Source organism: Capsicum annuum, chromosome 4, assembly GCF_002878395.1.
Source record: "Capsicum annuum cultivar UCD-10X-F1 chromosome 4, UCD10Xv1.1, whole genome shotgun sequence".
NCBI classification, from domain to species: domain Eukaryota; kingdom Viridiplantae; phylum Streptophyta; class Magnoliopsida; order Solanales; family Solanaceae; genus Capsicum; species Capsicum annuum.
Window position 1 is genome coordinate 4,291,592 of NC_061114.1, and position 72,089 is coordinate 4,363,680.

The following is a 72,089-nucleotide window of genomic DNA, read 5'->3' on the forward strand; positions in this document are numbered from 1 at the left end:
ACTGGTAGCAGTAGCACTTTGATTAATGCTACCAAAGACAAGCAGCATAAGCAATTCAAAATGAAGGACTTGGGTGATCTCAAGTACTTCTTAGGTATTAAGATCCTCAGATCATCTTCTAGGGTGATATTAAATAATATAAAATACATCCTTGAGTTAATTTTTGATATAGGTATTAGTGGTTATAATCTATCCTTCACTCCTTTAGAGTCCAATATCAGGTTGAAATCCATTAAAAATGATCAATCCACAAGTGTACAAGGAGATGAGTTCCTGTCTGATGTTTTCTCTTATCAAAGACTGATAGGCAAACTCATGTATGCTACTATCAGAAGACCTGATATTAGCTTTGTTGTCCAAACCCTCAACTAGTTTATGCAACATATTATACACTAACATTGGGAGGTTGCTACTAGGTTAGTCAGATACCTCAAGGGTTCAGTAGGTCAGGGCATTTGGTTGAAAGCTAGCCCTTCTACCTCTCTTACTTGTTGGTGTGACTCAGATTAGGATGCCTGCCCTAACACTAAGCATTTAGCTACTAGATATGCTATCTACTTTGGTGGTTCACTAATCTCTTTGAAGTCCAAAAAATAACACACTGTGTCCAGAAGTTCTGTTGAAGCTGAAAATAGAAGCACAACTTTAGATATTGCAGAGGTGACCTAGCTTGTTGGATTAATCTAGGAACTTAATGATCCCATTGCCCTGCCCATTTTATTATTCATTGACAGTAATTCAGTAATAAAACTGGACAACAATATTGTGTTTCATGAAAGAACAAAACACATTGAAATAGATTGCCATTTCATTAGGGACAAGATCAAGAATGGCTTAATACAGGCTACATTTGTTCACACTCGTGATCAAGTTGTTGATCTTCTCACCAAGGTTTTCAGTCAAGATCAACATACATAGTTGTTAAGAAAACTTGGTGTGCTTAACATAACACACCCTGCAGCTTAAGGGGGAGTGTTTGGATCCATAATGCATCACTGCTTGTATATATAAATGTACAGAGTTACTATTACATTGCTAAAGTAGTTAGTTAGGTAGTTAATTGGTGAGGCAGCTGCATAGTTAGTTGTTGATGTTGTTAGACAAGTTTTTAGGTTCTTAGTCCATTATGCTGAGCTAGAAATGAGATGAATAGAAGCTCACTCAGATCAACAACCTGTCTATAAATAAGAGCAACACCAACAATCAAAAAACTAATGGATCAATAAAGTTGAATTTCTATTTCATATTTTCTCCATTGATCATATGATCTAGATGTCACCGGTTGGAGAGGTAAATAAAGTGTGTTGTGTACAACACACAAAACTTTTAGTTGAGTTAGTTGCAAATTTTCAACATGGTATCTTCAAAGAAAGTTGAGGCCTTGAGCTAGAAAGTTCTCTAAGAGTGTTCTCAGCGTAATTTCTAGGGAAGGATATTTGACTTGAAGGTTGTCAAAAATCGAATACTTTTAATGGCTATACCAATCCTGACAATGGGCGGTGAGTTAAGTTGGCTTTTGATCTACATAAATTTCACCATGCTTGACATTGCTTTTACAGTACACGTGCTTCACCAATTTATGGAACTGCAAAAACAATCTCATCCCTGATAGGGTATTTTCTTGGCCACGGGGAGTACAGACAAGCTTGAAGAATTTTGTTACTCATATTTTATGAGAGATATTAGAGTTGTGAACCGAATTTTGTTGGTCTGGCCCTAAACGTTTTGTGGTACGACCCATGTTTGTGATGTTCAATGGGGTCTGTAGACCTTTATATTTTTGGGTCTAGGACTTATTTGTATGCATATATTATATAAGTGCATTTAGTAGGTTGTTTTGTGCATTCAGAAAATTCAGCCTTCTGCACATTGTACTCTTTCTCCATTATAGTAAAACCTCTTTTGTCTCAGCCTATGATTTTTCCTGCAAGGGTTTCCACGCAAATTTGTGTATTGTTCTTAGTTTCTTTTACTTGTCGTTTGATTAATCCGTATGAGTCATAATAAACTGGTATCAAAGCTTGTTCGATTGTTTTCTCAGGGATAGAAACCATGAAGTATGATATTCCGTTGTTGGACTGTAATACTAGATTTTCGCTATGGTAGGTTAAGATATGGGTTGTGCTAACACAGATGGATTTATATGATGCTCCATTAGGGTTTGATAAGATGCCCTGATCGTGGACTAACAAGGAAAAATGGTGCAAGGATCGAAAGGCTTTATCTCAGAGCCACCTTTATTTATCCAATCAGATTCTAAAGGATGTTTTGAAGGAGACCACTGCCGCTGCGTTGCGGTTCAAATTTGAATTGTTGTGTATCATGAAGATCCTAACAAGTAAGTTGCAACTCAAACAATGACTTTATTCCCATCGCATGTCAGATGGTGCGTCTTTGGAAGATCACCTATCTGTCTTTAAAGAAATCATCTCTGATTTAGAAACTCTAAAGGTTAAGTACGATGATGGAAATTAAGGGTTGATTCTATTGTGTTCGCTGCCTGCATCATACTCGACCGTTAGGGATATAATTTTATATAGTCGTGATACCCTGACTATAGATGAAGTCTATGATGTATTGTCACTAAGGAAAAGATAAAACATCTTGTGAATGGGTCAAAGACTCAAGGATATTGTCTCATTATTCGAGGAAGGAATCGTGAGAGGAACTCTGGGGTGATGATAAAAATAGATCAAAATCCAGAAACAAAAACAAAACCGATAATTACTGCAAGAGAAGGGTCATATCAAATCCGAGTGGTGGAAGTTATAGAATAGAGAGAAAAGAGAAGCTCCTAAACTGAAATGAAACCAACCAGAGAAGTCCAATGAAGCCAGTTTTATTGAATATGGTAATAGTGATGGAGAACTCTTGGTAGTTTCTAATGGTAACTTCAAACCCTGAGAGGATTGGATTCTTGATTCAACTTTCACGTTTCATATCTGTCGTAATTGGGATTGGTTTAAATCATATAAAATAGTCTCTAAAGGTGTTGTATTGATGGAAAATATCACACCTTGTAAGATAGCTGTTATTAGAACATGATTAACATGTTTGATGGGGTTTTGAGGACACTTGGTGATATATGGTATGTCCCAGAACTGAAGAGAAATCCTATTTCCTTGAGTACTCTTGATTCGAACGGATATAGGTACACTAGTGAAGGTGGAGTCCTGAAGGTTTCTAGGGGCAGAGAAAGTCTACAAATTTGTATTCCTTTCAAGGCTCTACGATTACAGGTGATTTTGTTGTTTTTACCTCATTTCTATCAGAAAGTGATATTGCTAAGCTTTTGCATATGCGCCTGGGGCATATGAGTGAAAAAGGGATGGCTGAACTAAGAAGGAGAGGACTTCTTGATGGGAAGAGTATTACAAAACTAGATTTTAGTAAGCATTGCATTTTTGGGAAGCAGAAGAGAGTTAGATTCACTACATGTATCCACTCAACTAAAGGCACACTTGATTACATTCATTCTGATTTCTGGGGTCCTTCTTGAGTACCTTCTAGAGGAGGTATGAATTATTTATTGACTATTATTGATGACTATTCCAGAAAAGTTTGGGTGTTTTTCTTGAAGCAAAAAAATGATGTGTTGCCTACTTTCAAGGAGTGGAAAATTATGATTGAAAAGCAAATAGAGAACCAGGTAAAACGCCTTCATAATGATAATGGTTTAGAGTTCTTTTCTAATGAATTTAATGCTCTGTGCAAGTCAGAAGGAATTGTGAGGCACTTGATAGTTCTTCATACTCTGCAACAGAATGTTGTGGCTGAATGAATGAATAGGACTATAATGGAGCAGGTGCGTTGTATTCTCTCTAATGCTGGTTTACCCAAGTATTTTTGGGCCGAAGCTACTTCCATAGCTTGTCTTCTTATTAACTGCTCTCCCTCAGTTGCGATTGATAAAAAGACTCCACAAGAGGTATGGTCTGGTAACCCTCTATGTTATTCTAATTTTAGGATATTTGGATGTCCTGCATATGCTCATGCTGATAATGTAAAGTTAGAGCCTAGATCTATCAAGTGCTTATTTATGGGTTATAAGAATGGTGTTAAAGGTTATAAGCTTTGGTGTCCAGAAAGAAGAAATGTTATAATTTGCAGGGATGTTGTATTTAATGAAACTTCCATGCTTCGGGCTACCTCCAAATCTAGTTCTTCCCATCCAGATGAGCTTATTCACGTGAATCAGAAAAAGTCAAGCACCAACAATTAATTGTAGATTGGAGCAGAGTTCGCACCATTGCCTACTTCTCCGTCTAGTCCAAAGAAATAGAGTGGTACTATTTCTTCTTCACCACCAGTGACGCCAAAATATTCCATTACTAAAGACCGACCTAGAAGAGATATTAGACCTCCTCAGAAGTATGCGGAACCTAATTTAGTTGCATATGCATTTAATGTAGGAGAAGGTATTGATTTCAGTGAAGATCTTTCTTCTTACTCAAAGGCAGTTAGTTTTGATAATTTCGGCCGATGGATGATTGCTATGCAGGAGAAGATAGAATCACTTCATAAGAATGGCACATGGAATCTGATGAGATTTCCTAAAGATAAGAATGATGTCCATTGCAAGTGGGTATTCAAAAAGAAAGAAGAAACATCCGGAGTTGAAGATGCATGGTAAAAAGTAAGACTAGTTGCTAAAGACTATAGTCAGGTTCTAGGTGTTGACTTTACTGATGTGTTTTATCGAATTGTAAAGTATAATTCGATTCGAGCATTGCTTGGTATTGTGGAAATGCATAACTTGAGCTTGAGCAGTTGGATGTCAAAACTGCATTCTTACATTGAGAACTTGAAGAGGATATCTATATGCAGCAACCAAAGGATTTTGTAGTTTCAAGAAAGGAGGACTATGTATGCTTGCTAAAAAAGTCTTTTCATGGCTTAAAACAGTCCCTCAGGACGTGGTATAAGAGGTTTGACTCTTTTATGACCTCTCATATGTTTCAAAGGAGTAGTTATGATAGTTGTGTCTACTTCAAGGAGGTAAGTGATGGTTCGTTCGTGTTTCTTCTCTTTTATGTTGATGATATGTTGATTGCAGCAAAGGATATGAGAGAGATAATAAAAGACAAAGCCCAGCTAAGCAAGGAGTTTGAGATGAAGGATGTAGGAGCAGCAAAGAAGATTCTTTGCATGGAAATTATGAGGGATAGAGAAAAGTGTAATTTATTATTGAGAAAGTGCTTCACAGGTTCAACTTGCAAAATGCTAAACCTATAAGTCCTCCATTGGCAGCTCACTTCAAACTCTCGGCCACTTTATCTCAAAAGATAAATGATGAGCATTACTATATGCCTCGAGTTCCATACTCTAGTGCTGTCGGGTCTCTTATGTATGCAGTGGTGTATTTCTGACAAGATTTATCATATGTTGTCAGTTTAGTTAGCAGATACATGGCAAATCCTAGCAAAGAACATTGGAAAGCAGTGGATTTTCAGATACTTAGATGGATCTGCTGATGTTTGTTTGAAGTTTGGATGATATAGAGATGGAGTAATCGGGAATGTTGATTTTGATTTTGCAGGAGACCGTGATAACAAGAGATCCCTTACAGGCTATGTTTTCACCATTGGTGGTTGTGCTATCAGTTGGAAATCTACCTTACAGACTATGGTTGTTTTGTCAACTACTCAGGTAGAGTACATAGCTATAATAGAGGCTTTCAAGGAAGCTATTTGGTTGAAGAGTCTGTTCAGTGAACTTAGCAAATACTTACAGATTACTATGATCTTTTGCGACAGTCAGAGTGCTATCTTCCTTACGAAAGATCAGATGTTTCACGAGAGGACAAAGCACATCGATGTTCGATATTATTTTGTGTGTGAAATTATTGCTCATGGTGATATTGTGGTAAGAAAGATTAGTACTCATGATAACCCTATTATGATGACCAAGACACTACCAAGTGCCATGTTTGAGCATTGTTTTGACTTGGTTGGTGTTAGCTATTAAGATGTGCCCTTAGGGGCTTTTGTGGAAGAGGAAGAGAGTTTGTCTTGAAATGGATTTGAGTTCTAAATTAGAATTCGTGTCAAGGTGGAGATTGTTAGAGTTGTGACCCGAATTTTATTGGTCTGGCCCAGAAAGTTTTGTAGCGCGACCCATGTCTATAATTTTCGATGGGTCGTGGACCTTTATGTTTTGGGGCGTAAGACTTATTTGTATGCACATATTATATAAGTGCATTTAGTGGGTTGTTTTATGCATTCAGAAAATTCAGCCTTCTCCACATTGTACTCTTTGTCCATTATAGTGAAATCTCCTTTGCCTCTGCCTATGGTTTTTCCCGCAAAGGTTTCCACGTAAATCTATGTGTTGTTCTTGTTTTTTTTTGTTGTTGTTTGCTTAATCCGTCCGAATCATAACAAGAGGATTAAGCATATTGATATAGATTGTCATTTTGTCGGGGAGGAAATCAAATAATATCTGATTCAACCTCAATATGTGCACACTACTCATTCCAAACTGCGGATTTGCTTACCATAGGTTGTGGAACTATCTACCAATCTCCAGCTTGTGGGAGAGTATGCTCTTCCATTTTTGCCTTGCGGTCTTCTTCTTTTTTTTCATTTTTCACTTTCAAGGGCATTTTCGGCCATTTCTTTTAACTTAAAGAGCTAAAGGAAAATAAAATTAAATATCACCCCAAAATAATTCATGTGCAAGTGACCCCTTGGAGGTGGGTTATGTTAGGTTGAGCTAAAATCAGTCAACATGAAAATATACTGTACTCAATCCTTAAAATTTTGGGCAAATTGAATGGGTCACCAACCAATTGGAAAATGTTTAGCCATTTTAAAGTATCTACTTCCAAGAAATTGTACACCATATCAAGTGCACTAACAGTACATTTCATTGTAAAATTATTGGACGACTCCTTTCCAAGTTAAGCACTAACTATGGAGTATTTCTTTCATGGTCTGCCACTTAATTATTTTTTTTTTGCCAAGTCAAATACCAATTATATGTCATTCTTACATTTAATGACATAAGCAAATTCCAGATTAAAATTTTATGAATTGAACCTGTTGTATTCGTAAAACTATGAGTTAGAACTTATTTTTGGTGCAAATTTAATAAATTTTTACACATAAATTTGTCTCTACATTAAAAATACTGGATTCAAATAAACTTAATATCTCTGTGATGCATCCACCACTAACCATAGAAATCATTTTTGCTTGTCTTGGTGGAGAATTTTAATAAAAAATGCGCACACTTGACTTTTGCAAAAGTTGTGATTATTACTTATCTCGCCCCATTCCATGCCCCAAATAATAGGAAAATTCAACTTTGACATGAGCCGGTAATCTTTTGGATCCACTAATTTTAGCTTAGAATTGTAATGACAGTGGTATAGATGAGGCATATTTTTAACGACAGAAACATAAATGAGTCAAACTCTTAACGGAGGATATGATGAGTCATTTCTAATAAGGGATTGGATGACATATTTAAGTCTTTTCCCTTTAATAATTTTAAATTTTCTTTGAAATGTGAGGATTTGAAGAATTGGATATATCTATATTATAATTATGATCTAGTAATTAATGTGACATAAATCGTTGGCCCATTGTATTTTCTTATTGTTCACTGTAGTAATTATTTTTAATGAAAACTATTTTCCTCTTTAATTGTTGGCAGTACTCTTTCACTCACATCTCCAGCCGTGGCTTAACATTTTAAAGTATCATATATCAGTTATCACTTATTGAAATTATTCTTAGATCGGTGCTTTAACTCTTAACAATGAATTATTCACCGAATAGCAGAAGAAGAAGAAGAAGAAGAAGAAGTAGAAGAAAGATAGAGTAAGTAGAACAGACAAGAAGAAGAAGTTTTGAGAGTAGAATAAGAGATCCTGTGTATTCAAATTGTTGTTGTTAATAGTACATAGTCAGTTATTTATAGGAGAATTAACTACCACTCTATCTACTTCAACAACTAGCTGTTAACAAGAGTTACTAACTATTTCAAGAAAACAGTTATAACAGATTTTTCAATTTTCCTGCACATAGCATATTCTTCTAGACTCTTCCAGCTTGTGATTTTTCCTTTGTCTTCAACATATTCAACACTCCCCCTCAAGCTAGGAAGGTGAAAAAATTTCACACATTCCTAGCTTGTGATTTAGATGCACTTGTTGAGCCTTGGTGAGGCTTTTGGTCAGCATATCTGCAGGTTGATCTTGTGTAGCAATGTAGTTCGTAGTGATCATCCCTTGGCATATCTTCTCTTATGAAGAAGCAATAAATGTCAATGTGTTTAGTTCTTTCATGGTAAACTGGATTGGCAGCTATTTGAATAGTTGATTTGCTGTCACTAAACACCTTGGCTAGCAGCTTTACTTCCATTCCAATCTCATTTAGCAATCCTAGTATCCAAACTAGCTCAGCTGTTACAGCTGCTAAGCTTCTGAATTTAGCCTCAGCTGAACTTCTGGAAATAGTAGCTTTTTTCTTTGACTTCCAGCGTACAACTAACTTCCCAATTTTTACAAAGTAACCGGTCACTCACTGATCTCCTAGTTTGAGGACATGATGCCCAATCTGCATCACAGTAAGCACTCACCTGATCACTTGATTCACTAGATAGTAGCACACCCTGGATTTTTCACATATCTCACAACTCTGATTGCAGCATCCATGTGAGACTTCTTTGTTCTTGTAGAAACTAACTTAGTGTCTGTACACTAAATGAAATATAAGGTCTAGTCATGGTTAAGTATAGTAACTTGCCAATGAGTCTTTGATATTCACCTTGATCTACAGGAGGATCATCAGTAGGTTGTAGTTGTTTGACATGATCATCAAATTTTTTTTAGGTCAGTTTGTCATTGTAGTCCATAGGAGCAACCACTGGTTTAGCTTCTGTCAATCCCAACTCTGATAGTAACTCTAGAGTGTACTTCCTCTGGTGAATTAGTATCTCTTTGCTTGACCTTGCAAATTCTATGCCAAGGAAGAACCTTAACTCACCTAGAACCTTCATTTTAAAACTTTGTTGTAGCATAAATTTTGCATCTTCTATTAGTTTCAAGCTATCGCCAGTGATTAGCATATCAACATACACAAGTACCAAAGTGATTCCTTCTTGTGACCTTTCTATATGCAAAGATTGATCATATTGAATTTGAACAAACTGAGACCTTCGTAAGACTTCTGATAGCTTTGTGTTCTATTGTCTAGGTACTTTCTTTAAGCCATATAGGGATTTGGTTAGTCTGCATACTGAATTCTCCCCCTGACTGAAAAATCCCTGAGGCAACTCCATGTATGCTTCATCAGTGAGGTCACCATTTAGAAAAGGATTGTAGACATCTATCTGATCAACAAACCAATTCTTCTTTGCAGTAGTAGTAAGAATAGTTCTTACTATTTTCATCTTCACCACTGGTGAGAAGGTTTTTTGTAGTCAATCCCTTATCTTTGTCCATAACCCTTTGCTACAAATCTGGCTTTAAATCTTTCCATTTCACCTGAAGCCTTATAATTCACCTTATATATCAACCTGCAACCAATGGCCTTTTTACCTTTAGGCAAGGGAACAACCTCCCAAGTGTGGTTGGAATTGAAGGCCTCTATTTTAGTCTTTATTTTATCTATCCATCTAGGATCTTTGCAACCCTCAAAGTAGCTTGTAGGCTCAGTAACAGGTTTTCACCACAAAACTCTTATAGGACTGACATAGTTTATCTTATCGCACATGATAAGTAGTAGTAACATAAGGCTTTAGGTTCTAATAGGAACCTCTTGAGATGAGACATTCATAGGAGCATGCAAGGGTGTCACAATATCACTTGCCTCTGGAAATTGATCTTCCAATGGAAACACATAATAGGGAATCTGATCATCAGCTGTTTCAATCTTGAAAGGGAACACATCTTCCATGAAAGACACATCCCTGCTAACAACGAAAACATTAGTAGATATGTCATATAAGTCATATCCCTTCTAGGTACAAGAATAGCCCATCAACACAGCAGCTCTTGATCTTGCCATGACCTTGTTAGACTTATTTAGCACCTTAGCATAAAAAAGACAACATATTACTCTTAGGTGCTCTCAAGATGTTTTAGTACCATACAACTTCTCATATGGAGTATAATAATCGATACTTGAACTAGGTAACTTGTTTATGAGATAAACAGAAGCTAAAACATAATATCCCCAAAACATAACAGGTATTGTTGCTTGAAACGGCAATCCTCTTGTGACCTCCAGGATGTGTCTGTGCTTTCTTTCAGCCACACCATTCTGTTGAGGTGAATGAGAACATGAGGTATGATGTACAATACCCTTTTTTGCAAATAAACTACTACATAATGAGTTCACAAACTCAGTTCTATTGTTAGTTCTAATTACTTTCATAGTTTTGCCAAAATGTGTCTTAACATACTCAAGAAATTGTTATATCTGCACATACACATCTGACTCGAGCTTCAATAAGAATAAACAAGTAAATCTTGAACAACCATCAGCTATTTTAAAGAAAAATCTATTACCATTCATATTTAGAATTCTACAAGTTCCCATAGGTCCATATGTATTAGATCAAAACAACATGCTGACTGAGTATTACTTGTAGGAAAAGGAAGTCTGGTTTGCTTGGCACAAAGACAAATAATACATTTCTTTACTCTATCTTCTACTACATGAAACTTATTAGGTAGCAACTTTAAAAGTATATTAGAGTAGGCATTTCCTAATCTTCAATGACACAGATCAACCTAATCTTGGGCTTTAGTCTCATCGGCTTTAGTAGAAACTTTTGTTGCTACTACACCCTTTCTTTGTTAAGTATTCACTAAGAGATACAGACCTCCATAAAACTTACCAATCACCCTTGATACGGGAATAATCACGGATATGGACTTAGGAGAGGGCGTGTTGGACCCGAGCCTTGGCACGTGCAATTGAAGTGTAAAAGACGCTCAAAATGCACCCAAATCAGCCCATAAATTACACTAGATGGGAGCCCACTCTTTGAACGGCCTTTTGTTCATTTTAACTTATATTTTATTATAGATTTCAAAGGAACCTTGTAGGGTTTTTAGTTTAGTTTATGAATGAATTTGTAAGTCTTACAATACAAAGAAACACAAGTCCTGTTTCCTTGAGGCACCCAAAACCGAAATTAGGGCTTAGAAAAGTGTAGAATCACTTGTGTTTGCATTTGCTTGGAAACATTAATGCTTGGGAGGTGGATTATGATCTTGTGTCTTTTTAAGAGATAGGTTCCTTGTTGTGTGTAGTTTCAAGGGTCCAAGAGTTACCATTCTTGGGTTCTTAACAGTATACCTTCTTGTGGTCTATCTATCTATCCTTTTTCTTTTGTAATCTTGTATCCATTTTGTATCTTGTATTGTGAAGCCTTTTTTGTTGCTGTTGTTGTTGTTGTCATTGTTGTTTCATCTTGTGTTGTTAACTTAGTTTGTTGTTGTCTGCAAAAGGTTTCAAACACCTAGTTATTTTGTCCTTCTTGTATTTCATTCTTCAATCCGAGAGTGGTCTTCAAAAGGGTCCTCGATTCTTTGAATTACTGGACTGTTTTGGGAGTGTGTTTGGACTGTTTTGAGCGAATACCGTGTGTTCCTTGGTTTTCTGGTATCATTTATTATCAAAGTCATTTTTGGTTTTGTTCTTATAATACCAATCTTGGGCTTTCTTTCTAATAAAATAAAAAAATAAAAAAAAGGAAAGAAAGACGTGTTCTTGAGCTTGAGATCTTGGCCGAGAAGTTGAACTTCTTGTTGTTGTATCTTTCCGAATGTTTTGTGTCTAGGTCTACGATTTATTTTGCTTATGTTTTTGTTTCAAGAGTTAGTATTCTTCTCCATTAACACTTTGAGTCGATCTAGATTTGATTTTTAAAAAAATTAATGTTGTTGTTGTGAACAAGACTATGGCCGTGTGTTCAAGTTGGTGTTCTTGAACGTGTGGACTTGTTTTTATTGTCTTGGTTGGATGTTGTTGGAGTTTTTGTTGCTCTTGATAAAGTTTTTGTTGAGTTTTTGACATTCATCACAACCTTTACCCTTGCTAAAACCGAAATACAACACCGAAAAGAACCTTGGCCGTGTGTTGACACTAAAATTGGCTGTGATATGTGTTGATGTTTGATGTGGGGTGGAAATTGTTGTTGTTTTTTTGATGTGTTCTTGAAGTTTTTTGTGGTGTTCATCTTGTTCTTCATCTCACCTTACAACTTAAAACAACCAAAGTGTAAGATAGATTCAAAAAGGTGAACCTACAAGTTGTAAAGTTCTTCGTGAGAAGACTTGAGCCATCACTTGACTTAACATCTACTTTTCAACCACTTTTCTTATTTCAAGGGACCTTTTTTTTTGTGGGAATTGTACAAAGTCAAGTCTTTCCTTTTGAAGATTAGACTTAAAAGAGATTTAAGACATATACTTTCCTCCAAAACAAATTGTTTCCATTACATAGTAACTAAAGTTTGTAAACTTCAACTAGTGACTAATTGTGGGGCCGTGACCAATGGTATGCTGCTATGTCACCCAAGTTATTGTTCACACAAAAATTTTAAGCTCACAATTTGATCTTCTAGTTTCATTGTGTTTTTTCTTTAGTTTCGTTTGTTGATTCCATTACTAACTTACCAGCTAGTTTATATTGTAAGTTAGTTTTGAAACCGTCCTTCGTGTATACGTTACTTTGTGTGTCTTATCCTATTGAGTCGTTGTAATACTTGGTCCACTGCTTACTAACTCAAGGAGTACAAGCAAGGTTATGACACTTGTGAGATCAAACTGAGAAAAAAATCTGAGAGCCAAAACGATAGAGAGGGAGTGTGAGGTCCATTTTTGTAAAACTAACTTGTTTGTTGTTTTGTTGGTAATTTCTTGGCCATAATGGAAACCATTTTGGCCCTCCTTGATTCTTTGTCCTGATACCTTGCTAGGACAAATGCAATTCTTAAAAAAATTTACTCGGATGTGGTAACTATCCGTGAGAGGTTCGATCAAATGGAGAGTCGAAGGAACTCTCCTGCTTTTACTCTCGAATCTTTACTTCCAATGACCAATCCTCCAAGACAACCACATAATCCCACAAGCCAAGCTCCAAATAGCCTTCAAAATCGAGAACAAGATATACTACTTCCCCCACAAGTTTATCAAGTCCAACAAGGAGGACTTGGAAGCTAATTTCCTCCCATCCAAGCTCCACAACCGAAGCTCCACGTTACCAAATCGAGCCTCTCAACCAAAACTTCCCTTTCAAAAAACCGACACATCTATGATGAGGAACATGGTAGAGAGAGACATGAAGGATATGGAGTCTACGATGATGCTTATATGATAGAAGGAGACTTGAGTCAGATGAGATTGAAGGCCAATCTCAATAGGGAGAGGAAGCCAAGAGTCAAAATGAAAATGTTGGATCCGAGACTTATTGTCATTATGCCCTCGAGTTTGGCTAGCTTGTAGACTATTTTTGTGAATTTCTTGTGGGCTTTTTTAATCTCGTTTTTTGATAAGTCCCTTATTATTATTGAGCAGTCGGGATCTTCATGTTTTGCGGACTATTTTTGAGTAGGTTTCCTTTGAAGTGACCAATTGAATAAGGTGATGCCGTGAATTTTTGGAAAAATTCCTATTAAGATCGAGAGGATGATACGGTAATAATCACAGATATGGACTTAGGAGAGTGCGTGTTGGACTCGAGCCTTGGCACGTGCAATTGAAGAGTAAATGAGGCCCAAAATGCACCCAAATCAGCCCATAAATTACACTAGATGGGTGCCCACTCATTGAATGGCCTTTTGGTCATTTTAACTTATATTTTGTCATAGCTATAAAAGAAACATTGTAGGTTTTTTATTTTAGTATATGAATGAAGTTGTAAGTCTTACAAGACAAAGAAACACTAGTCCTCTTTCCTTGAGGCACCCAAAACCGAAATTAGGGCTTAGAAAATTGTAGAATCACTTGTGTTTGCATTTGCTTGGAAACATTGATGCTTGGTTGGTGGATTCTGATCTTGTGTCTTTGTGAGAGATAGGTTTATTGTTGTGTGTAGTGTTAAGGGTCCAAGATTTACCATTCTTGGGTTCTTAACATTATACCTTCATGTGGTCTATCTATCTATCCTTTTTCTTTTGTAATCTTGTATCCGTTTTGTATCTTGTATTGTGCAACCATTTTTGTTGTTGTTGTTGTTGTTCTCATTATTTTTTCATCTTGGGTTGTTAACTTAGTTTGTTGTTGGCTGCAAAAGGTGTCAAGCACCTAGTTATATTACCCATCTTGTATTTCATTCTTGAATTCGAGAGTGTTCTTCAAAGGGGTCCTCGATTCTTTGAATTAGTTGACTATTTTTGGAGTGTGTTTGGACTGTTTTGAGCCAATTCCATGTGTTCCTTGGTTTTCTTGTATCACCCCTCACCTTTCCAGTATAAAGATCCTGGAAAACACAGAAATTAGGGAAGAAATTCACTAAAAATTTCCATTCCTTGGTCAGTTGTGCTACTGAAAGCAAGCTACATGTAAACTGAGGAATATGATGCACATTTGTTATACTGTTTTTAGTAGACACATAACTAGATCACACATGTGTAACTTCAGTTAGATCTTCGTTAGGTAAATGCACCCTTCTTGGCTTATCTAGTTTTGTTATGGACTTATCCACTAGTAAGTCTAACTTTCCAACCATGAGATTTGTGGCACCAGTGTCAATTATCAAATTTCTTGACTCATATGAAGCTAGAAATACACTAATACCTACATTTAAGCATTTGCTATCTCATTATACGTGCTAGCCCATTATTTTTGTTGATCATCTTCAGGTTTTCATCATATTTTTCCTTAGTAAAAGTTGCTGTTCGCATCTGACCTAGTTGATCATTTTAGACTCTTCTTGATGGCATCCATCATTGAACCAGTTACTTTGGGCAGACCTTGAATAAGAACCTTGCCTTGTATTCATTTCTATAGTATCTTGAGAATCAGTGGTCACCTTATATGTTGCATTAGCTCCTTCAGACCTAAGCCTCTTTTTGAACTTGTAATCTTGAGGATATCCTACAAACTTCCAACAGTTTTCTTTAGTATGACCTTTTAGCTTACAGAAGTCACACTGCAGGTTATAGTTCTTCTTGAATTTCTGTTTCCCATTTCTTGTAAACATGGCTAAGTCAAGACTTCAACTAGTACCTCCAGGACCAGATCCTAGCACACTTTCATTAGTAGCTACAGCTTTGTGGCTTTCATCACTCATTATTATGGCATATGCCTGATTCACAGTAGGCAGAGGATTCATAAGTAGTATTTGGCTTCTAGCTTGTGTATATGTCTCATTTAGTCCCATGAGAAATTGAAACAACTTCAATTTTTGGAGATGTAGAACAAACTTTTGGATTTTTCACAATCACATCCAGGAGCAGGCACAAGGACATCAAATTCCTCCCAAAGATCTTTCAGTTTTGAGAAATAATAGGACACATAAGTTGTTCCTTGATATATTGTGTCAATTTCATTGTGCAGATTGAAAGTTCTAGCACCATCCACTTTGTTGAATCTTTCAAACAACTCATTCCACACAACACTTGCAACTGATGCACACATGATTCCACCTAGTAAATCTTTGGACACAAAATTCATAATCCATGATAACACAATAGCATTCACTCTTTCCCAGTGATTGCCCAATTCAGAAGAATACTTTTCTTTAGTGAAAAACCCATCAAATAGTCATAACTTGTTTCTTCCTAGTAGGGCTATATGCGTAGATCGAAACCATACAGAGAAATTTTCCACATAGGTCAATTGGAAAGAGATGATCTGTGTGCCACTAGCATCTGAGGGAGTGAGAAAAAGAGGATGATTGTAATCCATTGCAGTTATAGCTCCTGCAATGGTAGTTTATCCACCACCCACTTCGACACCATTAACACCATTTTCCATTACTTGAACCTTCAAATCTTGACTCAAGAAATCTTTCAAGAAACTAAGAAAACCAGAATCTGTGATTGAGCCCTTTCTTCAATCTCCAGAATTGACTAAGGTAGCTAGTTTTAATCAAGTGAACCTGGCTCTGATGCCATGAAATTATTCTTAGATCAGTGCTTTAACTCTTAACAATGAGTTATGCATTGAATAGCATAAAAAGAAGAAGAAAGATAGAGTAAGTAGAATAGAGAAGAAGAAGAACTTTTGGAGAGTAGAACAAAAGATCTTGTGTATTCAACTTGTTGTTGTTAATAGTACATAGTCAGTTATTTATAGGAGAATTAACTACCACTCTAACTACTTCAACAACTAGCTGTTAACAAGAGTAACTAACTGTTTCAAGAAAATAGTTACAACAGATTTTTCAATTTTCCTGCACATAGCATATTCTTCTAGACTCTTCCAGCTTGTGATTTTTCCTTTGTCTTTAACATACTCAGGACTTACAACCAAGTTTTAGTAGTCGTTCGTCCATTAAATCTAAACCATAATTTCTAATGTAATGTAACTTACTAATATTCGAATTCATTAAGACGAGTTAGACGCAGCACGAGCAACACGTGCACCCAGAGGCTATATGTAACGCCCTGCATTTTGGGCTAGAATAAAAACCATGATTTCAATGCGTTGGTTATCCCAAATCCATAAAATCCTATTCCAATACGGCATGCTAATTATTGTGTAGCATGTGAATCCGCTCATTCTTGAATTTATACCATAGAGGTCCTTCAACTCAAGAACGAGTTGAAACTCTTTTGGTCGACTAAGTTTTAGAGGACGTCAGCTTCCATCGACCATAATTCTCTGTATATGTCTGATTAGGAAGCCTACTGTGTGTCAAATGATAGGTATTTGAGTTAGCTTTGTAACGATACCAATTTGGCTAAAATCCAACACCCGAGCAAGAGGTTATGACCTTTAAAAGTGATAAGCGACGCATAACCAATAGCCCATGGCCACTGGAAAGCATAGGCGATAGGCTAGGCAGCGCCTATGTGAACATAGGCGATATCCTAGGCGGCGCTTATGTAAACATAGGCGGTAGCCTAGGCGGCACCAATCTGAAGATAGGCGATGGGATGGGCGGCGCCTATGTAAGGAATTCTAGAAATTTAAACACTCCGTGTTGAGGACAAAGTGGTCCTTTTCCACCTTTACATAGCCCTAAAACATGAGATTTAGATCCAAGGACCCCAAAATACATATTCTTTCATCAAAAGTGCTCAAGATTTTCCATAGGGTTTCAAAATAAAAACCCAAATAGTTCAAGATTTGACCGTAGGTTTTCAAAGATAATTACATATTTGGAATCACCAATCCGCAAGCTTTAAGAAACATCTATTATCTTTGGAAATAGAGGTACGTGGGGTTATCAAAAAATCTCATAGGTGTAGTTTTTATGAACATGCATGCTTTTAAATGGTGTTTTTCAATCAAATGCTAATACAAGTCGGGTATGATGATACCCTACAGAATACGATACGTAATTGAATAAGATGAAATTTTAATGCATTGATTTTACTTGAGAAAGGTGGGTGCCTGAAGAAGGCGTTTGAGACATAAGCAGCTCATCGCTGGAAGAACATCTTTGCCGACATGGAATATCGGTACCATGGTTTGTGGTCTTGGGTACCTGATCTTATACTATCCCAAATTTGGATTATGGTTAGGATCCATGCTTTGTGGTCTTGTGCAAAACCATATTTGATTTGGGTCGAGACACCATGCTTTGTAGTCTTGTGTGTCTCTCCCTCACTTATACTCTTATCTCGGCGGCAACCGAGGTTTGATAGTTGGTGTAAATTATGTAGGGTATTCCACCTAGCTTAGTTGCATTTCATTACTGTTGAGAAAAACTATTGCATTACACCCATGCGTTTTCGAATGATTTGATACGAAATTACTTTATAATGGCTCTCAACTATATTTTGTAAAAGTATTATGTTTTGCATTGATATCTCTTTGTGCCAGTACTTTTGTACGGACCCCTCCCCTCTCCAGCCTCTCAGGTTCCAAGGCCCAGTCTTGGGGTCAAGAGAATCATTAGAATTTTCAGACAGAGCTATAGAGACAAGTTCTTATGTCCTGCATTCCTTTTACCTTATATTCAGTTTTTGGGTCTACTGGGGGCCTTGTCCCAGTTTTCAAATAGACATTGTTTCAGTCATGTAGTAGAGATTTCACATACGGTTTTAGAGATATTGATTTAGATTGTGGGACACTATTCCCCATTTTCATTTTTATATGATTCTTGACCATGTTTCCGTTATATTATGTTTCTTCCGCATTACTTTACTCATATGAATTAGGTGCATGATTACCAAATAGATAGGGGTGTTTCGGGTCTCCATGGTTCGAAATGCTCATCACGGCCAGGCCCTAGTTCAGGTCGTGACAAACTTGGTATCAAAGCATAGTTCATGGTCTCAGGGTGTCTGCAACAATCGTGTCAGGTAGAGTCTTTTTTATCGGTGTATAGCATGCCACACTTATAAGCAGGAGGTTGCTTGGCATTTAGGAAATGTTTCCCTTCATTGTGATTTAGTTCATGCTTCAGAGTCTGAACTTTCTGCTAATTAATGATCACTTGTGTTTCAGAAACACAGTTATGGCTCCATATCGTTTCGTCGATCAGAATGCTTAGGCAAATGAGTTCCGTCCCACCCATGGGATGTGGACCCATAACAGGGCTCACACTTTAGAATTTGTCCCATCTTCGGGAGTCCCTCCAGTCCCGACCAGTATACCTCGGGCTCCGCAGACTAATACCAATCGTCCCCCAACTGCTCAGGGATATATTTCAAATGCAAAATTCAGACGGTCTATTCATATGCTGACACAGTTGGTAGCTAACCAGGCTCAACGATCGGAAGATGTTGGGTCTGTATCTTTTATATCTTAGGCTACTAGAGTCGGACATTTCATGAAGATGAACCCACCTAAGTTCACTGGCACCAAGGTACAGGAAGATCCACAGGAGTTCGTGGATAAGATGGAAAAGATCTTTAAGGTGATGCATGTGGATTAGGTTGAAGGGGTGGAGCTAGCAACCTATCATCTCAAGGACGTTGCGTATCATTGGTATGCTAATTGGGAAGATGAAAAAGGTGAAAATGCTGAGCCCACAGTTTGGGGCGAATTTGTGGAAGCTTTCCTTAATCGATTCTTTACTATGGAGTTGAGGGAGGCCAAAGCGGAAGAGTTTATGAATCTGAAGCAGGGCAGTATGAGTGTCCAGGAGTACACTTTGAAGTTTGATAAACTAGCCCACTATGCACCAGAGTTGACTAGTAATATGAGGGCCCGGATAAGGAAATTTGCATTCGGCCTTACTGATGACCTAGTACTTGAGTGCCAGGGGGCTATATTAAATAAGGAGTTAGACTTTGGTCGACTGACCGTTCATATGCATCAAGTGGAAGAGAAGAAGAAAAATATTACTGAATCTAAAGAGAAAGACAGACAACCTAAAAGAGCTAGATCTGTGGATCAGCACCAGAGTAAGTCGCAAAGTGGTAACTGGGATAATAAGTGTTCGAAGAAGAAGAAGTTTTGGAATAATGCACAGTCAGCAGCTAGCGCACCAGCTCCCAAACCACTGACAGACAGACAAACTCAGAGTTTTCAGACTCTCATAGGTCCAAAGCTCTAGGTACACAATCTCAGGGCAGTGTGGCCCAGCAGCAGCGTACTCGTCCACAGTGTGAGGTTTGTGGAAGGAATCATCTAGGAAAGTGCTGGTTTGAGGGGAGAAACTACTATACTTGTGGCAAAGTAGGCCACCTTCAGAGAGATTATCCATCTGCTAGAATAAATATGAGGGGAGCTAAGTCCCAAGCCGCCGCTACAACTCTTTTTCCTAAGGGTGCCCCTTCAGCTACTGGAAGCGGTTGTAACTAGTTATATTCTTTGACTAACCACCAGGAGGCGGAAGCTTCACCAGATGTTGTCACCGGTATGTTACGAATCTTTTTTCATGATGTTTATGTAGTTCTTGATCCCGGATCTACTTTATCCTGTGTGACCCCTTATGTGGCTGTTGGTTTTGGGTATGAGCCCAAAGTTATTATAGAACCCTTCTCTGTTTCTACTCCTGTAGGTGATTCTATTTTTGTTAGAAGGGTATATAGAAATTGTGTTACGTCTGTTCATAGTAGGAAAATTGTGGCAGACCTTATAGAACTGGATATGATGGATTTTGATGCTATCCTTGGGATAGACTGGCTCCATTCGTGTTATGCCACCCTTGATTGCAGAACCCAAAAGGTCATTTTTTCTTTCCCAAATGAGACAGCAATTATATGGGTAGGGAGTTCTGTGGAACCTAAAGGTCACTTTATCTCTTATCCTAGAGCTCGAAAGCTTATGTCCAAAGGGTGTATGTATCATCTAATCCGAGTAAAGATTCAAAAGTTGGAAACCTTCCTCTGCAGTTAATCCCTGTAGTGAATGAATTCCTAGAAGTCTTTCCCGAATATTTCCCAGGGATACCCCCTGATAGGGAGATAGATTTTGGCATTGATGTGTTGCCAGACACTCGTCCTATTTCTATTCCACCATATAGAATGGCTCCCACGGAACTAAAGGAGTTAAAGGAACAGCTTGCAGACTTCCTAGACAAAGTCTTTATTTTTCCTAGTGTTTCCCTTCATAGGGTGCACCCGTGCTCTTCATGCGAAAGAAGGATGGGACCCTTCAAATGTGCATAGACTACCGTCAGTTGAATAAGCTCACGATTAAAAATAAATATCCTCTTCCTAGGATTGAAGACCCTTTTGACCAGCTTCAGGGTGCCAAGTTCTTTTCAAAAATAGACCTTCGTTCGGGTTATCATAAGTTAAAAGTTAGGGAGTCATACATAAGCAAGACAGCCTTCCAAACTCGACATGGTCACTACGAATTTATAGTCATGTCCTTTGGGTTGACTAACGCCCCTGCAGCCTTCATGGATCATATGAATAGAGTGTTCCATTAGTTTCTTAACTTGTTCGTCATTGTATTTATTGATGATATTCAGATCTATTCTAAGAGTAAAGAGGATCACGCCAATCACCTCCGAATTATCCTTCAGACCCTTAAGGATCATCAGTTGTACGCCAAATTTTCTAAGTTTGAATTCTGGTTAGACGTTATTGCCTTCCTGAGGCATATTGTTTCCAGTGATGGGATAAGAGTGGATACCCAGAAAGTTGAAGCAGTGAGAAAATGACCCAGACCCACGACTCTAACCGATATTTGGAGCTTCTTGGGTTTGGCGGGGTATTACAGATGGTTCATAGAGAATTTTTCTTCCATAGCTGCTCCTCTTACTAAACTTACTTAGAAAAAGATAAAGTTTGTGTGGTCTGACTTATGTGAAAACAATTTTGAGAAATTGAACGACCAGCTGACTACTGCTCTTATTTTGACCCTTCCTGAGGGTGTAGATGATTTTGTGGTTTATTGTGATGCATCCCGTGTGGGACTTGGTTGTATATTGATGCAGCGTGGTAAGGTGATAGCTTATGCATCTAGGCAGTTCAAGGTGATTGAGCGCAATTACCCCATTCATGACTTGGAGTTAGCAGTCGTGGTGTTTGCACTTAGAATCTGGAGGCACTATCTCTATAAAGTGCATGTTGATATTTACACTAACCATAAGAGTTTACAGTATATTTTCTCATAGAAAGAATTGAGCCTCAGGCAGAGGCGTTGGATGGAGCTTTTGAAAGACTATGATATGAGTTTGTACTACCATCCAGGCAAGGCAAATATTGTAGCCGACGCCCTCAGCAGGTTGTCTATGGGCAGCTATTCTCATGTAGAAGAAGGAAAGAAAGAGATGGTGAAGGATATTCATCGTGTTGCAAATCTTGGTGTGCGACTCTTAAATTCTGAAGATGGAGGGGTGATTGTTCATGATTTATCTAAGCCATCTCTTTGTGTTGAAGTTAAGAAGAAGAAGGTTGAATATCCCATCTTGATGCAAATCAAGAAAGATGTGGGTCAACAAAAGGTTATGTCATTTGAAATTAGTGGTGATGGTATTCTGAGATTTCAGGCTAGGTTGTGCGTTCTAAATATCGATGGGCTATGGGAAAGAATCCTTAATGAGGCACACACTTTGAGGTATGTCATTAACCCAGGCTCTACTAAGATGTAACATGATCTAAAAACCTTGTATTGGTGGAATAACATGAAACGTGATGTAGCTGATTTTGTGTCCAAGTGTTTGAACTATCAACAAGTGAAGGTAGAACACATGAGGTCGGGTGGTACTGCCCAAGAGATAGCCCTACCTTTATGGAAGTGTGAGATGATAAACATGGACTTTATTACAGGACTTCTGAGATCCCGAAACCAATATGATTCTATATGGGTGATTGTAGATCTGTTAACCAAGTCAGCCCACTTTTTTCCTGTGAGGACTAATTATTCTGGAGAGGTTTATGCTAAGATTTACATTGAGGAGATAGTTTGATTGCATAGGGCACCAGTGTCCATTATATTAGATAGAGGTACGCAGTTTTCATCTCAGTTTTGGAGATCCTTTCATAAGGGTTTAGGTACACAAGTGAATTTGAGCACAGCTTTCCACCCTCACACAGATGGGCAAGCTGAGCGTACCATTTAGACCCTCGAAGATATGTTGAGGGCATGCATCATTGATTTCAAAGGTAGTTGGGTAGATCACCTACCACTGGTTGAATTCGCTTACAATAATAGCTACCATGCCAGTATCAAGATGGCTCCTTTTGAGGCTTTGTATGCGAGGAGATGTAGGTATTCGATAGAATGGTATGAAGTAGGTGAGACTCAGTTGTATGGGCCTAATCTTGTTCCTCAGGCAATGGATAAAGTGAAAATCATTAGAGAACGATTTCGTGATTGGGTGTTTTTCAAGGTTTCTCCTATGAAAGGAGTTATGCGGTTTGGAAAAATGGGTAAATTGAGCCCTCGTTATGTATGGCCCTATAAGACTTTGAAAAGATTGGTACAGTTGCATATGAGTTAGAATTGCTTGCAAGTTTGGGTTTCGTTCATCCGGTATTCCATGTATCCATGTTGAAGAAATGCATTAGAGATCATTCTATCGTATTGCCAGTAGAGGGTATCAAAGTGACAGACTACTTGTCTTATGAAGAAGAGCCCGTTGAAATTTTAAATCGTCAAGTTTGAAAGCTGAGGAGAAATAAAATAGCCTCAGTAAGATACTGTGGAATAATCAGAAGGTCGAAAAAGCAACTTGGGAGTCAGAAGATGACATGAGGATTAGATATCCCAATTTGTTTTCTTCGATAGAGGAGGAGACAGGAGGTACTATTCCTATCTTATCTTTCCTAGTCCGTTATTATGCTTGAAATCATGTCTGTCTGTGTCCCGCATCATCATTCGGGGATGAAGGATCCTAAGAGGGGGGATAATGTAACGCCCTGCATTTTAGGCTAGAATAAAAACCATGATTTCGATGCACTGATAATCCCAAAGCCATAAAATCCTATGCCAATACGGCATGTTAATTATTGTGTAGCATGTGAATCCGCTCAAGCTTGAATTTACACCATAGAGGTCCTTCAACTCAAGGACAAGTTGAAACTCTTTTGGTCGACTAAGTTTTAGTGGACGTTGTAAAGTATGTCAGCTTCCATTGGCCATAATTCTCTGTATATGTCGAATTAGGAAGCCTACTATATGTAAATGATAGGTATTTGAGTTAGCTTTCCAACGATACCAATTTGGCTAAAATACAACGCCCGAGCAAGAAGTTATGACCTTTCAAAGTGATAAGCGATGCCTAACCAATCACCCATGGCCACTGGAAAGCATAGGCGATAGCCTACGCGGCGCCTATGTGAACATAGGCGATAGCCTAGGTGGCGCCTATGTAAACATAGGTGATAGCCTAGGCGGCACCAATGTGAAGATAGGCGATGGGATGGGCGGCGCCTATGTAAGGAATTCTAGAAATTTAAACACTCCGTGTTGAGGACAAAGTGGTCCTTTTCCACCCTTACTTAGCCCTAAAACATGAGATTTAGTTCCAAGGACCCCAAAATAAATATTCTTTCATCAAAAGTGCTCAAGCTTTTCCATAGGGTTTCAAAATAAAAACCCAAATGGTTCAAGATTTGACCGTAGGTTTTCAAAGATAATTACATATTTGGAATCACCAATCCACAAGATTCGAGAAACATCTATTATATTTGAAATAGAGGTACATGGGGTTATCCAAAAATCTCATGGGTGTAGTTTTTATGAACATCCATGCTTTTAAATGGGGGTTTTCAATCAAATGCTAATATCTTGCTTTAAATATGATTTATAAGTCATTTTCTTTATGTCATGGGAATTATTTGCCTATATACTTCAATGGTTGAAACAATGCATATGTGAATTTAGATTTCCCCTGGAAGTTGATAAATATGAATGATAAATTGTTTTCAAATTCCCATGATAATTGCTTCGATACTCTGTATTATATTGTGATCAACAAAAGAGAGCATGAATTTGAAATAAATATTGTTCACCAATTATAAATGATGAAGCACCTTGGTTTTTACATGATTATGCATATGTGGATGTGATATTGATGACTTGCAAGTCGGGTATGAGGATACCCTACAGAATATGATATGTAATTAAATAAGATGAAATTTTAATGCATTGATTTCACATGAGAAAGGTGGGTGCCCGAAGCAGGCGTTTGAGACACAAGTGGCTCATCGCTGGAACAACATGTTTGCCGACACAGAATATCGGTACCATGCTTTGTGGTCTTGCGTACCTGATATTATATTATCCTAAATTGGGATTATGGTAAGAAGCCATGCTTTGTGGTCTTGTGCACTACCATATTTGATTTTGGTCAAGACACCATACTTTGTGGTCTTGTGTGTCTCTCCCCCACTTATACTCTAATCTCGGTGGCAACCGTGGTTTGACAGTTGGTGTAAATTATGTAGGGTATTCTACCTAGCTCAGTTGCATTTCATTATTGTTGAGAAAAACTATTGCATTACACCCATGTGTGTTCAAATGATTTGATATGAAATTGCTTTATAATGTCTCTCAACTATATTTTGTAAAAATATTATGTTTTGCTTTGATATCTCTGTGTGCTAGTACTTTGGTGCTAACCCCCTCCCCTCTCCAACGTCTCATGAGGCCCAATCTAGGGGCCAAGAGAACCAGTAGAACTTTCAGACTAGAGACAAGTGGTGAGCCTTCTATGTTTCGGAAGGTCTTATGTCTTGCAGTCCTTTTACCTTATATTGGGGGCCTTGTCCCAGTTTTCAAATAGACATTGTTTCAGTCATGTAGTAGAGATTTCGTAAACGGTTTTAGAGATGTTGATTTAGATTGTGGGACACTATTCCCCATTTTCATTTTCATATGATTCTTCACCATGTTTTCGTTATATTGTGTTTCTTCCACAATACTTTAATCATATGAATTAGGTGCATGATTACCAGACAGATAGGGGTGTTTCTGGTCTCCATGGTTCGAAATGCTCGTCACGGCCAGGCCCTAGTTCGGGTCGTGACACTATATTTAAAAGGAGATACCGTTTCTATTTAAAGTCTCTAAACAACAACCTTATTGTCCATAACAAGTTCCTTTTAATTTATGCAACTATGGAGAAAACATTCACCTCTTTTCAATTAACATCTTTGTTGCTTTGCTATGTTATGGCTAGTTTAGCCATGACCAAAGCCAACATTACTACTGATCAATTGTCTCTTTTTACTCTAAAATCCAAAACCGTTTCAGACCCCTTTCATTTCTTGGATGAAAGTTGGTCTTTCGCTACGCCCGTTTAACATTGGGTTGGAGTGGGTTGGAGTCACTTGTGGCTCTCACCACGAGAGAGTGAAGTCCTTGAATCTTTCCAACATGGCCCTTGCGGGCAGGATTCCCCGTGAATTTAGAAACCTCTCATTTCTTGTTTCTCTTGACTTGGGAAGCAACAATTTCCATGGAAATTTGCCTCAAGAAATGGCACGCTTGTGCCGGCTTAAGTTTCTTGATTTAAGTGTGAACAACTTCAGCGGGGAGGTTCCTTCTTGGTTTGGATTTTTACACCAACTTCAAGTTCTAACTCTTAGGAATAATAGTTTCAGTGGTTCCATCCCTTCTTTATTTTCTAATATATCCACACTTGATACTTTGAATCTGAATTTCAATTCCATAGAGGGCCATATACAAAAGTGATTGGAAACCTTAGTGAATTAAAGATGAGGGGTAACAATATCATAGGCTTTATTCCTCTGTCCCTCTCGAATGCCTCAAGGTTGGAGGCTTTAGATATATCTTATAATTCACTTCAACAATCTTCACAACATGAATTGATTGGCCATACAATATAATCAACTTACGGGTTCTATACCATTTACAATTTTCAATATTTATAGGATCTAATTCATTGCATTTACTGGCAATGGCTTATCAGGAAGTCTTCCCAATGGTTTATGCAATGGTCTCCCAATACTCAAAGGGCTTTATCTGTCTTTTAATAAGCTTCACGGTCATATGCCTACAAGCTTATCAAGTTGTTCTCAACTTCAAATATTGTCTTTATCATATAATGAGTTTGAAGGACCAATACATAGTGAAATTGGCAGATTGAGTAACTTGCATATATTGTATCTTGGAACTACCCATTTCGCTGGTACATTTCATCTTATGAATCCTAGTACTACTGTATCATATTACTTCAGAATTTTAATATATTACACATTAATTTCAGGGATGATTCCACAAGAAATTGGAAATCTTGTTAATTTGGAAGAGTTAGCCATGGCTAAAAAACAGATTACTGGCTCTGTCCCGGCCTCCATATTCAATATCTCATCGCTGCAACTTTTGTCACTGTGGCAGAACAATCTCAGAGGATTCTTACCACGGGAGATTGGGAACTTAACCAAGATGCAGCATCTAGAGCTTAGTGGAAATAAGCTTATAGGTACATATATATTCTAATGGTGTAATGTCATTTTTAATAGATCCATTAGAACTATTAAAATTCTATGAATTTATGCATGTAATGAGTAATAAAATGTAATAATAATAAATAAATCTTCTAAACACCATATAAGGAGGATCTTTTAATGTTTAAATATAATCTTTTTTAAGAAATAACCATTAAATTTGAACTCCTGTTGATAGTTAGCTAACTTATAAAGCATCATCAGTTTATATATTTGAGTCCATATAAAAATACAAACCTGCACAATCAGAATTTCATAGAAAATTAAATTAAAAACATTAATGGAGAAAAAAATATATAACATCTACATCCTTCTTAAGACTTTGATCAATAACAATTTTTTGAGTTCTTATCGACACCTTTTCATCAGGTCAAACTAAAGCATGAATCACATAGATAAGCATTGAGCAAAATAGTTCATCTCACTTGTATTCATTTTTTCTTCATGTGTTGACAGTGAAATACCCAAAGAGATAAGCAATCTCGTTGAGTTGGAGGAACTTGATCTTGGGTTAAATAGTTTTAGTGGTTCACTTGATATGGAGATCTTCAACATATCAGGGAAGAAAATAATCCTTCATTCAACAATCTATTAGGAAGCTTCCCACAAAACATAGGTTCTATCTTAACCAACATTGAAGAGCTTTATCTTGTTGGAACTATTCCTCATTCCATCTCCAATTGTTCAAAACTTACTATTCTTGAGCTTTCTAACAACCAACTCACTGGCTTGATTCCCAATTCTCTTGGATATTTGACACATCTACAGATACTAAATTTAGGGGAAACAATTTAACCAGTGACTCATCATTAAGCTTCCTGACTTCCTTAACCAATTCTAGAAATTTAACATACCTTTATCTATTTTTGAACCCACTAAATGGCATGCTTCCGGTCTCTGCAGGGAACTTTTCTACGTCTCTAGTAAAATTTTACGCCAGCAGTTGCAAAATCAGAGGGCGAATTCCAGATGAAGTTGGGTACTTAAGAAGCTTATTCGACCTTAATCTTACTGGAAACATCTTTTCCAGATCGATTCCCACGTCAATCGGCCCCTTGAGAAACCTGCAGCGCTTGTTCTTGAGTAATAACAAACTTACAGGATCTATAGGTGATAATCTACGTAAATTGCAGCGATTAGATGTCATCAACTTGACTCAAAATCAACTTTCAGGTTCTCTTTCTAATTGTTTAGGAAAGGTTACATCCCTTAGAGAGATACGTATGGGTTCAAATATATTGAGTTCCAATACACTACAAAGCTTAGGGAATCTTAAAGATTTAGTGGTTCTTGACTGATCGTCAAACAACGTGGTTGGTTCTTTACCCCCAGAAATAGGAAATTTAAAGGCTGGGACACTGATAGATCTGTCAATGAATCAATTCTCCGATGGAATTCCTAGAGAAATTGGAGGATTGCAAACTCTGGTGCAGCTTTCTTTGAGTCACAACAATTTTCAAGGAGCTATACCAGACTCAATGAGCAACATGGTAGGTTTGGAGTTCTTTAGACTTTTCTCATAACAATATATCTGGAATCATTCCTAAGTCTTTGGAGAAACTTCAAAGCTTGAAGTATTTCAACGTTACTGACAACAAATTGTATGGCGAAATACTCATGGGGGTCCTTTCAAGAAACTCTCGAGTGAGTTTTTCGTCGACAATGTTGCATTGTGTGGTTCTTCAACATATAATGTCCCGCCCTGCCCCACTTCTTCAAAACACAGATCAAATAAGAAAAAGTTGGTACTTCCGTTTCATTTACGGGGAATCACACTGTTATTCGGTCCTACATTTGTGATTGTAAGGTATCGAGGAGGTAAAAGAGCCCCTCAATTAGCAGATTCAACGTCTACCATAACACGAGAAAGAATTTCATACTATGAACTGCTCCAAGCAATTGATGCGCTTAGCGAGAGTAATCTGATTGGTTCTGGAAGTTTTGGCTCTGTCTATAAAAGGCGTTCTCAAAATTTGAACTGCCATTGCAGTTAAAGTGTTCAATCTGCAACTGGATGCGGCATTCAAAAGTTTTGATACGGACTGTGAAGTTTTGCGCAGCCTTCGCCTTAGGAATCTCATAAAAGTCGTTACTAGCTGTTCCAACCTTTATTTTAAGGCTTTAGTTCTCGAGTATATGCCTAATGGAAGTCTTGAGAAGTAGTTGTATTCGCACAACTACTTCCTACACATCAGGCAGAGGCTAAGCATAATGATAGATGTGGCATGTGCATTGGAATATCTTCACCATGGGTGCTTGTCCCCTGTGATCCACTGTGATCTGAAGCCTAGTAATGTCTTGCCGGATGAGGACATGGTTGCCCACCTAAGCGATTTGGCATCTCGAAACTTCTTGGTGAAGATGAGAGTGATTTATACACAACAACCTTAGCAACATTGTGTTATATAGCGCCGGGTATGCCTCTTAATTTGTGCGTGATTCTGTTGCAATAAATCTGCTCATATGGACTTTACATGGTGCAGCCTTTGGACAGAACGTCTCAAAAAATACTAAAAATAATATTACGCTCAAATTTAGAGTTATTCAGAGCCTTCAAAGTGTAAATACATATTGGAAAGAATATATCAAGACGAGAATTACAAGAAATATGTTGGGCTCTATCTTTCGGTCAACCTCATATCCACAGGGAAGAGCCTGATGGTCATCAAATGAATCTAAGATGAGTATATTTTCTTTTATGCTTGTCTCAAAGTAGACTAAACACCTACTTTCTCGAGCACGAGACATTATATGAACAGTAAAATAAAATAATCTTCCTAATCACTTGGGCACAACAAACGTAGAACCCATGAGACATAGCAGAGATTCTAACACTTTGCACCAAGTTCATTTGGTCAATAAATTATGTGGGGTAAGCTGCATATTCATTTCACACAGATTCATCATCGATCAGTAGCAAAATTTCCAACCGTTCCACCATATACACGAATTAATATGGATGTTGTATAAAAAGAAACCTCATTTTAATCATATATATATTATTAAAAGAAGAGGACAAAACCTTTCCATTTAGCCAAGTGGAAGCATTTACTAATGACACATGTAATTTTAGTTAATTAGTTAGGCATTAGTTGGTTTTAAAATTTCAAATTTAAATTTTTAGTTACTTTATAATTATATATTTTAATTTCAATTAGTTGGTTAATTAGGATAGAATCAATTATTACTTACTTTTCTTTTTTACATTTTTTTTTAAATTTACATTTACAGTTACTTTATTTTTTTCTATATTTTTATTGTTAAGTTCTAAAGAAAAAATTAAAAGACAAAAAATATTGTGACTTTGAAAATTTTCTAAGTTTATCCATTATATTGCTTATTTAATTTAAGTTTTAAGTTTAAGTGTGAAAAGATAAAAATATTGACTCCTAAAAACGTACAACCATAACACAATGCGTGTAGGACTATTTATTTGGAATTAATACTAATTAACTGTACATATTTAAATGTAAAAAATTAATGTTTGAAACATAAAAATTATATTTTGAGTTGGAAACAGTTACAACCTCTTCACTTAATCCCAAATAAAAAAGACATTCATTTATTTGCAGCGACTAAATTGTTTTTCTTTTTAATTGCACAAGAGACGTCTTCCGCTGTTTTCTGTTTCTGTGAAAACTATAGCGAGGTTGAAGGATCTGGACATAGACACTATTCACAGTCATTCGCTATTTGAGAAGATTCTATTTGATTGATGGAATAGATAGAAGTGAAGATGATGAAAACATAATAGGTATGCAATTGTAGACATCTTTAAATAGACGATTTTTTTTTTTGGTGTTTACTTTTCTCATGTCTTGGCTCCATTATATAATGATGAACATTATGTTGCAATACACAAATTATAAGGTTAAAAAGCTTTCATTACTTAGAATCCTTCACTTATGCATCAAATTTCTTTGTATCTTATATGGTTTTGAATCTTATGAAAAAATGGACTTCAGTTGTCTTATTTCTGATCACAATTTAAAAAATTATGGTCGTGGAGATTTACATGTTCATGGTTATGGTGCAGATTATGCACCATGGTAATTAATCACACAAGAAACAGAGTATTTATTGAGCTAGAAGACATAATATTTTTTTTTTAACTTCTTTCGAAACTTTCTTGAAATGTTTTATAATGACCATGAAAAATGGAGCCTCATAGTTTTTACTTTTACTTTGGCATGTAGCATTTTTCCTTGAAAACCTCTCGATGCACTATGTAACTCATCTCTCCAGTTTGTTGACTATGATATTATTGATTATTGTTGTTATATATTATAATCTTCCTTTCAACATTTGAGTTTTCTAAATATTATTAAGCCTTATTATCCTTCTGCATTTTGGATGGTCCCCCAGAAAATATGTTCTTTTTATATACAGTATAGTATTTCTATTGTTTCTCCAACGGGGAAGGGGTGAGGGATAAGAAATTGAAAGCTTATAACTGGAAGTTAGATCTCATTTGTTTTCATTAATATTAAGACATCTTAATACACATCTTAATAATAAGATGTGCATGTCCTATGATGGTTGTTGTGGGAATTATCATGTGGTATATAGTAGCCTCATAGCAGTAGTAAACATGCATCTGCTAAGAGTTTTTAGCAATATTAAAAAAGGAATATTTTTTCCGATTCTTCTTAAAGAAATATTATAGGACAAGTGCATTTGGTCTTATATTAGAGGGTTCAACCACATATATAGCAGTAGTATACATGCATTTGTGGAGACTTTTTAGAAATATTAATATTTGAGTATGCTATGATTAAAATCCAGCGGGTATCAAACTCTCAAAATATTAGTGGAAATATAAGTCAATATGTGTTATGTAGTAACACACACACAAGAGATTGTCACATTTATAGTGCTTTTCTGCGCATTGACTCATCCAAATATACTTTATATATGTATTTGCTTAGAAAATTTGTAAGCATTCTTAGAATCTTAGTTCATTAATCACATTAATATATTCGCTTTCACTGATACTATCCATTCGTGGTGAGTTCTAAGAACCTTTACTTTCGAAGAGGATAAAGGGTTTATTTGAAAAGGCCTTTTTTTGGAATAATAATGTATCCTTTGATGAGAGATAAAGAAGTTACAATATTTCTCAAGTTAATGCTCATTGTGATTTATAATGTCAGAGTGCCCTGATATGGGGATAACTTGATATTTGACTGTGATGATGAGAGTTCCATGTGAATTTTGGCTCGATTGGTGAATATACTATTGCCTTTGCAATAGCTTATGATATGACAACTTTGTTATGTTGTTATCCTGTCACCTTGGTAGATGTAGGAAACATCTTGCATCTTAAAAATCTTTCAATAGAATCAATCTTTTTCTCAGTACTAATACATTGTGCTCTTGGTGCAATAAAGATTTCTTTCTTTAAGTATCAATAATATTTTACTGCCTTTTGAATTCATCTTATTACAGATCTTTGCCTCCAAAATGTTGAATCTCTTTTTACGTTCGGGTAATTGTTCTTTTATTTATTTTTCGTCTTTCTTTGTTTTCTCTAACCATTGTCAACATATTTTCTAACCCATTTATAATAACATATTTGTTGAAGTGCAATAGCATATTTGTGCGTTCATGATATTTTCCCCTTAAAGTCTGACATGTTATTCACTTACAAGTGTAAACATTTGTTTTTCTTTTTGTTGCACATCACTTACTCAATAGAACTTATTATATATAGATAGATATGTCTTGAACTTTATAGAGCTTCTCAAAGAAGTCACTAATTCAATTGAAAATCTTAAATCCCAGAATTCAAAGATAACCATTTATTGAATTAGATATTGTCTCCGTAAATTTTACTTTCATGTAGTATTCCTTTTGCACTTCTCTCAGGATTTCAAGATAAAGAATCTCTAAAAAATTATGTGCTATCGATTTTCATAGTATGTTTCAATTAGATAGCATGTAAAATAGATAGTAGAATAATCTAATCATCCTCCATTGACCCTTATCTACGCCTACTATGAAATGGACAAATCAGATAAGATGTTTGTAATGTAATAAGTCGTGTATTATTTGAGGGTAGTGAATTGTTATTCTATTGTTTTTGACAAATACTTAATTTTGTAGAAGCAAATTCAGTTCACGAATCTTACATGAACAAAAGATAATCATTGCAATATTGATATGAAAGGAAATGTAGTTCCTTTACACCGGAATAACAAGATACTCCAATCAATTAAAGATATTAGATATCTTACTTGATCAGAATATCAAGTAGTGGTATGTTATTTTTTTATTATCTTTTTTTATTGTAACTACTTTTTAATACTAAAATATGAATTTGAACTTCCATAGAAAATGACTATGTGTATTCAATGAAGATGAATATTGTTCTTGATAGAATGGTCATGTTTAAATTGGTAGTTAATCTCTTCAATGTTGACGTTGTTGCTGAAGTTTATATAAATAGCAATGATGAGGATATTATAATGCAATTATCTTTGTCTGTTCGAAAGTACATTAATTGTCTGTTGTTTACTTACACATCTTATAGTATCCTGATATTGTTGTTTGCCAAGTCACAAAAGGATATAAAGATCGGTAATATCAAAACTTTCTTTTTAATGTTTTAAGTTAATCGCTTAAATTGTTGTTTTATTAGTCTTTACATAAACTCATTACCACAATTCATTTTCACAAACTTCATATTTTCATTTTTAGGATTACATGACTGAAAATGACATGAAATCTCCTTCTTCGAAAGAGACCTTGGCAGGAAAAGAAGATTAGGATTTTGATACATACCATATGTAAAAGAAGTTGCTACTGATCTCAATGTACAACTCTCAAGTAACATTGTTGGCAAAGTGGTTAAAATATAAGGAAAACGCAGAAAATATTTCCTCAAATATTAGCTTTTTCTATTTTATTTCTAGCGCGATAAATTCTTTAACAATATTTGGTATCCAAATTTGCCCGTTTCATATGGCGTCCACAACCATTAGTGACTTCTTTTTTATCTTATGTGCAAATTTGTATTCACATTCATTAATCTCAGTTTTAAAAGGGTTATGTGGTTGTGGAAAATCTTCTATGACACCATCCATTAGAAAGTGAAATAATAAAACATAATATCCTCTAACTCACTCACAATCATTGTGTATATCTAAATTTTCCTCCTTAGGAGGAATACTCTTAACAAGAAAGGTTAGTTATTTCTTAAACAACTACAAGTGAAAAATGCACTCCATTTGTGAACTATCACATTTGACATGGCAGAGCTATGATGATATATGGTATTATGTCTTTTTTATCCAATTTATTATCAGAAAATATGAATTTCTATTTGTCAATACCAACATATTTTGCTATAAATACTTTTTCTTAAAAATTGATATAGTTAATGATTTTTTGTATCATGTTTATGTAATTTGTTCAGTATTTCTTTTAATTACTGTGTGAGAAACTAATTGATGACAATCTAGAGATAATATTTGAAGAGGTATCAATTATAGTTTATTAGAATTTATTACTTCCGTATTTTATATGGTTTGTTAGGGATGTCTGAAAAAAATATATTCTCAATATTTGATTACAAGGTACTAAAATATATTTAGAGTGAATAGACCATGACTTCTAAAAAGAATATATTTTCATATATTTTGGTTACATGTAATTAGAAAGTGAGTGAAAAAAGCATTAAATTTAAAGACTAAAGATGTTCATAGATTATAAAGAGTCTAAGTGGATGTTTAGATGAACTTACATCTTTTGTACTTATTATATGGTTCTTTACTTATTTTAATCTTTTTTGATTAAAAATAAGTTCTCAAAAGCACTTTTTTCATTTTACGCAAAAAATTTTAAAGTACTTCCAAATTATTTTTGACTTAAAAACACTTAAAATAAGTTAATTTAAATGGGTCCTAAGTTATGATATGCAATTTGTGCATCGCACGGGTACTATACTAGTTGTTTCTAAAGGGACGGGAAAAGTCTAAAGTGGAGAAGTAAAAATTAATGGAGGGAATAATATCTATTTCGCAGGGCAAGACTTTGAGAACTTTCTCTTGGGGCATAACTTTTGCCACTGAACTTATGTCTAGCAAATTTTTTTGCCTAGCATTTTTTTTTTTCGTTTTTCCCTGTCAAGGACATTTTCGGCCATTTCGTTTAACTTAAAGTGATAAAGGAAATAAAATTAAATATCACCAAAAAATAATTCATGTGCAAATGACCTATGGAGGTGGATTATCTTGAGTTGAGCTAAAATCAGTCAATAGATTGAGAAATTATATTGTGCTTAATCCTTAAAATTTTGGGCAAATTTGATGGGTCTATCAAATTTTGGAAGAAGATGGACTATGACGATCTAGAGAGTTGAGTGAGGTCCCATCGAGGTTCCGGTCTACGGCTCTGTTATTACATCAAAAATGAAAGTTACAAGTTAAAAACATAAATGAAATTACAAAATCGTATCTACGCAGCTTCCGTTGGACTCTTGACTTGAGTTTCATCACTCTATTCTTCAGGCAGGCTCCTGATTTGAAATTTCATGACTTGTTGCTTGGTCTTCAATTGCTTCATCTTGTTTCTTAACTTTCCATTTATTCGACCTGTGCTTCAGGTGGGCTCTTGACTTGCCATTTATTCACCCCGTTCTTCAGGCGGGCTCCTGTCTTGCAATTTCATCACCCTGTTTTTCAGGTGGGCTCCTGACATGCAATTTCATCACCCTGTTCTTCAGGCGTGCTCCTGACTTGCTATTTCATTAATTTGTTAACTTTCAACTTTTTCACCTTGTTGTTTGACTTTCAACTTCTTCACTTTGTTGCTTGACTTTTCATTTCTTCACCCTGTTCTCCAGGCGGGCTCCTGAAATCACATCAAAACTAAAAAGAAAATTATCCTAAACAATGATTATTATAAAGAGGTTTCATTTGCCAGAAAGGTGATGTTCCAACACAAGAATTAAATTTTTGTCCCAGTTTATCTTCAAAGGACCTTTGTGCAAGTCACAACATAATGGGAATCAAGGAGAATGACTCGACTAAAGGTACGTCTTATAGGAATCAAGGGGGATGACTCAACTAAAAGGTACGTCTTCTAGGAGTCAAGGGGAATGACTCGACTAAAAGGTACGTCTTATAGGAATCAAAGGGATGACTCGACTAAAAGGTATGTCTTCTAGGGGTCAAAGAGAATGACTCGACTAAAAGGTACATCTTATAGGAATCAAAGGGGATGACTCGACTAAAAGGGACATCTTATAGGAATCAATAGGAATTACTCGACTAAAAGGTACGTCTTATAGGAATCACTAGGGAAGACTCGACTAAAAGGTACATCTTATAGGAATCAAAGGGGATGACTCGATTAAAAGGTACTTCTTATAGGAATCAAAGGGGATGACTCGACTAAAAGGTACATCTTATAGGAATCAAAGGGGATGACTCGACTAAAAGGTATGTCTTATAGGAATCAATAGGAATGACTCAACTAAAGGTACGTCTTAAAGGAATCAAAGAGAATAACTCGACTAAAAGGTACGTCTTATAGGAATCAAAGGAGATGACTCAACTAAAAGGTACCTCTTCTAAGGGTCAAGGGGAATGACTCGACTAAAAGGTACGCCTTATAGGAATCAAAGGGAGATGACTCAACTAAAAGGTATGTCTTCTAGGGGTCAACGGGAATGACTCGACTAAAAGGTATGTCTTCTAGGGGTCAAGGTGAATGACTCGACTAAAAGGTACGTCTTATAGGAATCAAGGAAATGACTCGACTAAAAGGTATGTCTTCTAGGGGTCAAAGGGAATGACTCGACTAAAAGGTATGTCTTATAGGAATCAAAGGGAATGACTCAAAAAAAAGGTACGTCTTCTAGGAGTGAAGGTTCAATTTAAGAAGTGTATCACCTAGCAAATGAAAACTTGAAATCCCTGGACAAGTGTGTCTCTGCGGGATATAGGATTATAAATTTTACCATGCTTTGACTATCAAACCTGCGTAGCAACATTGCTTCCTATATTTGTAAAAGTAAGGCATTGCAGCCCTTTCATGCTCTGAAGTCCTTACTTTGAAGGTAATATATTTCCAGTTTCATCCAAAGAAAAGTTGTGAGTTTAAAAATATGGTGGCTGGTTTGTGCCTTTGGCTTTCGTGGAAAACGCTCTTTCCATCATCACATTTAACCTTGCTTCCAACCATTAGCATATGTCATTCCCTTGCTGCATCGTTGACCCCACTTAGTTTATTAAGGACTCTAAAACAAACACGGTATCTCTTCTTCGTCATGCTCATCAGATAAACCCTTTGAACCTTCGTATTTCCATGAGTTTCCAGACTTTTCTATTGGCACAATTTTTGCATGTCTTATTTCAACTCACAATAATGTCTCTTTCATGTGCTAGCTTTTGTCTTGCTTTGTGCAATTAAAGAAGCTGGTATCCAGTTTTGAAATCTTTTCTCACTTGTTTTGACACGGACTTGACTCAAAGACAAGAATTAAAACAAAAAAATAACAATTTTTGTTTTGATAACTGACTCAAGAAAGATAAAATTAAAATTAAGAGAAGAAAGAAATGACAATGAATGTCCCCTTTTAAAACAAAAAAACGAAAAATTCATCTAAAAATGACAGTCAACACTAATGATTATGCCATGCATTTTGGATTAAGCAGCTTGATCTTTTCATCCAAACTTTCACCTGTTGTTGTTGAGTTAACGGTCTTCAAACTGATTTACTTTCTTACGTGAATTACATTCAAGACCTCATTCGGCTAGTCAACCTTGAAGGGTTTTCGCCAACAAGCTTCTCTCATTTTATTTTCCTCAGCTCACTATTGCCTTATGGTATCCGTAAGGGTTTTCCACTCATATTCGTCTTACAGTGCTCGTGAGACTTTTCAGCTATGAGACTCTCTCAACTTACCATCATCTTATGGTGCCCGTGAGGGTATTCATCGATAAGACTCTCTCATTTTTATTTCTCTCCTGATTTCTTATGCTGAGGAAGACAAGTAGTTCCCAAAATGCATCATTATATCCATTGCATGCTTAGCCTTAACATTCTCAAAGATTGATCTGAAGGTCTTTCTTTGGTTATAACTTGGCTTTTGGATAGGTTTAGAAATAAAAGATAGCATGAGCCCAAACGACACCTGAAGTGGTATAGGACTTACAACTTTCGAAATCGACTCAAACAACGATTAAATCATGCCCCAGTTTCTTTTGACTGGGTGACACTAAACTGCTTATTTGGTTGGACTGAGCCCTAAGTAGGGAAGCCTACATATCTCACCCTCGAGAGAGGAGAATCAGGTCATGCGTAGTTGTGGCAACTTGTTCTTTTGCTTTATTCTGATTTCCTTCCTCTTTTTTTTCTTTATTGACTTTTTATTGAAACTTTCTGACTCTATTTTTCTTGACAATCTTCTCTTTACTTTCTTTTTGGTCATATTTTCTTATTCTTTTTCTTCTCTTTTCTTTTTTTTTCTGAAGTTTTTCTGACTCTACTGTTTTGCTCGACACTTTTTCTTTGAGCTTTATAGACTCTATCTTGATTCCAAAAGAGGGGTATGAAAGAAACTAACACTAAGGCTCAAATGGGTAAACAAAGCAAGACACAATATTCGGATAGCAGAATGAAATTCCTTCGTCATATCAATCCTTGAAGATGCTAGTACATAGCATGCAATGTTAAAGTACACAATCAATATCACTTATGACATGTTTTACAACACTAACTTTCCCCAAGCATATGTGTCACCTCTTATTTTACACTTGTCGAACATACAACTCCACCTTTGTTGTACATCCCTCACATTGAATGGCTCATGCTTTCATGGAGTTGATTTTTGTTCTGTTCCTTGGGAGCACACATCTGCTATTTGACCTAATTGAGCTTTTTTTTTCAATTGATGACCAAGTTATTCTTGTGATTCTCAATATAAATGCCTTAAGTTTCAAAGAAGTCTTCAACTTATCACCAAAAGTCTTAGCATTCTACCTATTTTCTCAGATGCTTTCATTTTCTAACTCTAACCCTCTGATTCCACGCTCATTCTTAAACTGGATTTTAAGATTTGGCTAAAAATTTTGCTAGCATGTCATATCACTACAGTCAACATAAAATGTATTATGTAAAGAAAACAAACAAACAAAACATATTTAAAACATAAAAGGAAAGGGACACTTCATTTAGTTGAAATAAAAGTTAAAAGGGTTTGAACATAAACGACGAAGGGACAAAACAAGGTAGATCACGGACTACAACCCTAAAATACTTCAAAAAATAGAAAAAAATAAAACAAACTACCAGACCTCTTCCTAGTAGGGAGAAGGGTGACTTTTAAATTGCTCAGCCTGACAACTTAGCCACTGGATTGCATATCGACATGACTAGAGCTTTCCTCACTGTCCATGTTCTGTACCATAATTGATTTATCTTGAATCATCTTTTCAATTTCTATTTTCAAAGAACGAGAGTCTTTAAGACTGTCACCCTGAACATCAGAATGATATGCACATCGTACATTAGGATCAAAACTTCTTGAATGTAGGTCAGGAGTATACCCAAGGAGAGGAATGATCATGCCCTGCTCTACCAATCTCTGGAATAAAATGGCATAGGATTCCCCAATAGGAGTGAAATTCTCTTTTTCCTTCCTCCTCTTTGCAAGCTCTGGCCTCGAATGAAACTTGGATTTAGAGTTTTCTTATTAAATTTGTGGGGGTCGAGGACGATGTTGAGGGACAGGTTCATGCCATTATGAATAAGAGGATGGATGAGCATACAATTGTGTATTGGTCAAAGAATATTGAGGAAGTGGAATGGGATTTCTTGGATTTTGGGGAAAGAAACCTTGTTGCAAGTGGTTATGTGGATTTAATATGTAAGATCATGATTAAGGCTGACTGTATTGGTGGGTTGACCTCTCAAACTCTTCTTTGGCCCTGGCATGACAATAGGTGCATTTTTCTTCTTCTTTTCTTCAGTTTTCCTTGGTTGATTGCAATGTCATCCCAAATATTTCACAGAATCCTTCTGTCTATCCGGCTCCCCAAATTTTGATGTCTCAAAGCTGGAAGGAAGGTTAACACTTGAAGACATACCCCAGTTTTTATATGAAACATCTTCATAGCCCATATGTCCAGGGGAATTTTTCATATCATTTTCTACACTCTTAACTTTCCCAACCACTTTCTCTAGCTCTTCTAGCATGCTAGGCTTCTAAGAAAGAAATTTTGGCGGTCCACTTAATTTAACAGTAGGCTCAAGAGTATAACAATAATCATCAACAGTATTGAATATGGATTTACTAGTGTACTGGGGAAGAACAATCATTGGATTGATAGCTAAATTGGAAGTCTTAGAAGAAGGTTGAGCAACAAAATCACAAATGGTATGTGGTGCTGTGAATGTGGTAGACTTATACTAAGGAGCTAAAGAAAGGGTGGTGGATGTATTGAGGTGTATTTGACGTGGGATGGATTCTGAGGCATGCTGTGGTGCATCAACAATAGTAGGAAACTGACTTTGTGATTTTGGTGGAAGACTCAAAGTCTTTACAAGGTCAAAAGTAGGGAACGGAGGTGGAGGCAGCCCTTTGGCCCAAACTCGGTATATTTCAATCATTTGTTGTCTCAGTCTCAAATTCTCTTTCTTTAAACTCTCAATTTTCTGACTCTTTGTTTCATCCATGGTGCAACTCTATATATCCTTATTGGAAACAACTAAACCTTCCTTGGATTTGGTGTGATATGGAGGACCAGCCAGGAAGCCACAAACCAACCACCTTAAACTAACTGAACAAGAGGCAACAAATATGTTAGAGTTCAACATTTTTTCAAAACCTCTTTTATTTTATTTTATTTTTAAAAGATCACCGAACCCAAGAAGGGAACCTACGTATCTCACCCCTAGAGTGGAGAATGTAGTTCGTGAAGTCGTGCCAAAATGGCCAATTGAACTCTTTTTTTTTTCTCGAAACTTTAAGAAGAAAAGAAAATAACAATTTGTCAAAAGAATTGACGAAAATGATTTTGAATTTTTCAGCTTTATCATCCATATACAAAGTGAAATCTATGATTACCAAAGAAAATCTTTTTGGGTTTTCAGTTTTAAATTTCATATTAAAATGGAACTTGAACCTATTAAAGAAAAATCTTTTTGCAATTTTGTTTTAAAGATGTATATGAAACACCTACTCTAAATGAAGAGTGAAGAAAATCTTTTTGAATTTTTGAAATAAGATCCCCGAACCAACAATAGGCTGTCTACGTATCTCACTCCCGAGAGAGGAGAATTAGGGGTGCCTACTTCGTCCAGATAGGAAAATTAATGATTACGAGAATCAGGGGTGCCTAGTTCGTCCAGATAAGAAAATTAATGATTAAATAACTGACTGTACCCTGACTTGAGAGATGCAACCACAAACAAAAGATGAGAAACATAAATAAAATCTTTTTGAGTTTTCAATTTGACACTTAACCTAAAAATGACACCAACAAACATGAAAGGAAATTCTTTTGATATTTTCATTATATAAAATGTACAAAACTTCTACCATTTTTTTTGCATTTTTCTTTATAAAAACCTTCTATTGTAAGAAAAATCTTTTTTGAAAATTTCGAATTATGAATGCATGCTAAAGGAGATTTTTGGTGTTTTGGGTTTTGAACAAATGAGTGCAGAAAACAAAGAAATCTTTTTGAAATTTTGAATTGTGAAAAAACAAAAGTCATAAAGAACACTAAAAGCTACGATACTCTTTTTGACTCACTTTTTGTCCTTTTTTTTTTCAAAACACCTTACTTCTAACACATGCTTTACCCGAATCAGTCCGTCAAATAACCACATTACCCTCAAAGGTGCAATATTTAGCACGTAGGGATGCTTTAAAAGTGAGTCTCCTACAAAGACCCGCGTGGGCCCCGCTAGGTCTTAATATGATGCACATAAGAATGACCTAAAGGCTGACCTATGTTGTGGTTTACTAACAAGGCCGTTTGGGGAAGCATATGGTTGATAGTGGTTGCTTTGCTTTCCATCTACTCCATACATCCAACGGCTCCCCCCCTAAAATAAGGGTGACTCAACTAGAGTTCGTACGCACGACATGCACTCCAGAACTTGTTGCAGAAAAAATTGAGTCGGGTTATGCAAATGATGCCAGATATAAAGCGGTAACACATAAGAGAAAAAATGTAAACACGTAGCACTTAACAATGATAAAATAAACAAGAAAGGATAACACAAATAATGTTTATACACCCATAATCTCAAACTAAGCTGATACAACTCCAAACATAAGCCCGAATTCTGAAAATCCCCAGCAGAATCACCAGAGCTATCATTTTCCGTACTCCAAAGAAGATTATGATTTTAAGTTCGAAATGGTTTTATTAATTAAAGTGACAAAAGAAAATGATTGTTTCAAAAAAGGATTACTTATATTTTTTTTTAATTCAGAGTCGCCACTTGACATAATCCAGTGTGCCAAGTCACCTTTGAAAGATCCTTTTCAAAATGATTTGACTCTTTAAAACTGGTTTGTGGACAGAGATCCTGATTAAGGAATTCTATTGACCGAGGGGAAGGTGTTAGGCACCCCTCGATTCCATGATCCGACCATGGTAACTTGGTAGAATGAATCACCTAATTTTACACTACGATGTACAAACCACACAAAAACATGTAAAACAATCAAACAAACAAACAAAGCAAAATGAATAAAAATATAGGGTCCAGTCTGAGTAATACAACTCTGAAATAGAAAAATGCGGAAATGTAAATCTTATTCTAGACTAATCCTAGACTAAGCTCCAATGCCTCACCTGATGGCTCGGGCCTTTATCACGAACGTCCTCCGAGTACAAAATACTTTGGAGTATTCCCCAAATAAAATAATACAAGTACCTCGGGGCATTCCCTGGTCAAATGAGTATAATTGAATCAAGTATGATAAACTAGAAAATATTCACCACACATGCAAATTTTCAACATTCAACGATATCCCTAAATTCGCCTACCCAAACCTAGCTTTGCCTATTAAGCTCTCGGCCTAAAATATGCTCCTTTCGAGTTCACAAACATTCTGAATTAAACAAAACAACAATAAATAAAAATTAAAATAAATTCACCATTTTTATCAATTTCTCAATTCCACCTCAAACAACCAATTTCAATTATCAAATGAGATACCATTTCACCAAACCATAATCAAGCAAACCAACCATGAGTCAAAATAAACACGCATTCCTCACCAACAAGGACCTAAAAACACAATATTAAATCCAACACCAAATATAATAAACAATGAAATAAAAAGAGAAAGAGAGTAGAATTGAACCTCAATTTGAAGCTTGCAAACTCAATGTTATTCTAATAAAGAGAGTCCGCACCTTGAAATCTCGAGCCGAACTTTAACACCAACAATCCAACTCAATAAATAATGACCCGTTCACCGTCACTTTTCACGCCGTTACTGTTCATGCGTACTGTTCACCGGTATTGTTCACCGATACTGTTCACCAAACCTTTTTTTTCGCGATTATCTCTTTCTCTCCCTCGGTTTTTTTTCTTGTGAGTAAGATCGATGGGTGGAGAATTGTTGTTGTGTGTGTGTGGATTGTTATCTTGCTCTCCAAGATGGAAGAAAAATGGAGGATTTTTTTTTATGGGGAAGAGTATTTTGTGATTGTTGTTATTTTGGAGAAGATGATGATCAAAGAATGAGCCTCCCCTTTTCCCCTTTTAGAATTCTCCTTTCATATTTTTTATTTGATTTTTTTCCTTTATTTATTATCCTATGTGGAAGCATATAATTGGTGGCTTGTGGGAATAATTTTGTGGCATGTGAAAAAGTCAGTGTGGCATGTTGAAAGATTAGGGTGGCGTGTGGAAAAGTGAGTAGGGTGTGTGCCTTTTCCATGTATCCAATGAAAAATGGAAAGTGAGGTGTTGAGGTGGCATAGTGAGGTGACAAAGATGCTATGTATTTAATTATTTTCAATTCTTATTTTTTTAAGAGAAATTATCAATTAAACAAAAGTATGGTAAGGTGAATAAAATAAAAATAAATATAAAAATAAAAAAATAAAATAAAAAATGATTAAAATATTTTTGGGAAAGGACAAAATTACATGTCTACATTGTTTACTTTTTTTGAATTTTAAAAAAATGTTAAAACATCTAAAAATTAAAAGTAAATAGTCTCGTCGAGCTATTAAACTACGATAGAACAATTTGATCGAGAATGTAAATAGTTTTTCATGTCGTCATATCCATTACCCAAAAAGTATTGACTAGAATCAATTATAGACTATGCCAATACAAATTAATGTTGTGTATTCTTTTATTAATAAAGAAGTTCATGAAAACACACTCTAAAACAAGTCCAAATTTCAAATAAATTATAAACAATAATTAAAGTTCATTTATACTACCATCCCATATAAAAATGAGCTAAATTAACTTCTACAAAAAGAAACTAGAACGTAAAAGTCTATAGATTCTGTCCTATTTCGAGATAAAAGGATAATAAACATGTTATGATCAGCTATATAAACTATCTGAAAAAAAGAGTCCAAAAAATATACATAAACTTTGAAAAATTTGTTGTAACACACCACAACTTTACGGGGGCTCTATGATCCTCGTAAATTATTTTTAATCATATTTATGTGGCATATATTTGCTTAGTTGGACTATGACAGAAAGAATGGAGAAAAGTATTTTTTCTCAAAATCATGAAGACCAAAAGGTAGATTTCATTGCTATTTAATGTCTCAAAACCACATGTTATAAGCCATACCATTTTCCTACTAATTTTTTCACTAATGGAGAAAGCCTTCAGTTCTTTTCTCTTAATAGTACTGTTGTTGCTTTACAATTGTAAGGCCACGCAATTTGGGCTACAATATAGACAATGATTTCGATGCGTTGCTAATCCCGAATCCATAAAATCCTATGTCAATGCATCATGTTAATTATTGTGTAGCATGAGAATCTGCTCAAGCTTGAATTTAGACCATCGAGGTCTTCAACTCAAGGATGAATCAAAACTATCTCTATCGACTAAGTTTTAGTAGACGTTGTAAAGTGTGTCAGATTCCACCGATCATAACTCTCTTTATATGTCTAATTAGGAAGTCTACTATGTGTCAAATGATAGGTATTCGAGTTAGATTTCCAACGATACCAATTTGGCTAAAATCCGACACCCGAGCAAGAAGTTATGGCCCTTCAAAGTGATAAGCATCGCCTAACCAATCCCCACTGGAAAGCATAGGCAATAGCCTAGGCGGCGCCTATGTAAACATAGGCGATAGCCTAGGTGGCGCCTATGCAAACATAGGCGATAGCCTAGGCGGCGCCTATGTGAACATAGGCAACGGAATGGGCGGCACCTATGTAAGGAATTCTGGTGAATTAAACACTCCGTGTTGAGGACAAAGTGGTCCTTTTCCACCCTTACTTAGCCCTAAAACACGAGATTTAAATACATATTCTTTCATCAAAAGTGCTCAAGATTCTCCTTAGGGTTTCAAAATAAAAACCCAAATAGTTCAAGATTTGACCGTAGGTTTTCAAAGATAATTACATATTTGGAATCAACAATTTGCAAGCTTCAAGAAACACCTATTATCCTTGGAAATAGAGGTACGTGGGGTTATCCGAAAATCTCATGGGTGTAGTTTTTATGAACATGCATGCTTTTAAATGGGGGTTTTCTATCAAATGCTAATAACTTGCTTTCAATATGATTTCTAAGTCATTTTCTTTATGTCATGGGAATTGTTTGCCTATATACTTCAATGGTTGAAACCATGCATATGTGATTTGAGATTTTCCATGGAAGTTTGATAAATATGAATGTTAAATATTTTTCAAATTCCCATGATAATGTTTCGATACTCCGTATTGTATTGTGTTCAACAAAAGAGAGCATGAATTTGAAATAAATATTGTTCTCGACTTGTAAATGATGAAGCACCTTGGTTATTACATGATTATGCATATGTGGATGTGATATTGATGACTTGCAAGTCGGTTATGACGATACCCTATGACATGTGATTTAATAAGATGAAATTTGAATGCATTGATTTTACATAAGAAAGGTGGATGCTCGAAGAAGGCGTTTGAGACACAAGGGCTCATCGCTAGAATAACGTATTTGCTGACACGGAATATTGGTACCAGGCTAAGTGATCTTGTGTACTTGACATCATGTCATTCCCATATTGGGACTATAGGTAGGAGCCCGAGCCAAGTGATCTTGGGAACTACCATTGGGCCGAGACACCATACTGTGTGATCTTGTGTGTCTCTCCCTCACTTATACTCTAATCTCGGCGGGAACCGAGGTTTGACAGTTGGTGTAAATTATGTAGGGTATTCCACCTAGCTCAGTTGCATTTCATTATTGTTGAGAAAAATTATTGCATTACACCCATGTGCTTTCAAATGATTTGATACGAAATTGCTTTATAATGGCTCTCAACTATATTTTGTAAAATTATTATGTTTTGCTTTGATATCTCTGCGTGCCAGTACTTTTGTGCTGACCCCCGGCCCTCTCCAACCTCTCAGGTTCAAAGGCCCAATCTAGGGGTCAAGAGAATTAGTAGATCATTCAGACAGAGTTGCAGAGACAAGTGGTGAGCCTTCTATGTTTCGGAAGGTCTTATGTCCTGCAGTCCTTTTATCTTATATTCAGTTTTGGGGGTCTGCTGGGGGCCTTGTCTTAGTTTCCAGATAGACATTGTTTCAGTCATTTGTTAGACATATTCGTAGACAGTTGTTTAGATGATAATTGACGTTGAGGGAACCTTATCTCCCCGTTATTGTCTCTTTTCATATTTATGATATGTTTCCAAATAATTGTGTTTTTTCCGTATTTCTTTGATCATATGAATTAGGTGCATGATTACCAAACAGATAGGGGTGTTTCAGGCCTCAATGGTTCGAAATGCTCATCACGGCTAGGCCCTGGTTCGGGTCGTGACAACTATGTTATGGCTAGTTCAGCCATGACCCAAACCAACACTACCACTAATCAATTGGCTCTTTTGTCCTTAAAATCTCAAATCATTTCCAACCCCTTCCACTTCTTGTATAAAAACTGGTCTCCAGCTATTTGTTTGCCATTGAGTTAGAGTCACTTGTGGTTCTCGTCACCAATAAGTGAAGTCCTTGAATCTTTCTAACATGGCTCTTACAGGCGGGATTCCCCGGGAATTTGGAAACCTCTCATTTCTTGTTTCTCTAGACTTGGGAAGGAACAATTTCCATGGAAATTTGCCTCAAGAAATGACACGCTTGCGTCGCCTTAAGTTTCTTGATTTAAGTTTCAACAACTTCAGAGGGGAGGTTCCTTCTTGGTTTGGGTTTTTGCACCGACTTCAAGTTCTTAATATTTGAAATAATAGTTTCACTGGTTCCATCCCTTCTTCATTTTCTAATATGTCCACACTTGAGACTTTAAATCTGAACTTCAATTCCAAAGAGGATCAATCCCAGAAGTGATAGGAAGTCTTATAAACCTTAGAGAATTAAGGTTGCGCGGTAACAAGCTCATAGGCTCTATTCCTCTGTCACTCTCGAATACCTCGAGGTTGCAGACATTAGATATATCTTATAATTCACTTCAGGGAAACATTCCAGAAGGGATCTGCAATCTTCACAATATGAACTTGTAGTCCATACAACATAATCAACTTATGGGTTCTATACCATTCACAGTTTTCAATATTTCTAGCATTGAAATCATTGCATTTACGGGCAATAGCTTATCAGGAAATCTCCCCAATGGCTTATTCAATGGTCTCCCAATACTCAAAGAGCTTTATCTATCCGGAAACAAGCTTGTTGGTCATATGCCTACAAGCTTGTCAAATGGTTCACAACTTAAAATATTGTCTTTATCAAAAAATGAGTTTGATGGACCAATACATAGTGAAATTGGAAGATTGAGTAGCTTGCAGCAATTGTATCTCGGAGCTAACCATTTCACAGGTATGTTTTATCTTATGAATGCTAGTAATATTTTATCTATTTAATTCAAAAAGAATTAATAAATTACACATAAACTGCAGGGATAATTCCACAAGAAATTGGAAATTTTGCTAATTTGATGGAGTTATCGATGGAGGTAAACCAGATAACCGGTTCAGTCCCAATCTCCATATTCAATATCTCGGTGCTGCAAGTTTTTTCACTGTGGGGGAACAATCTTAATGGACTCTTACCACGAGATATTGGAAACTTAACCAAGATGCAATTTTTATATCTTCAAGAAAATAGGTTTACCGGTACGTAATCAAAGTTATAGAAAGAGGTACAAATTGTGGTAGTTAATTCACTAGTATTCCTTTTTGTCCTTGTGTTGACAGGTGAAATACCTAACGAGATAAGCAACCTCGTTGATTTGGAGAAACTTAATCTTCAATTTAATAGTTTTAGTGTTCACTTGAAATGGAGATCTTCAACATATCAAGGCTGAGAGTGATTTCTCTTTCACACAATAATCTATCAGGAAGCCTCCCACCAACCATGGGTTCTATCTTACCCAACATTGAAGAGCTTAATCTGGGGAGCTTAACCAGTCTTGTTGGAACTATTCCTCATTCCATCTCCAATTGTTCAGAACTTGCTATTCTAGAGCTTTCTAACAACCAAATCGCTGGCTTGATTCCCAATTCTATTGGATATTTGACTTATCTACAGTATCTAAATTTAGCACTAAACAATTTAACCACTGACTCATCATTAAGCTTCTTGACTTTCTTCACCAATTGCGTAAATTTAACAGCTCTTTCTCTAACTTTGAACCCGCCAAACGGCATGCTTCCAGCTTCCACGGGGAACCTTTCCACCTCTCTTAAAAATTTTTACGCCAACGTTTGCAAAATCAAAGTGTGAATTCCTAATGAAATTGGGAACTTAAGCAGCTTATTAGACTATGATCTTTCTAGAAACTACTTAGTTGGATCGATTCTGAAATCAATTGGAAACTTGAGAAATCTGCAGGGCTTGTTCTTGAGTAACAACAAACTTACAGGATCTATCAGTGATAATCTATGTAAATTGCACTTCTTGGATGTCATTGACTTGACTCAAAATAATTTTTCACGTTCTCTTCCTTATTGTTTAGGAAAGATTACTTCCCTTAGAGAGATACGTATGGGATCCAATAAATTGAGTACCAATATACCACCAAGCTTAGGGAACATTCAAGATCTAGTGGTTCTTGACTTATCGTCAAACAACATGGTAGGTTCTTTACCTCTAGAAATTAGAAATCTAAAGGCTGCGACACTGATAGATCTGTCAATGAATCAATTTTCAAATAGAATTCCAAGAGAAATTGCAGGATTTCAGAATCTGGCACACCTTTCTTTGAGACACAACAAGTTGCAAGAAACTATACCTGACTCAATGAGCAACATGGCAGGTTTAGAATTCCTAGACCTTTCTCACAATAATATATCTGGAATCATTCCTAAGTCTTTGGAGAAACTTAAAAACCTGAAGTATTTCAATGTTTCTTTCAACAAATTTTAAGGTGAAATACCCTCGGGAGGTCCTTTCAAGAACCTCTCAAGTCAGTTTTTCATCTACAATGAAGCATTTTGTGGTTCTTCAAGATTTAGTGTCCCGCCATGCCCCACTTCATCAAAGAACATATCAAATAGGAAAAAATTCCTAGTTCTTTTTCTTTTACTCGCAATTGCAATTGTATTTGTTCCTATGGCCTTTGTGCTCCTATGGATAAGGTACAGAAGAGGTAAAAGTGCTCCTCAACAAGCTGAGTCATACTATGCACTGCTCCAAGCAACGGATTACCTTAGAGAGAGTAATCTGATTGGTTTTGGAAGCTTTGTCTCTGTTTACAAAGGTGTCCTCCGAAATGGAACTGCCATTGCAGTGAATGTGTTCAACCTGAAACTGGATGCGGCATTCAAGAGTTTTGATACAGAATGTGAAGTTTTGCATAGCCTTCGCCATAGGAATCTCGTAGAAGTCATTACTAGTTGTTCCAATCTTGATTTTAAGGCTTTAGTTCTTGATTTTATGCCTAATGGGAGTCTTGAGATGTATTTGTATTCGCACAACTACTTCCTCGACATCAAGCAGAGACTAAGAATAATGATAGATGTGGCATGTGCTTTGGAATATCTTCACCATGGGTGCTCGTTACCTGTGATTCACTGTGACGTGAAGCCTAGTAACATCTTGCTGGATGAAGATATGGTTGCCCACCTCAGCGACTTTGGCATTTCAAAACTGCTTGGCGAAGGTCAGGGTGATTTTTACACTAAAACCTTTGCAACATTCGGGTATATTGCACCGGGTACGTCTCTTTGTTTTGCTAATTTGTTGAACATTGATTATTCCTTTCTTTTTTTCCCACCTAGAAAGCATATTGGATCTTTAAATGAATTGTTTCACTGTAGAGTATGGACTGGAAGGACTAGTGTCAACAAAGTGTGACATCTACAGTTATGGGGTCATGTTGCTCGAAACGTTTACTAGGAGAAAGCCTAGTGAGTTTGAGGGAGATTGTAGCTTGAAACAATGGGCGAATTATTCACTTCCAAATGTTGTAATGGAGGTCGGTGATGCCAACTTGTTAACATCAACTGGTAATCGCTTAAAGAAGGAGCTAGATGTTGTGGCATCAATCATGAAAGTTGCATTAGATTGTTGTAACGAATCTCCACCAAGAAGGACCAACATGAAAGATGTTGTAGGGATGCTACCGAAGATCAAGATTCAACTTCTAGCATGTTGAGCATGTTGTTGGAATCTGTTGTTCCAAATAATTTGTTTTGCTGCAAATATTTGATTAGTTCTGGATTCCTGTAATATTGCTTCTTTCTTTTTTGTTTTGGCACTTAATTTGTGCGTGATTCTGTTTTTGAAAATTCTAGCTGGTTGAATAAATCTCACTATTTCCTTTTAACAAAAACTAAATTGATCATCAAAATCTTGAAATAGAATGATTTACTTTTGTAAGTGTTGAAGGGATATTAACATGTTGGAGTGTGACATATCCCAATTTCTGATTCCTCTCCCCTTATGTTTGTCCCTCAGTGTCCAAATTACCAATAAAATGTCTTTGGCACATGATTTACAGGGAGACTCTTCATCTGGAATTTACATCGTGCAGCCTTTCGACAGAACTTCACACAAGTGAGGTCAGGGGACGGTAGAGTATACGCAGACCTTAACCCTACCTTGGGAGGTTGAGATGTTGTTCCCGATAGATCCTCGGCTCAAGGAAAAATAAAAGCAGTTCAACGCAGGTCGGGGGAAAAGAATTTAACAGGACCGAAAAAAAATTGCTGAAATAAAAAGATCATTTTAAAGAGAACTTTAAAATGCCTACAGTATTTGTACATTTCCATGCCTCTTAATAGTGACAACCCTAAAAAGTCAAAGGCAGAGGGATGAAAAAGGTAAATCAGGACACTGATAACAATATTAGGGTTTTTGCCTGATTTTCTTACCAAATTTAAGTTCTATTTTTTTTAGAAGGAAAATAAAAGAAATACCATAATTACTTTTACTTTTCTTTAAAGGAAATATAAAACTTTTCCATAATTGGTTAACCTCTTTCTTGGAGGAAAAAGGTTTTGGACATCTATAAATAGAAGACCCCTTCTCATACAATAACACAATAGAATCCACAATGTAGTCTTTAAAGAATTTTTCTTTAGTGGGAGATTTTCTCCTAACAATTTTTATATTTTATTTAATTTAGTTTTTATTATGTAGTCCAATTGGCCAAACTATATCAATAATATGTTTCTTTTAAGTATTATTTTTTTTGTCTGATTTATCGTCTTATGGTTTGCAAATTAACAGCTTTCGCATGACGCCCTCTCGATTTCGAACCTAAAAAACAAAATCTAGCAGAAGTGCACTGTCATTGGTTGTACGACTTAGTTCTTTCTTTCTAATCAATTATTTTCCTATTCTGACATTTTGAGATGGAGGTCTGTTGTTCTCAACTTGTTACTTTTTGAAGTAGCTAATTCTTCTTGTAAAACACAATTTCACTGACAATATTTTAACTCTTTAGGAAGCATCTGCCCCCTGATATCGTTATGATACAATATTTAGTGTCTTGAGATGAGGGTCTTCCAGAAACAAGGTCTGAGTACACTTGTGAAAATGGTGCTGAAGATCCCCCAATGTTTTCTCTCATACTTATCACTTGTGAAAATGGTACTGAAGAAGCAAAAAAGTAAGAAGGAGTAGACGAGGGTGGAGAAAGTTAATGGAAGATTTGCGAAGGCCGCGGAGAAAGCGATGGGAGTTGCAGAGGATGTGCATTACCGAGGAGTGTGTAAGAGGCCATTGTGAAAATACACGGGGGAGACAAGAGATTCGAGGAAAAGATCCAATGTTCGGTCAGTGATAAGGGACACGATACGAAACACAAACCAGCCAAGAACAACAAGAGAAAACCAAGAACAAGATACAAAACAAGAACGGACAGCAACACAAAGAATCCAAGAATAAGAAGATAAGTGTTACTGCGTTACAGTAGCTGTTAGGAATAGGTCAAAAGACCTCAGCAGATTTTTAGGATAGCAGTTTATTTTTAGTCATTATCCTAGTTTCGTTGTTCCTAATTTCTAGGCATTATGCAATTTTTTCAGCTGTCATTTTTCTGTTTCAGTTGTACTACTACTCTATTTATTCTGATTGCTTGAAGCTAAATAAAATAGCTCTTTCAATTACAATCATTTGACTGCTTCAGCTCATAACATCGGTATCAAAGCCTTACTTCTTAAGGGACATGTCAGATACTTACGAGTGTTTTTTTTTTGAGTGTTTATCCAAATTTGTGGCTGCAAAACACCATTCAAACAATGGAGAAAGCAGGCTCTTGTTCTGCTATGGCTCCGCCAGTTTTCGACGGAGAAAATTATCAAGCTTGGGCAGTAAAAATGCAGTCTTATTTGGAGGCCTACGATTTATGGGTGGCTATCAAGGAAGACTTTGAAGTGCTTCCTTTGCCAGAGAATCCTACCATGGCTCAGATTAGAGCTCACAAGGAGAGGAGAACAACAACGTCCCAAGCTAAATCATGTCTCTTTGCTGCAGTTTCTACTACCATTTTCAGTAGAGTAATGACATATAAATCAGCCAAAGAAATTTGGAATTTCCTCAAGAAAGAGTACGAGGGAGATGAAAGAATCAGAGGAATGAAAGTACTAAACTTGGTCAGATTATTCGAGATGCATAGAATGAAGGAATCCAAAACCATTAAGTATTATTCTGACAGGTTGCTTCTGATTCCAAATAAGGTAAGAATACTTGGAACTGAACTTAATGACAATAGATTAGTTCAAAATACTCTTGTAACCTTACCTGAAAGATATGAGGCAACTATTGCTTCGTTGGAAAATACTAAAGATCTGTCAAGGCTTAGTTTGGCAGAGTTATTGAGTGCTCTGCAGGAACAAGAACAACGAAGGATGATAAGGAAAGAGGGATCAATTGAGGGAGCCCTGCAAGTAAAGTTGCAGCTTGGTTCAAATGTTGTTAAGGGTAATAAAGGAAAAGGAAAGAAAGGAAACTATGGAAACTATGAAGCTACATCTGAATAAAATGCTACTGCCACTGCTAACAACAAAGAAGGAAAATATCCACCTTATCAACAATGTGGGAGGAAAAATCATCCACACTTCAAGTGTTGGAGAAAGCCTGATATGAAATGCCGAAAGTGTCAAAAACTTGGTCATTATCTGGAAAGAGAAGTATTTACAACAAAAAAATGAATCACAAATTGCAGACCAAGAGCGAGAAGAGCAATTGTTTGTGGCTACTGTTACGCAAGAAAAAGTTCAAGTGAAAGCTGGCTTATTGATAGTGGTTGTACAAACCACATGACCAGTGATGAAAAGTTTTTTTAGAGACCTTGACAAATTAGTTAAATCAAGAGTCAGGATCGAAAATGGAGAATACCTCCCAGCGGAAGGAAAGGGGACTGTAGCTATTGAGAGTTATAAAGGTACAAAACTCATTTATGAAGTTTTATTTGTTCCTGAACTTGATCAAAATTTATTAAGTGTTGGACAACTGCTAGAAAATGGATTCAAATTATTATTTGAAAACAAGGCGTGTCTAGGATAGGAAATGTTTAGAAACAAAATGCATGGAAAAAGTTTTTCCTTGAATCCATTGGAGGAGGAACAAATAGCTTTTACAAGTCATTCCTCCATTGAGAAAACATGGCACAAAAGTTTGGGGCATTTTCATTACAAAGCTTTGTTGTTTATGCAAAGAAGCAAAATGGTAAGTGATTTACCAACCTTGGAGGAGCATCTCTCAAGCTATAAAGCTTGTTTACTTGATAAGAAGATTAGGCTTCCATTTAAAAGTTCCAAATGGAGAGCTACAGAGAAGTTGCAACTCATTCATACCGATCTCTGTGGTCCACAAAGAACTCCATCGCTCAATGGCAGCAGGTATTATATTATATTTATTGATGATCTAACAAGAATGTGTTGGATTTATTTTATGAAGTTTAAGTCTGAAGTTGCTGAAATTTTCTTCAAAGCATGGATAGAAAATCAGAGCGGCTGCAAGATTCAGGTCATTAGATCAGAAAATAGAACTGAATATACATCAGATAGGTTCAATTCTTTTTGTGAAGAAGCTGGAATACAGCACTATCTCACTGTCCCATATTATCCACAGCAAAATGGAGTGAGTGAGAGAAATAATATAACAATAATAGAGAATACCAGGTGTTTATTGTATGAGAAGAACCTGCCAAAGAAATATTGGGCAGAAGCAGCGAACACAACTGTTTTCTTGCTGAATAGACTTTGACAAGGGCAGTGGAAAAGAAGACTCCTTGTGAGGCTTGGTATGGTGTTAAACCTACTGTAAAAAATCTCAAAATATTTGAATGTATGTGTTTTTGTTATGTTCCGTAAGTCAAAAGAGATAAGCTTTATGAGAAGATTGAACCGGGGGTTTTCATTGGCTATAGTTTGATTTCTAAAGCTTATAGGATCTTTCAACCACAATCAGGAAAGATTGTCGTAAGTAGAGATGTTCAATTCCTTGAAGATGAGCAATGGTAATTGAATTATGAGTCTCGAGTTAAACATGATGATTCAAAGCTTGATTATGATGAATCGATGGATGATCGACCTATTAGGGGGATAGGGTCACTCTCTGATATTTATCAAAGATGCAATATTGCTATTTTTGATACGAGAAAGCAAAAATTGATCAAAAATAGATAGATGCAATGAAGGACGAGTTGGCCATGATAGAAAAGAACCAAACTTGGAAGCTAGTGGAAAGACCGCAAGATAGAAAAGTGATTGGAGTTAAATGGATTTTCCAAACCAAGTTCAATCCTGACGTCTCGATAAACAAGCACAAAGCTAGATTGGTGGTGAAAGGCAACGCACAAGTTTTGGGAGTAGATTCTTTTGATACTTTTTCCCTAGTAGCTAGATTAGATACAATTCGAATTTTTTTGCCCATAGCAGCACAAAAAAGTTGAAGATTTTTCAAATGGACGTGAAGTCTGCCTTCTTCAATGGTGTACTGCAGGAAGAAATCTACGTTGAGCAGCCAAAATGGTTTAGTGTACCAAGTCATAAAGATATGGTTTATCTATTAAATAAAGCTTTATACGGGCTAAAGCAAGCTCCTAGAGCTTGGTATAGCCAAATGGATAACCATTTGCTAGACTTCGGCTTTGAAAAAAGCTTAAGTGAATCAACTCTTTATGTCAAGAAAGTTGGCTCTAACATTATTATTATTTCTCTGTATGTCGATGATTTACTTATGATAGGAAATAATATAACTTTGATTGAAGAATTCATGGAGGTGATGATGAAAGTCTTTGAGATGACTAATCTTGGCGAGATGACTTATTTTCTGGGAATGGAGATCAAGCAAACTTGAAATGAAGTCTTTATTTGTCAAAGGAAATACATGAAGGAGATTCTTAAAAGATTTAGAATGGATGAATGAAAGAGTGTGAGTACTCCGATGAATCAAAAAGAAAAGCTGAAAAAGGATGATGGAGCTGAGCTAGTTAATGAAGGAGCATATCGAAGCTTAACTGGATGCTTGATGTATTTTACGACAACAAGGCCTGACATTTTGTTTCCTGTGAGTGTTTTATCATGATTTTTAAATTATGCAAGTGATTTGCAAATGATAGCTTACAAAAGAGTTGCTAGGTATCTTAAAGGAACTCTAGCCTATAGTATCAAATTTGGCAAAAGTCAAAACTTCAAACTCTTTGGATATTCTGATAGTGATTGGGGCAGCTCAACTAGTGATATGAAAAGTACTTCCAGTTATTGCTTCATTTTTGGATCTGGGTGTTTCTCATGGTGCTCAAAGAAATAGGAAACAGTAGAACAGTCAACAGCTAAAGCAGAATTCATAGCAGCAGCAGCTAATGTTAATCAAGCAATATGGCTCAGGAAAATGTTGATTGATCTGCAGCTGGAGCAAGAAGAAAGCCCTGCGATCTTTGTGGATAATCAAGTTGCCATAGCTATATCCAAAGATCCCATGTTTCATGGAAGGACCAAGCACTTCAACATCAAGTTTTATTTTTTGAGGGAAGTGCAGAAGAATGGTGAAGTGGTTTTACAGTATTGCAAATTGGATAATCAAGTAGCGGACATTTTTACCAAGTCATTTCATGTTAGCAGGTTCGAGTTTCTTAGAGAAAAGATGGGAATTTGCAGCTCCTGATCCAGGAGGAGATGTTACTGTGATTCAGCAGCTATTAGGAATGGGTCAAACGACCTTAACAGATTTTTAGGATAGTAGTTTATTTTTAGTCATTATCCTAGTTTAGTTGTTCCTATTTTCTAGGCATTATGCAGTTTTTTTAGCAGTCATTTTTCTATTTCAGTTGTACTGCTACTCTATTTATTCTAATTTCTTGAAACTAAATAAAATAGCTCTTTCAATTACAATCATCTGACTGCTTCAGTTCATAACAATAAGACACAAACACATAAATGTAATAAGATAAAGGGATAGATAAGATGACATAAGAAGTTACGAAGAAAGAAGAACCAAAACCGTGTATTAAACGATAAGACCCTTAAACTTGCAACAAAAACACGAATCTTCTTATGGTGACCGTTAAGGGAATCAACTCCACCTTACAACCATCGTTTCTAAGAAAAGATCAATAATGGCTTTTCGAAGCCCTACATTAATGGCTTTTCCAATCCCTACACTAAGGGTGTTACACTCTCAAAGAGAGAAGAAGTCTTTCACATATTCATCATTCAAAAGCTAAAGAGAAAAGACCTAAAAGAGACTATATATATAGCCTTATTACATAATGGAAGACAAAATAACTCCAATACCCTTAATGAGATGGGGCGTCCATGGAGTGTTACTGCGATAAGGCTAAGTGACAAATATTCCCTAAATGAAGGGCCCAAAACCGTGAGTCCTCAATCTTCGATGCTCCAAGCAATCTTCCACAGGCGGGATTGCTCATTGGTGTACTCAAATTGGCCCCTCTATGTAGGATCCCGTGTCCTCAATGTGACCAAAGCTTGATGCCCCACTTACTGACTTCGAATGATGTCATCGAAAGCTAAGGTGACCATTTGACCCGTATTATCCTCCCCTTCTTGAAAAGGATTCAATCTCGAATCCAAACCTTGTAAAACCGAAGAAAGGACAAACGAATACAAACTCCTCATGGCATGAGAGTTAGGGTTAGCACGACAAATCATCTCAACATGCAAAGATTGTACATATTTAAAATATAACCAAGGATCCTTTGATCTAAATAGTAAATATTCAATGAAAAATACACAAAGGATTTGGTTACGGGAATCACCAAGAGATAAGGAAGCTGCAGGGGTCTTAGTTGCATCACTCGGTCCAAAAGGTAGAATTAGGATCGTATGAGCAGCAAGACACAATTGCCTTTTTATCTCTTCAACAGACCACACCAAAGGTGGTGATTCAATTGGTTCTAAAGTCCACGAGATCCATATAGCACTATTACTCATACAAGTGGACTTACCAACAAATTTCCTACCTCTACATAAAACAAATCAAAAATTAGTATGGACGTCATCATAGGCAAAGAGGTAGTATAGGAAGGAATCAAGTGTAGAAACATACATGGATGAAGACAAACCAATTAAGAACATGCACTTTCGTTCTTGAAAACAAATAAGCAACTCAGCATCCACATATTGATATTCACGTAAATCAAACACAAGTTTGTCAAGCAAGGATGCGCATTTAGAAACATTACCCTAAGGAGTCAATGACACCTTCTCCCTTGGGTTTTCAATAAGGACTACACATTCCTTACCCTTAAGAGTACTCTCATCTTTCAAAAAAGGATTTCCATCTTTAGGAGGAATGTTGTCACACCATAGTGGATTAGCATATCGGCTATAGCCTTCAAGGCAATTTATACCATCATTTCCTCCACTAGGTTCCTTAGGAGTGTATATATCATCTTCAAACAAGAAATTATACCTAAAGAGAGCATGATCTATCTCACAGGCAGATTTGGAACAAGAAAGTTCTTCACTCTCTTAAAGATCAATATCAAGTTTCAAAGAGGTTTTAAGTACAAGATTATCCCAAGAATAGCTCTCAGGTTCACTCCCTTTTTGTTGGCTAACATTTTAAAGTACTTCACTCACTTGAATTCTATTAATCATATCACGCACATACTCAAGTGGTGGACAATTTTCACAAATAAGTTGATCAACACCAATTACACAAGACGATGTACTTCAGTCCAATATATAGGCTTCAACACTAGGTTGACATATATTGATCTTAAAAGAAGAGTCAATTTGGTCATCAATAGGATCAACTAGTATATCCACACTCACAACATGTACATCATCAACAAGAGGCAAAGAATCATTAGACTCATAAGTAAGTAAGCTACTACTCACACTCAATGGGCTACTAGATACACAATTATCATTCACATGCACAGAAGTGTAAGAGTTCGCTATTTTACCTTGAAGTTCTTGAGTAAACTCTCCTTTGCTGTGTTGTGAAGGTCCTCTACAAGATTGGGCAGCAACTTCACTTCAGCAATGCTCTCCTTCACTTTCCATGTCGGTACCTACACAAATATCCTTAGAATTAGAAGGAAAAACAATATTAGCTCAATTTGGTGGCAATACTCTCACTTTGCTCCATATAACCTCTCTTTTTTCCACTCTCAGATTACTACCTTGCACTACCTTACTCCTCACAATCTTTTGTCTCTCATCATCACTCAGATTGGAGTAGGTGAGCACTTCTCTTTGCTGCCCAGACAGAATATACGTCACGAGTTGATTTCCCAATTGGTCTCTTACAACATTAGACCAATTTTGCATATTTGGGAATTTATGTTATGCAAACCAATCGGCACCCAAGCTCACATGACCGTAGGTTTTGGGAAAAAGATCGCACCACCCTCCTCATGGTAATCAAATTGGGAGAAGATAACTTTTACCCTCTCGGTAACCTTAAACCCATCCAAGAAGTATAGAACAGGTAAAGGCTCTTGAAACAATCCCAAGCAGTCAACCATGGATGGAAGGTTGTACACTCCTTCTCAAATAAACATTCTAAGGCACATGATTACCCATTGGTTTTGGAGATGCATATCCTCTTCTTCTCGTGGGACAACCTCTTCTATATCTAGGATAACCATTCACACCATGTCGATCTTGATAAGAAATACTACAAGGTGGAGAAAATGAATTTTCACACTCCTCACATGTACTCTCATCATAGCTCTCATAAGCTTTGTGAATGAAAGGGCTATACCTAACACAAAATCTAGCTCCGGAGTGGAAAGTGTAAGAGTCCTCACATACCCCAACTTCATCACAAGAACCATCACGAGATCCTACATCATCTCCATATTCCCCACAAGCGCTAGGCATTTCATTCTTCTTATTTTCTCCCCTAAAACTGTGACCCTCAAATCTGCCCTTGATCATGGCTATTTTCATAGCTCCCACAATCTCCCTCAACTTCGTAGCCATAAAATCCCTCATTACAATCATAGTCTCCCATGTTGTAGTCACAATAATCCCCGGCTCTCGAAGACATGTTCCCCTTATATCACCTTTTAAACCTACAAAAGGAACAAACCAGATTAGTAGTTAAATCTCCTCCAACACTCGTATACACTCACCTTTGTGATTTTCACAATCGGAGTAGTGAATATTGAAAGTTGCTTATACTCCGGTAGTCAATAAGGTGTCAATCACTACTTAGCAGCCGGGATAGATTATTGTTTGATCGAATCAAGACACAAAATAGAAAACTCTACTTACGAACTTAAAACAAAGAAGTTCAATGAATGAAAACTAGAAAATCACACAGAGAACGAAAACACGAAAAAATGAACTTAAACAACTAATTCACAATCTAGTAGGTGATTACTAGTTTCTAATTAGTACTAGACTCAAGAAATGAAACTAAGGAAACAAAGAAAAGAAACTTAGAAATCTGAAATTTTGAGACTAAGGTTGTTTTTGGAGGGTGATGACGTGGTAGTTTGGTGGCATGGCAATTTGGTGATGTGGCAGTTTGCAATTTGAATTTTGATTGGTGAAAATCAGCTTTGGGAGGGAAACAACAAGACTTGGAGCCTTTTTTTTTTTAATTTCAAAAAGGTTTGACTTCCTTGCACCCTCTTGGAAAGACGCCTTTTCGAAAGGTTGATGGATCTTTCCTCTTTTGTTCGTCTTGGAATAAGCTCTTACACCCTTTTGGTAAACAAGACTTTTGAAAGCCCTTTTGTCCCCTTTCATTTTTGAATGTGTTGGAATTGTGTCTTTCAAGAAAAATACAAAACCATACTCCTTTCTTCACCCTTTTAGATCAAATCACTTCCTTTTGAATGTTCTTGCTCAATAATACATGAAGAACAACAAGAACAAGAACATTCAAGAATGGAAACAAACCCAAATGAGCTCCAAATTGAATGATTTTTGTCCCATTTAGCTCACGTTAAACTCTACAACAACAACATGTTTTAAACCTACATCCTCAACAACAAACATCAGCAACACACTTTCAAGACATCAATTCTCAAAAAAAAGCAACCATCAAAGTTCAAGAATAACTCAGAAATGACTCAAAATTCGAATCTTAACTATTTTAGTATTAGTGAAGAAGGGGCTAACACAATAAACAACCAAAACACATAAAAATCTCCTAAATCAAAGATACAAATTTTGGCCTAGACACCAAAAACAGGACGGAATGTTTCTTTTTGGATTTTCGGTTTTTCAACACCTTTTTTTTGTGAATTTCAAGTTAACAAGCCCAACATTGATTCTGTAGGAACGAAATCAATCCTTGCTCTGATACGAAATGATAAGGGACACGATACAAAAGACAAATCAGCCAAGAACAACATGATAAAACCAAGAACAAGATACAAAATAAGCACGGACAGCAACACAAAGAATCCGAAAATAAGAAGATAAGACACAAGCACACAAATACAATAAGATAAAGAGATAGATAAGATGACCTAAGAAGTTACGAAGAAAGAAGAACCAACTCGTGTATTAAATGATAAGACCCTCAAACTCGCAACAACAAAGACCAATCTTCTTATGGTGACCATTAAGGGAATCAACTCCACCTTAATATCACCATTTCTACGCAAAGATCAATAATGGATTTTCCAAGCCCTACACTAATGGCTTTTTCAAGCCCTACACTAAGGGTGTTACATTCTCAAAGAGAGAAGAAGTCTTTCACATATTCATCATTCAAAAGCTAAAGAGAAAAGACCTAAAAGATACTATATATATAGCCTTATTACATAATGGAAAACAAAATGACTCCAATACTCTTAATGAGGTGGGGCGGTCATGGAGTGTTACTTGGACAAGGCTAAGTGACCAAAATTCCCTTAATGAAGGGACCAAAACCGTGAGTCCTCAATCTTCAATTCTCCAAGAAATCTTTCACACGCGGAATTTCTCTTTTGTGTACTCAAATCGGCCCCTCCATGTAGGATCCCATGTCCTCAATGCGACCAAAGCTTGATGCCCCACGAACTGACTTTGAATGATGTCATCAAAAACTAAGGCGTCCATTCGACCTATATCAGTTAGGTATGTTTGACACCATGAAGGAGGCTGCGCCAGAATCTAATATAACGACGATTGAGTTCTACTATGTGAAAGCCGAGACGAATTTCCTAATTTTGATGGATGAAATAAATCAAAGTCGCAGTCAGATCAATATTGTGGAGTCATTGAATGTGGTGGAGGCAAAGGTGGCAGTTATGGTTGAATTTCCACCACAGCCACCACATTCGATGACTCAAAATTCGTCTTGCCTTTCACACCGCGAAACTCAATAGTGATCATATCATACGCTTGTGCTGCCTCCTCCGCTGTGTCAAATGTAACTAACAAAACTTTACTGTTCATAATGCAGAGCTGCCAACTACCTCTTTTTTTACCTGTGAGAGCCAACATAGAAATGCTATACACCCTAAGTAGTACCCTTTCCATAAAATAGAAATTGGATACCCTTTCCAATGCAGTTCACAATGCAGAGCTGCCAACTACCTAAGCTAGGCCATTTGTTGTTGGATTGTTAATCCTAGTACTAAAATGGAAGGAATATCCTAATACACTATAGGTTAGTAAAAGAATATGCCTATTGGAACTATATCAAGATTATAATAATAAGAATATCCCTTTCCGTATATAATAAGTTGGGATCTATCCTTCCCGGCCACCTCAATAATATCTGGAGGGAAGAATCTGAGGTAGCCTAATGACCAGCAAACAAATCAAACACGAGTATTTTTGTTTTATGTTGTCTCTAAGTATTGAGAACTTATTTAATTGATAAAGGGAAATAACAATGCCACATCACATGTGATTTTGTTTGCTTCCCCTACCAATTTCCTATTTAAGCAGCTCTTCTCTCCTACGTTTTCTCTCATCCTTATCGCTAGTGAAAATGGGGACGAAGAAGCAAAAAAGTGGGAAGGCAGCAACGAGGGAGAAGAAATTGAACAGAGGAGTTGTGAATTTAAATCCCCCAATGCTTAATAAATTATTGAAAGTCATTTCAATCCATTGAGAGTCATTTTTAAAAACCAACAATTGTTAGTTTCCCTTTTCTCCCTTCTTTTCGTCCTTGCATTTTCACTTGTTGAAAACGTAAATAAAATTTGTTGTATTCAACACACAAAGCTTTTAGCTGAGTTGGTCGCAAAATTTCAAAATGGTATATTCTAAGCAAGTAGTGAAACTAGAAATTTATCTAAGAGTGTTCTCAGTGTAATTTCCAGGTAAGGATATTCAATTGTCTTGTGCTGTACTCATTTTTCCGCTTCTTTGTTCATGTGTGTGTTTTCGAGATTGCAGACAGTCTTCATTCCCCATTGCAGACATGGAAAGCTGGAGTAATATCAAATATATTTGCATCAGTTGTCCTGTCTTTTTCTTCACCAGTTGAAGACATAATGAAGTAAACAATGTGTGTTGTATTTAACAATAAAGCCTTAAGCTTAAATGGTCTCAAAATCTCTGAAGCAAAACTTATTTAGTTACAAACAATAGGAGTGGTTGGAACATGAGACCTGTTCTGTTCTATGAGTCATCTCGTAGGGGAAGGCGATTAAATGTGGAACAACAAAACCATTACAGATTCAAATACTCTTGTTTGCAGTTGGTACATGACCCTAATTTGGAAGACAAGTCTCTTGCAGAAACTGTGATAGATCAGGAAGAGCTAAGTTACTTAAAGGAGAAGTAGTGTTTGAGTGTGAAGAGATGGAGGACTCGGAAGAAGAGACGATATTTGAATCTGAGATAACTAATGATGAAAATGAGGTATCTCTTCGAAAATAACTCTCACAATCTATGGAAGAATTCTTAACCTTTTTAGGAGGATTTTGGTTAAGCAGTTCAGTTATTTCTTCCCAAATTAGTTATTCTGTCTTTAAAATAATGTATGTGCACTTCCCTGTGGCAAGCCAATCATTTCTTGTTACTCCGCAAGCTTGTTAATTTTGTTTTCTCATCTTCGCCCTAGTAATAATTAATAATGTTAGTACCTTTCTAGGACACATTTTGCAACAGAAACTCAGGATCCTACTCGTTTTGACATGCCAGAACAGGTCAACCTGTTGTTTCTTCATACGGGAAAATGTACGTGTAGAACTGATTCATGAATGAAAACAGACACAAGCTTTGATTGCTGATACGAATGTGGAAATTAACAATATTACTAAGAAAGATGACGTTGACTGAGTTAGCTTTTGAAATTACCTCAAAGTAACAGCCTGGATTCATATGAACCTTGGATGTGTCAATATTAATCTAAAAGGTCTACTAATCTTGAAATCAAATTCTTCAAAAATAAAAAAAAATAAAAAAAAACAATTCTGTTATAGCGCATCGTTTGTATCTGAAAGCTAAAGCTGAATACCAAATACCAAAATAGCATTGGTTCCTACTCTTGTTCGCTACTTGTTATATACGTTGTAATTGTTAGATTAACCATCTTAACATGTCATTATCTCAACAAAAAAAACTTAATTGGATCTATCGATTCCCACATCAATTGGCAACTTAAGAGACCTTCAGGGATTGCACATGAGTAATAACAAACTTTGCCGGGGGTTTACTCCGACAAATCCTTTAAAATCACAGGTTCATACCTAATAGTTATTGATATTTTAGTAGCTTTTTCCATATATATCTATACTCCGTATCAAAAGATATAAATCCCTGTGAACCCATAGCTGACACTAGTTAAATTTTAGTTTGCCAAAATTAAATCCCTATTCATTATGATATTGTAGTCAGGACTGTTTAAGTTGTTAAACAAAGATAATAATAAGGAAAATCTATTCAATTCATTCTTGCTCCTCCAATTAGCATCTTACATTTTGTATAAAACTTAGTGGAAGACTCCTTTTTGAGTCTTCTTTCTTGGTCTACCACTTAAACAAATTAAAGTCACTTTTTTTGTTCAAGACTTACTGTTCTAGAACTTTCATACAACAAACTCAAAGGCTTCATTCCTAGTTCTGTTGGATATTTGACACATCTGCGGTTCCTAAACATGAGAGAAAACAATTTAACCAGCGACTCATCGTTAAGCTTCTTGACTTCCTTAACCAATTGCAGAAATTTAACATCTCTTTCTTTATCTTTAAACCCTGTAAATGGCATGTTTCCGGCCTCCACGGGGAACCTTTCCACCTCCCTTAGAGTATTTTACGCCACCAGTTGCAAAATCAAAAGACGAATTCCAAATGAAGTTGGGAACTTAAGCAGCTTATTAGTCCTTAAACTTTCTGGAAACAACTTGGTTGGATTGATTCCCCAAAGAATTGGCAAGTTGAGAGACCTGCAGGGCTTGCTCTTGAGAAATAACAAACTTAAAGGATCTATCGGTGATAATCTATGTAAATTGCAGTGCTTGGATGTCATCGACTTGACTCAAAATCAATTTTCAGGTTCTCTTCCTAATTGTTTAGGGAATATTACTTCCCTTAGGGAGATATATCTGGATTCCAACAAATTGAGTTCCAATATACCACCAAACTTTGGCAACCTTCAAGATCTAGTGGTTCTTGACTTATCGTCAAACAACATGGTAGGTTCTTTACCTACAGAAATTGGAAGTCTAAAGGATGCGACACTGATGGATTTGTCAATGAATCGATTCTCAAATAGAATTCCTAGAGAAATTGGAGGATTGCAAAATCTGATTCACCTTTCTTTGAGACACAACAAGTAGCAAGGAGCTATACCTGACTCAGTGAGGAACATGGCAGGTTTGGAATTCCTAGACCTTTATCATAACAATATATCTGGAATCATTCCTAAGTCTTTGGAGAAACTTCAAAACCTGAAGTATTTCAATGTTTCTTTCAACAACTTGTATGGTGAAATACCCTCGGGAGGTCCTTTCAAGAACCTCTCGAGTAATTTTTTCATCAACAATGAAGCATTGAGTGGTTGTTCAAGATTTAGTGTGCCGCCATGCCCCACTTCATCAAAGCACAGATCAAATAGGAAAAAATTGCAAGTTCTTTTTCTTTTGCTCGCAATTGCAGTTTTATTTGTTCCTCTGACCTTTGTGCTCCTATGGTTAAGGTATAGAGTAGGTAAAAGTGCTCCTCAGCAAGCTGACTTATTGTCTACCGTAGAAAGAGAAAGGATTTCATACTATGAACTTCTCCGAGAAACTAATACGCTTGGTGAGAGTAATCTGATTGGTTCCGGAAGTTTTTGCTCTGTTTACAAAGGCGTTCTAAGAAGGGGAACTGCCATTGCCGTTAAAGTGTTCAACCAGCAACTGGATGCAGCATTCAAGAGCTTTGATATGGAATCTGAAGTTGCCTGTGATCTACTGTGATCAAAAGCCTAGTAATGTCTTGCTAGATGAGTATATGGTTGCCCACCTAAGCGACTTTGGCATTTCAAAACTGTTTGGTGAAGATCAGGCTGATTTGTATACTAAAAACCTTAGCTACATTGGGGTATATTGCGCCAGGTACATCTCCTAGTTTTGCTGATTATCCCTTTCCTTTTTTCCCACCTACAAAGTATATTGCATCTTTAAATGAATTGTTTGACTGTAGAGTATGGACTGGATCAACTAGTGTCAACAAAGTGTGACGTCTATAGTTATGGGGTCATGTTGCTGGAAACGTTTACTAGGAGAAAACCTAATGAGTTTGAGGGTGACCTTAGCTTGAAGCAATGGGTGAGTTATTCACTCCCAAAGGCAGTAATGGACGTCGTAGATGTCAACTTGGTAACACCTATGGGTAATCACTATAGAAGGAGATTCATGTTGTGGATTCAATTATGGAAGTTGCATTACATTGTTGTGCTGAATCTCCGGCAAGAAGGACTAACATGAAAGATGTTGTCGGGATGCTACAGAAATTCAAGATTCAACTTCTTGCATGCTGATCATGTTCTCGGAATCTCCTGTTCCAAATCACTTGTTTGTTGCAAATGGTTGCTAAATTGTTGGATTCATATAAAGTTTGCTTCTTCGTTTTTTTTTTAGCACTTGCTCTTTGCAAGATTCTGTTTTCAAAAATGCTAGTTGGTTGTAATAAATCTTTCCTTTTTCCTCTTAATATTAACTAGTATAATACCCGCGCGATGCGCGAAAAGTTTTAGATAAAAAATACATAATAGTGATATTTTATGATAAATTTAACCTCATTAAAATGATTTCTAATCGTAAGGAAGCAAAAATAATGATACACCAAACCGACAAATAGCTTGCAAGGAGTTACAGCAAATGTCCATTTTTCGGGCTCTTAAAGGGGCATATAGAATCACAAAACCTGAATAATTGAAACTTGATAAAGCACCTCTTTCAATCTGATTTGATGACCGAATGTAAAGTTAGACTCCTTACTCTATGTCCTAAGTCATGTAATGAATAAGTTATTTGTGTTATTCAAATGAGATACATTTAGATCATTCTTTCTTGATCCTGTAAATGTTTAGTGAAGCGATAAAGTCAAATCTTTATAGAAATCGAACAATTATTGTGTGACAACTGTTAATCTTATTATCCTCTATTTCACGTTGAAATTTTAATGTCTTCCTCGATTGAGAAGTATTAATCATGAAATGAAGCTTGTAACTCACAGTGAATATCCTTATTCAACAGATCAACTTCCCCATATAGATACCAAGTAGTAGCACAATCATGTCCTCAAGTAACCCAACCAAATATAAATAAACCAATTGATTAGATATTTTCAATTACGAATAGCAAGAAATATAATTTTTTTTAATGCTTTTGCTGAGTGTGTGCATTGATGTGTAAGACGTACTTGCCACCTAAGTTGTTCGGACTCTTCAAAAATCTCTTTGGATGCATGTCGTATCCACCAAAAATAGTGCATTTTTGAAGGATTAGATACAGCGGCAACATTTTCAAAGAGTCGTAGCAACTTAGCTTGCCGCAAAAAATGTAAACGGAGGAATATGTATTGGGGGAACACCATTGTGATTTGACTCAAAGAGCACTGATGAAGATATTAGTGAAGCAATAATAATACAACAAACTCCATCGACCAATAAAATTAACAAAAAGGAAACAGGATAGCTGCCAAACCCAGTAAACTTTAAAGGCAATTATGTGAAAGTTTAAGAGCCTAATGTTTATCAGAAAATTACATAAGTAACCTTATTCGTTACAAAGCGTTACTTGATGTTTCCCCTTAATCCGTCATAGCAGAAAAACATCTCTATATCCGCTAAACTTTCCCAGATGACAAAGCAAATCTAATAAGAGGCCAAATATACGTGTATAACCATCTTACAACTTTAGTGTAATATGTGCCTCATCCTTTGGTACAAAGTCAACAAAATGTCAATATCATAAATAACAACCAACTTGCTAACATAAGAATACATTTTGGAACTCAAAATGTTCTTATTGATCCTAAAACATTCTCAAAGCTCGTCTTTCTTGTATGTCTTCTTTTAATAGTTTGTTATCATAAAATGCCCTGATGTAATTGATCTTTATAGCTAATAGTCCGTATTAACTACATCCATTGCTCCTCTATCTTCCCATATTTCCAATGTGAAGGGGTTGAAAATACCACCCCTTCTTCCAAACCCCCTCCTTGCCATCTACTGCATTCACCTAAGAGTTTTGAATAAAAAAAAAAAAAAAAAAATGATGAATAAGAGCAACGATATCAATTTAAGCAATTCGGGAGTTTAACTGTTGAAGTGAAGTAAAAGAAAAAAAAATTAAAAATAATAGACAATTAATGATCATGTGTGGAGATTCTCAAACATGTAAAGCAAATTTCTGGAAAAAAAAATAACCTGATGTCCCCTCCACCAAATCAAAATTCAGGTTACCTTCCACCAAATTCATTCTTCTATCCAAAATATTCCACAAATTATATTTCAAGTTGTTAAGCCGTAAGCCACTATCAGATTCTTAGAGCAAACCAATAACAAAAACATCCATAAGCCCCGACTACATTAGTTAGAACACAAAATTTGTTAATGTTCCAAATGAGATCAACTTTTTAATTATCTGAGGTTTATTATAAGTATTTGTCACTGTTCAATCAAAACATGAATCTCCCAAATACTATACGCAAAATATTAAAACTCCCAAAACTTAATAAAAATTCAGAGAATAAGAAATCACCAGAGACTAAAATACTACAAATCATGAAATTTACCAGCATATTGTTGCAGTTTTTTCTTGCCATCTTAAATGGTATTCGCTAATTTTTCTTTTCGAAACTGTGATTTTTGAATGCACATTGATTTGGATGACTCTTATATTTTATTCCTTTTTTGTGAAAGCAAGCTGCTGCACATTGCAGTGATTTATTGTTCTTTCCATATCTTGTAACCAACAGATAAGGAAAAACGTAGCAAATATGAAAAAAAAAAAAACATAAATACAGTTCAATATAAATGTGTTAGAGTTGAAAAGCAAAGCATAAAAATTTATTCACAGTGCACAAAGTGAAACAAAAGTTGGAAACATCTTCCGACCATCAGTACAACTCCACGGTATCATAGAATATCAATAAAGAATCTTAACAAAATATCAAAAATAGGTACAACGCCGCTTAAATCGTACGGTCTGAAAATTTTTAGACATCAACTTGAAAGAACTAATAATTAAGCAAAATATTAAAAACATACCTCTTGATACGTCTTGTCTTCGTGCCCGACACTTGAAAATTAGGGAAATACGCCACAACAATGATAGATTCCTTATTGAAGCATTTACAATATGCATAATTTAGATGTAGAAGAGAGTTTTCTTAGAACCTTGTTATTCCACATAGCCATAGATGTTATTGTTCTTTTGAAACAAATAGCATAAAAGAAGATCAACTTAAGCACTAAGAAACCCTAGAAGTTGTAACTGTTATTTTCAGGTAAAATTGTTTTACATCAACAGTATAATAAAATCTAATTTAAAGATTAAAGGATAATCTAATTAAGTGTAAGAGGTTGTATAAGTTTCAAATTTTAAAAATAAATAGAAGTTAGCAGTATATTAGGACTAAAACTCATATTTATAATTTTATAATTTGAACTTTTTAAAAATGGGCAACTATATAAGTTCTCCCAAAATTTAAATTTATGTTTAAAATGTAAAAAAAAAAAAATTAAAAATATTAGCAACTAATAAATACCCTAACAAAAATTAGTTGTTGACCAATTTTTAGTAACTAAAAAAGGTGGTTGTTTGTAAAAAAAATTTAATGAGTATTTTTAATGAAATATGTTATGAAACCCTATTCTTTTAATGAATATAAGTTTGATGTTTTGAGACCCATTTCGTTTATTCCTTTTGCTTCGTTATTTATTTTAATGAATATTTAATAACTAATTAGTTATAACCAATATATCAACAATTTCAATTTAAAATATAAAATTGCAAAAGTAACAAATTCAACATCAATTTTGTTCTATCAATAATAGGAAATGAAGTTCGAAGGTTTAAATTTAAATTTAACCAACATATGAACAATTTAAATTTAAAAAATAAAATTGATAAAGTAACTGAAAATTTAAATTTGAAATTTTAAAACATACGTAACAACTATTTCCTAACTAATTAACTAGTATAACATGTGTCAAAATAGAGTACTTCCACTTGGCTAAATGGAGAAGCTTTGTCCTCTCCTTTTAATAATATATAGATATAGATATAGATGTTACAAAATGATGGAACACAATCAACAACAAATATAAGAACAACTATTTAGATATAGAGAATACAGAGTTCAAAATCCAACAAATGATTATTACTTTCAAGGAATTTGTCCAGCGATGGAAATGCCAACGATGACGGAGATTACAGGAAGTAACTTGTGGAGATGGAAATTCTTGAAATATACAATATAATGTCATGTGGCTAGTTTCATGATATTGTTAAGCAGATTAGACAGATTACAAAGGACGGCCTTAGAGAAGCAAATCGTCTGGCAAACCATCTTTACTGAATCAGCACTCGTGCACACACTTGTAAGACCTGAGACATAGTAGAGAACACAAATAATTTGCAGAAATTCAGGTATAATGTATGAACACTTTGTGGCCAACAAATTATATGGTCAGTCGCATATTCACTTCAAACGGAGTCTCCCACAATCTTTTGCTTTATTAGTGTCGATTTTTCCCCAGTGCAGTCTAAAAAATAAAAGAAGCAGAAGTTGTCTAGAAAACATGACACTTAAAGACAAGTTCACAATTGGATCAACGAACCACTGGTGTTGAGGCCTTGAAAGGAAGACTTCGTACCTGAGTAATGATCACAGAAGAAAAGAAGGGGAAATAAGAGTCGTCCCCGGACTTCCTATTTCCTCAATACCTAGTAACAAGTTTGTAAAGTCAGTTTTAAACACCTAAAATTACTTTTCGGACATTTAATTAGCCTAAAAGAACTATAAATGCAATTATAGAAATATGATAACCAAAAGATGATGACACTTGGAAAAAAATAAGGGCTTCCAGTAGGTATAAATTTAGCAGAGGTCCTTCTCCAGTTCTTTTGCTCGCGCGAGAAGTTGACTGCTGTTGTCGAGAAATGCAAGGCTTTCCCTTCCCTTACCTACATGGCCATGAACAAGCAAGGGAACTTCATTTCCAGCATCCACCAAACCGATGTCAAAGTACTGACATGGGGCGTCTTCCCAGCTAAGGAGATTGTACAACCAACCATCGTTGATCCTGCAAACTTCATGGTGTTGAAAGACGAGGCATTTGAAATCTGGTCAAGAGGTTTGTAAAAATAATAGACAATATTTGGGAATTTTTTTCTCTGTAGGCTTCTTTCCCAATCACATTTATTTATACAAGCTAATGAAATGAACCTTCTATTCTAAGCTAAACAAGAGCCTTCAATTCTAAGCTAATGATGAGAGAACCCTCTATTGTTGGGCCATGTTCTTGTTTATAAAGCCCAAACGTTGACCCATGTTGGAGCTGGTTGAGCCATCTTGATTGTTAACATCCCCCCTAAAGTTGGAGGGGAAAGAAGTGACACGTAACTTTCACAAATTCTAATGGTGAGGAGGTCCAGCAAGGTATTTGGTGAAGATGTCGATGAGTTGGTCGTT

At 36.1% G+C, this 72,089-nt stretch overlaps 4 protein-coding genes across 4 annotated transcripts; all 4 read left to right on the plus strand.

Moving 5' to 3' along the window:
* The first annotated feature begins 21,806 nt into the window (after positions 1-21,806).
* On the plus strand, positions 21,807-28,946 carry LOC107869255 (LRR receptor-like serine/threonine-protein kinase FLS2). Its single transcript, XM_047411471.1, has 7 exons — positions 21,807-21,929; positions 25,736-26,087; positions 26,415-26,633; positions 26,712-26,927; positions 27,856-28,125; positions 28,285-28,442; positions 28,587-28,946. The coding sequence occupies exons 1-7, from the start codon at positions 21,807-21,809 to the stop codon at positions 28,944-28,946; spliced, it is 1,698 nt and encodes a 565-aa protein (XP_047267427.1).
* An 18,203-nt stretch (positions 28,947-47,149) lies between these two features.
* Positions 47,150-48,723, plus strand: LOC107869248 (receptor-like protein 34). The gene is made up of 3 exons (XM_047411472.1): positions 47,150-47,322; positions 47,700-47,956; positions 48,037-48,723. Exons 1-3 carry the CDS (start codon positions 47,150-47,152, stop codon positions 48,258-48,260), a joined length of 654 nt encoding a protein of 217 aa, XP_047267428.1. The 3' UTR covers positions 48,261-48,723.
* Positions 48,416-50,735, plus strand: LOC124897886 (receptor kinase-like protein Xa21). Its single transcript, XM_047411473.1, has 4 exons — positions 48,416-48,841; positions 48,971-49,394; positions 49,506-50,294; positions 50,398-50,735. The coding sequence occupies exons 1-4, from the start codon at positions 48,416-48,418 to the stop codon at positions 50,733-50,735; spliced, it is 1,977 nt and encodes a 658-aa protein (XP_047267429.1).
* A 9,185-nt stretch (positions 50,736-59,920) lies between these two features.
* On the plus strand, positions 59,921-67,139 carry LOC124897887 (probable leucine-rich repeat receptor-like protein kinase At2g33170; the record flags this gene model as incomplete). Its single annotated transcript, XM_047411474.1, has 8 exons — positions 59,921-59,949; positions 61,598-61,624; positions 62,940-63,010; positions 63,355-63,457; positions 63,598-63,741; positions 65,125-65,596; positions 65,741-66,499; positions 66,588-67,139. Coding segments are annotated over 7 exons (1,467 nt in total), but the record flags the coding sequence as incomplete, so codon positions are not given.
* Positions 67,140-72,089: the final 4,950 nt, after the last annotated feature.

What these genes read in the sequence shown, in the direction of transcription:
- LOC107869255 (XM_047411471.1), top strand. Translation starts at nt 21,807, where the DNA reads ATGGTGAAGGATATTCATCGTGTTGCAAATCTTGGTGTGCGACTCTTA. An exon ending in TAGGAATAATAGTTTCAGTG is followed by an intron (nt 26,088 to 26,414) that starts GTTCCATCCCTT and finishes ATGGCTTATCAG; the next exon opens with GAAGTCTTCCCAATGGTTTA. An exon ending in TAGTGGAAATAAGCTTATAG is followed by an intron (nt 26,928 to 27,855) that starts GTACATATATAT and finishes CGGTCTCTGCAG; the next exon opens with GGAACTTTTCTACGTCTCTA.
- LOC107869248 (XM_047411472.1), top strand. Translation starts at nt 47,150, where the DNA reads ATGGCTCTTACAGGCGGGATTCCCCGGGAATTTGGAAACCTCTCATTT. An exon ending in AGAGGGGAGGTTCCTTCTTG is followed by an intron (nt 47,323 to 47,699) that starts GTTTGGGTTTTT and finishes CAATATTTCTAG; the next exon opens with CATTGAAATCATTGCATTTA. An exon ending in CGGAGCTAACCATTTCACAG is followed by an intron (nt 47,957 to 48,036) that starts GTATGTTTTATC and finishes CATAAACTGCAG; the next exon opens with GGATAATTCCACAAGAAATT.
- LOC124897886 (XM_047411473.1), top strand. Translation starts at nt 48,416, where the DNA reads ATGGAGATCTTCAACATATCAAGGCTGAGAGTGATTTCTCTTTCACAC. An exon ending in TTAAAAATTTTTACGCCAAC is followed by an intron (nt 48,842 to 48,970) that starts GTTTGCAAAATC and finishes AGAAATCTGCAG; the next exon opens with GGCTTGTTCTTGAGTAACAA. An exon ending in CTCAATGAGCAACATGGCAG is followed by an intron (nt 49,395 to 49,505) that starts GTTTAGAATTCC and finishes ACAAATTTTAAG; the next exon opens with GTGAAATACCCTCGGGAGGT.